Raw genomic sequence first — 72,089 nt, forward strand, 5'->3', positions numbered from 1 at the left:
AGTTTATGGTGCTCAAAATTTAATGGTTCCACCACAATTTCATCACCAAGCAAATATTGTTTCATCACATTTCCAATACCAAACACAATCTCAAAACCCACAACCTTTCCCTAATCCAAATCCCAATCAACTTTCAGCACCAAATTCCGGTTTTCATATTGACCAGTTAGACGATGATGAGCCAACAGAAAAAATTGTGAGTACTAGTCAGTATTCGAAATTTGATCTTGGTCAATACCCGGACTTTGATCTTGGTCAATACTCGGATTTTGATGATTTTTCAGAAGAAGAAACAGACCCTGGGTGTAATGATTTTGATATTGGTCAATACCCGAATTTTGATGATAAAACAGCCGTTGCCGAGGAATATGTTGTTGATGATAATGAGGAGGAAGTTACGACTATAAATGAACATGTTGAACATCCATTCTGTAATTCATATAACACTGAAGAAGAAAAAGAAGAAGAAGAAATCCCCAAAGAAAAGTCCCCGAAGAAAATGCCACGGGAGTATAACTGGAATATGCCAGAATTACTTCAGATACCGGAAGAAGAGTTGGTAAAGATAGCAGTTGATTGTCACACAAAAATTATTCGTATAAAGAAAGATGATTGTTTTGATACAAAGGAAGACTTGAAGATAGCTTTGTATACGAAATGTGTGGAAGATAGCTATCAACTAAAAGTTAACAAATCAAGCAAACATCGTTTCAAAACAAGGTGTATGATTGACAAAAACTGTACGTGGCGTATGATTGCAAAGAGGATAAAAGATTGCGAAATGTTTCAAGTTAAGACTTTTATTGATAAACATACATGTTCAAGAACCCAAGTTTTTCCTCACCATAGACAGGCAAACAAAAAGGTGTTTGGTGGTTTTCTGGCTGAGTTAATGTTTTTGAATGGCAGGTTATATCGGGGACATGAAATTATGACTGACATGAATGCTCGGTTCAAGATTAGTATCTCATATTCTCAAGCTTGGAGAGCCAAATGTTATGCCTTGGAATTGTTGAGGGGGTCGCCAGAAGCATCGTTTGCCCAACTGCCGGCTTATTGTCACAATTTAAAGCTGAAAAATCCTGGGTCAGTAACTCATATCAAAACAGATAGAGATGGACGCTTTGAGTTGCTATTTATCGCCATTGATGCTGCGGTTAGTAAATCAATATAATTTTGTTGACTCATTTTTGTTAGTTACATGCATTTCACATTTAAATGATTATATTTCTTGTGTATATACTTTTGTAGATTCGTTCGTTTATTAATTGCATGCGCCCAATTATTATAGTTGATGGAGCACATTTAAAAGGTCGATACCTTGGAGTAAACTTATTAGCAATAGCCATGGATGCTAACAATGGGATACTGCCAATAGCTTATGGGGTTGGCAAATCTGAAACCTCTGATTTATGGACATGGTTTATGGGGCATCTTAGAGATTGCATAGGTCCTATTAGCAATCTGACAATCATATCCGATAGGGCAAACTCAATTGACAACGCTCATGGACTTTGTGGTGTTCATTTGTATAGAAATCTAAAATCAAGGTCTGCTGGTATAAAAAATCACAAATGGACATACTGGAAGGCTGTAAAAGCTTATCGGGAAGTGGATTTTAATAAGCATATAAACTGTTTAAGACGTGTTTTGCCTCAGTGTGCTCAAACACTAGAAGATGTCGGGTTTGAAAGATGGTCAAGAGTACATCAACTTGGAGCAAGATATGGTTTCATGACGTCTAATAGTGCAGAATCAATCAACGCTCTAAGTCGTCATTCCCAGAAATTACCCATTATTATGTTAATGGAGTTTTTTCAAGCCTCTATTCAACAGTGGTACTACAAGAAAAGAAACCATGCAGTTATTATTTCTTTAAATTCGTAACTTATCATATATTTTACTAAGTATTATTTATTTAAATTTACAGGAACATTGGAACATCGTGTTACACCATGGACAAAAAAAAAAGATAACGAAATGTGTTGTGAAGTCAACGTCATGGAGAGTTGAACCATGTTCAAACACTTTGTTTGAAGTACTGGATAATAACTTAAATGGGCTTGTCGATCTAAATGCAAAGACGTGTAGTTGTATGAAATGGCAAACATCTGGTTATCCATGTGGCCATGTTATAAAAGTTTCTCTTCATCTATACCAAGATGATTCAAGCGCATACGCTATGGATTGCTACACTACAGAAGTATATTGACAGACTTATGGCGAGATTGTCTACCCTATTCCACATCCTTCTGAGTGGGACATACCAGATGACTTACAAATAGTTTTGCCATCAGCCATGGACAGAAGGCTACCTGGCCGACCAAAAAGTCATGATCGTATACAGTCTAAGGGTGAAGAGAAGAAGAGATCGACATGTAGTCGGTGCAAGGAAAGTGGTCATACAAGGTTGACATGTGGATCACCAGTGTCATCACAATCATCTTTTCCTCTACCAAAATATGGATCCTCATCAAAATCCCAATCACAACCGGCTTCACCTTTTGGGACTGTTAATTTAGGTGATTTTTAAATGCAAACGTTGTATTATGTGTATATTATGTGTGAACTTTTAACATTTTCAGTTAGACATGTATTAGTAACTTGAGTTTGAACATTGCTATGATATGTTCAGTTGTTATCACTTATTAGACATTCATTTGACTATCGCAACGCGAATATGACTATCGCAACACGGAAATGACTATCGTAACGCGGAATTGACTATCGCAACGAGAGAATTGCAATGCGAAATGAAAATCGCAACGAGTGAATCGCAATGAGAAAATGAAAATCGCAACGCGAAATTAGTTTCGCGTTGCGATTTTCATTTTCGCATTGCGATTCACTCGTTGCGATTTTCATTTCGCATTGCGATTCTCTCGTTGCGATAGTCATTTCCGTGTTGCGGTAGTCTGTTTTGCATTCAACATAATGCAGATTGAAATCAACAAATCAACTATTACATTTCAATCAATTAAACAAGCACAAATATTATGTACACATCAATTAAACAAATCAACATTTACAAATCATCTTTTACAAATCAATTAAACAATCAAAAAATAATAATGAAATCAACTTTTGCACCCATAAATCCATTTCACGCAGCTCACTTCAGGATTAACCTGCAGAAACCAAACATTGAATCAACAACACTTTCTACACATCTAAAACCTACAAACAGCAAATTATTGAATTCTAGCTACTTAACCAAACATTTTCAAACCAAAAAGAGTATATATGTTTAACAACACTTGCATTTAACTTACAAATTGTTTATGGACACTTTCATAACGCGAATGCAGGTAGGCAGCATCTCGCATATATCGCTCTAGCCATAAAATGCTGAAACCACAAGCCTACTGCACCTTTATCTCTATCGGTGGGAGGTAGAAAATGTGTACTTCCTGTCGTCAAACGCTCCAAGCACATGCATACGAGAGGACCACAATCGCCTCTGGCTTTATTCGTTTGTTGTGGCACGGTCTCGTCTCTGATAACTGTAACATTGAACTTCTTTGGCTTCTTATTTCCAGACTTAGTCCAATAATTAATTGCATCCAAGAATTTAGCCAAATAAGAGCTCCATCCCTTAATAGTATCTCTCAAATCAGACAATGATATGTAATTTATCATGCTGTCATATACTATTGTCTTTAGGGATGGGAGATGAAGCTCGAAGAGAAGCCAATGAGTACGGTCCAAAACAGGGATAAACACCTGTATCGAAATGTAATAATTCAAATTGCGCACTTATTTATGAACACCTTTAAAATATTTAAACAAATATACTAACCTTATCGACCTCCCACCATGCAGGATAAAGTTTAGCTTATCCATTAGCCAACACATATGATTCCTGTCGTTGATTCTTTAAGTGAACTACGTGAAAAGACGTCGGTATAATTGTAAATCACGTTTTTTTATATTTTTCTTCAATTTCCTTACAATTAGAAGACGTGTCACCCATGCATCAATATGTTGTTTTACAAAAAAAGACATATATTAGTGAATTACATAAATTTTAAAAAAAAATTAATCAAACTGAAATATAAGAAGAAATATAAGACTTACCCCCCATCAAAATAGTTGTTGTCTTCAACCCCTAATAATACACCCCACCAAGACCGTTCAATAAACAAATGCATATCATCGTTGAGTTTGTATATGTCAGCGTAACACCCTTGGCTCTGCTCATGTAGATAAAAATCAACTGCGGTCTTAGCCCAAAGGGTATTATCCAAAATTGTTTCCGGTAGTTGTTTCCTCTCCACTTCATCTGCCGGAATGGTACTAGCCGGTAACTTATACGAAAGCCAACAGTCATCCATCATATCCGGCACGTGAGGGGGCTTCTCAATAATTCGATATATTACGCCGTGTGAATTGGGCTCTAGAATGTTGGGAGAGACCTCTTCAACGATGACAGTGGCCTCTTGAACGGTGGGAGGGGCCTCTTGAACGATGACATATGAGTCGGGCTTTTTCTTACGGATTCTTCGCACTATTGGGGTGAACGGAGACGTAATGGCACGTGCACGCCGTCTGATGCGTGAACTCCGTCTTGCAAGGAAAACCCGACGTAGAGCATCCACCTTAACGGGCCGCTAAAAATAAATTAATACATAAATCAGTAAATAAACAGACATGATATTAAACAGTGAAAACAAAGACAAATATATTTCAAACTTGCACGGTATTCACCCAAGTCATTATTATATCATTGTTCACAAAATGCATCAGATAACATTCCAGAAGTAAGCACTTATATAAACATTTAAAAGGAAAACATATAGGTTTAGTCCAGGTTCAATGAAAACATAAAGAGTAGTAGTTTATTCTTTAAACTTAAATTTTCAACACTGTGAAGTTAGTATTTGTCTTTTGGTTGAAGTAATGCAATTCATTCAAGTTTCAATTTGCAGAAGAAGAATATAATCTGAAACTTAAAATCGCAACGCGAAAATGACTATCGCAACGCGAAAATGACTATCGCAATGCGAATTTGACTATCGCAACGAGAGAATCGCAATGCGATTTTCATTTCGCATTGCGATTCTTTCGTTGCGATAGTCAAATTCGCATTGCGATAGTCATTTTCGCATTGCGATAGTCATTTTCGCATTGCAATAGTCATTTTCGCATTGCGATTCTCTCGTCGCGATAGTCATTTTTGTGTTGCGATAGTCATTTTCGCATTGCGATAGTAAACTATTCTTCTTCTGCAAATTGTAACTTGAATGGATTGTATTACTTCAACCAAAAGACAACCAAAAACAAATACTAACTTCACAGGGTTAAAGAATAAACAGTTAAACAGTATTGGCAACAACCAAATGAATTTACTAAGCAATCTAAGTGAAATTACGAGTAAATTTATCATCAAGTTAAATATGAAAAATATTAAACTTACCTCGTTGCGTAGAGTATGAACCTCGTTCTACAACGATGCTACAATCTCACGTAGAGCTGCTACCTCACCACGTAAAGTAGACACCTCAACACGCCATGCACCATTGTCATTGCGTAAAGTACTGACCTCCTCACGCAAGGCATTGACCTCATTACGTAACTCCCCTAACTCATCCCGTGGAGGTGGAGAATAGGGAGATAAGCGTCGTGGCATCTTTGCCAGTCGCCTATCATGAGGTGATGGTGGAGAAGAGGCTCGATGATATGACAGAATATGTGATGACTCTCGTTGTGGAGGTGTATATTCGGGTCAATCAGGTGATGGATCTGGGTGAGGTGATGGCTCTCGAAGTGGTGGCTGCTCATCATCCGTGCCATCAAAAAAAAGCTTACTAACTTGCCACCAATCAATGGCAAACTCATCTTCTGTGGGTGTCAGCCTCTGCAATGGAGTGTTGGCCTCCTAACAATATAAAAGCTCAAACAAAGTTAAACGTGTACTAGTAATAACTTGTTTATAAACATATGGTAGTATTTGTGTTAACTTACATTATTTATTGTAGTATACGGTAGTAAATCTTCCCATTGCTGCAAGGATCGTTTCCTCTTCCAGGAAATAGCCCTAGGAATATCATTAGAAGTTTTTAATGCATATGTCTGCATGGCGGGAAAGGCCTCAAATATCCAAATCTACAAACAATATAATAACAAACATTAGTAATTGTTAAAGAATTAATTATAATTTTGGAAACATTATATAAAAATTATTACCTTAAAGGCCCAAATAAAGCCTGAAAAAGTGTATTTGGAACCATCGCCACGCAAACTTTTCCGATCATTAAAGGCAGACGACAACTTATTCCATGTAGCTCTCCATAGATACGAACCCCACGGAAACATGTTCCATGCATTTAGGTCCTCTACCAATTTAATTAGATCATTAGGAATAGGTTTTCGGGCCTCTCTGTCTAAAAAGTCAGCTTGCAAAAGTATTAGAAGGCATACTCGGACAACATCGACATCATCCATCCGAGTAAAACCATCTTTCTTATTCAATAATCTCGTCAAGTCTTCCACGTGTAAATTCGACTTCTCCGTTGACAGCTCAGGAAAAACCCAGGAAAACCATGATAGGCGGGTAATATGTCTAGTATACCGATCTACATCATCGTGTCCGAAGCGTAGACCGGTGATTAAGCAAAACTCCTCCCGCCCAAAACACGTATACGCCGGTGGAAAATCAAACCATATCTCTTCATCACGACGTTGTATAATCTCTGGTAGATCGCTAGTCATGGTTTAAAGAAACAGATGGGTCAACATAGCATCTCCACCCGGATGTTGTACTTTCAGCCATGGCCGAAGCAAGTATCCTCAAATATTTTTCTTTGTACAGGTGAAAGCTTCGACGCAACTGTTTTGGCCAGGCTTACTTTATTTCTTAAGGTCAATTGAGCCGAATAAAAGTTCTGCAAAAACAATAAACATACCAATTTAGATATACCAAAAACTACACTGTGAAGATATGAACAATAAACATAAAGAGTAGTAGTTTATTCTTCAAACTTAAATTTGCAACACTGTGAATTTAGTATTTGTTTTTTTGGTTGAAGTAATGCAATTCATTCAAGTTTCAATTTGCAGAAGAAGAATAGTTTCTGAAACTTTAAATCGCAACACGAAAATGAAAATCGCAACACAAAAATGACTATCGCAATGCGAATTTGACTATCGCAACGCAAGAATCGCAACGCGAAATGAAAATCGCAACGACAGAATCGCATTGCGATAGTCATTCTCGGTTTCAAATACTAAAATTGAAAGAAACTTGAATGGATTGCATTACTTCAACTAAAAGACAAAACAAAGACAAATACTAACTTCACATGGTTAAAGACTAAACAGTTTAGTAGTATTTGCAGCAATCGAATGAATATAATAAGCAATCTAAGTGAAAGGGTTAATCTATTATTGAAAACACCAGTAAACTTATCATCAATTTCAATATGAAAAACCTAATAATAATGCAAAAATTTCAAAATAAAAATAATTAAAAAAACTAACCCTCGGTGGTTGATTTGGTTGATTTTCCATTTTTGACCGTGAATGATTTCGCCGGAGATGGAGATTGATATCGTCGTGGGGACTGATTTCGTCGGCGATGGGGATGAATGTCGCCTTAGAGAGTGAGAGATAGAGATGAGACTGAGTTGTGATTTAGGGTTTTAGGTTATGAGTTGCGATTACGGGATATACTGTGGACGGTTCAGTGTTCTGATATATTAATATATTCGTGTTTGGAATTTGAAAAAAAATACGCGTTAATACGAATGGCGCTATGTAAATCGCATTGCGATAGTCAGATTCGCATTGCGATTTACGTATTCGCATTGCGATTTACGTAATCGCATTGCGATTTTCCAAATTCGCGTTGCGATTTACGTATTCGCATTGCGAATTAGGAAAATCGCAACGCGAATTAGGAAAATCGCAATGCGATTACGTAAATCGCAATGTGATAGTCAGAATCGCGTTGCGAATCTGGAAACTAATTTGCGATACCGGAGATCACGTTGCGAATTATCGATCGCATTGCGATTTAGTTGGTCATTTTGGCAAATCCAAAAAAAAGTTGGTTAAAATCGTATATTATAAGACATTTTTGATCACTGAGGTTATTTTCTCCTAATATTAAACCCTAAACCATTTATTCATAAAGAAAAGATTGTATATGCCTGCCCAAATGAAATTTGTAAATTAGTTTCTTTTTAAAGAAAAGATAATTTCAAGGGGGGGAAGTGTATTGAAGTCACAAAACTTTTATTTATTTTTATTTCAATAAGGGGTGAGCAAAATTCGATTCAACTCAAAAAATCGAATTTTTTGACTCGATTTAACTCAAGAAAGCTCAATTCGAATTAACTTTGAGTTGTAATTTTATACACTCATCTCGAATCAAAAAAATTCAAGTTCAAATCGAGTTGTACTTTACAACTCGAACAACTCGAAACTTATAGTAATTAGTGGATTGATTTTCAAGTTCGAGTCGAGTCTCTTGTATCTGTATGATATATGTATATTACATATGAATAATTATGAATATATTGTATATGGTTATAAAATATCATTTAAATTGGAATAAAATAATATCATAATATTATAAATTTTTACAAATAAATTTAAACAGAAAATAAAAAATTCAACTCGACTCGACTCAAATTTTATAAACTTAACTCGAGTCGAAAAATTTCAAGTCAACTTCGAGTTGTAAAATCGGACTCGTCAACTCAAATAACATGAATGTTTTTTAACAATACTCAACTCACTCAACCAGATCGAATGCTCACCCCAATTCTCCATTACTCTCATCATCTGACCATTAACCGTAATTAATGTGACATTTTATAAAATAAAATATGTCATTAAAAAATATTAAAATAACATATTTTATTATCAATTATAAAATCAACTAAAATAAAATTAATTATAACATAAATTATAATTAAAATAATTTTATTAATTTTTCCTTTATTTTTCATCAATCTTTTAGTTTTATAATATAAGATATAAATTTTGTTATATAATTAATAAATTTTTAATTTGTGTTATAAATATATTATTATAATATTTATAATTTATATTATAATCAATATATTTTTAAAAATAAAAATAATTATTTTTAATTAAAATTTAATTTAAATATTATTTATTTATATTGTATTCTATTTTATAGTATATTTTGATATATTTTAATTAATAGTATAAATATTATAATAAATATATTCTTATGTAATTTTTATAATTTATATTATAATTAATATATTATTATTATTATACTATTCCATTTCATTATTTTTTCCATTTTGTAATAAATTATAATTAATATTTTTAAAATTAATATATTTTATAATTTATTTTAAATTTATATTTTAATATTATATTTTATAATTTATTTTACAATTAATATATTTTTATAAAATAAAAATACTTTAAAATTAATTTAACATAAATATTATTTTGGTTAATATTATAACAACATTTTAGTTTGAACCAATATTTAATTAATATATTCATTTCAAGTTTTTAACCTTTTCCTCTTATATTTAATTTCATCAATTTTTTAGTGATGACACGAGTCATCATCTTATTGAAATATATATATATAATCAAAATAAAACTGAATTAAAATTTTGGTGACTTCAATAAGTTTTAAAAATATGGTGATCCAACACGAATCAAGTTATCTCAATGGTTAAAGAAATTGTTGTTGTTCCTAGAGGTCACATGTTCGAGTATCAATAACTGTAGCAGAGTGATTGAGTGTCCATTGTCAAATGGTTGAGAATATGTAGGACAAATATTAGTTTGTAATCACCTTAGCTTAATAAAAAAATGGTGACCAAAAAACAAGTATCTTAAAAGTTAAAGACCATTTTTGGAGTCTACCCTAAATCTTAAAAATTAGTATATACATAGCCTTTCACCGGAACAAAATTAAAAATCTTAAAATTCAGCACATTGACTAATTTTAGTAATTTAAAAGATTATAAATTTCTTTAATTTCGAGTTTAAATAATTATATTTACAAGATGTAAATGCATTGTTAATAACTAAATAAAATTATAAAACGATTCTATTTTTTATTCACACCAAATTATTAAATATATCCTAAATTCAGTTTTCATTTCAATGTAAGATGATCCCATAAATGAAAATATAACCAGATCTAGATTAGGGAATTTATTAACCAATTGTCTACATTATCATTTAGGAAATTTAACATTCATTTCCAAGTTTGGGAATTATTTAAGACAAAAATTAGTGATTATGTTATTCCCTACAAACCTTCTTAACCACAATCTCAATTCTTAACAAAGTCAAAACTACATCTTCTGTTCTCCATTAAAATAAATTAAAAACAATAGAAACATATCATCTTTTGGAAAAGCCATTGAATTTAGTAACAAAAAATAGTTAAAATGAGGGTCCTATTTGACGTGGCACGATCCAATTGGATGCTGGTGGAAACAATCCCGACGGAACATTGAGCAAATCTTGCATGCAAAAAGGGTTCAAATTAATTCATTGCTAGGTTGATACGTGGGAGGGCTTGTATATTCATTTGGTTCATCTTTTGGAGGGGAGAGAAGGCAAATGCTGCATTTTTCTTGCCTTCCCTCGTTTCTTTTTCTTCTTCATCTTGGAATTTCTTTGTTATACGGTTTACCCTTCCATTGGATTGTTTATCTTCTCGTCTTTGCGTGCTTCTTCTTCATGGAAACCATTAGGTTTAAGAAAAGGGGTGGTTTCCACCTATGGTTTGAAGAAACAGGACCATCCTCCGGCCAAAAGGTTGCCAGGCTGAGGAGTTCATCCTCCGAGGAAGATTTCAAATACGGTTCACCGGAAACGATTAACTCTTGTTCAAGCAACCCTGATTTCTCTTCATTGGCAAGTACTCCTAATGATTCATCACCAGCTTCTTTCAGAAAATCACCATGGTCATCTTTCGTAGCCAGTAATAGTCTATGTCCTTCTGTGGAAGAAACCAATGCATGTCCTTGTAAAGAGTTGATAGGTACATTGGTACTTGAAGAAGGGCATGTATATTCCTTGGCGGTTTCCGGGGATCTGTTGTATACCGGCTCCGATAGCAAAAACATTAGGGTATGGATGAAACAGAAGGCGCTTTCCGGGTTTAAATCGCATGGTGGGTTGGTGAAAGCCATCGTCATTGCCGGAGAGAAGATATTTACAGGCCATCGAGATGGGAAGATTCGAGTTTGGAGGGGTTTGAACAAAAAATCGAGAGTTCATAAACGACTTGGGACATTGCCGACTCTCAAAGATTATTTAAAAAACTCCTTCGTACCAACAGGCTTTTTTGAAGTGAAGGGCTGTCGAAGCGGTCTTTGGCTCAGACATTCCGATGCTATATCCTGCCTGTGTTTTAGTGAAGACAAAACGTTGCTCTACTCGAGTTCTTGGGATAAAACTTTCAAAGTCTGGAGAATTTCGGATTGGAAATGCTTGGAATCAATTCGAGCTCATGATGATGCGGTTAACTCCATTGTTGCAGGGTGTGATGGCTTAGTGTTTACAGGTTCAGCCGATGGATCTGTTAAGGTATGGAAACGGGAGTTAGAAGGAAGTGGGACTAGGCATTCGCTGTTCCGGTCATTGTTCAAACAAGATTATGCCGTTACAGCGTTAGCGTTGAACCCTGATGCTACATTAGTTTACTGTGGGTCGTCGGATGGGCTTGTTAACTTTTGGGACTGTGAAAACAATCTCTCCCATGGTGGTGCTTTTAGAGGCCACAAATTGGCTGTTCTTTCTTTGGTGACAGCCGGAACTCTTATCATCAGTGGATCGGCCGATAAGTCAATTTCGGTATGGAGAATATGTGAGAAGGAGCATTCCTTGTTGACAACATTAACAGGCCATAACGGTCCTATTAAGTGCTTGGCGGTGGAAGAGGATCATGAATCAACATCCGATCAAAACCAATGGATTCTTTACAGTGGTAGCCTAGATAAGTCCGTTAAGATATGGGTGTTAAAGGACCAAACACTGCCTACACAATGCCTCAAAGAGACCAATTCATCATCATATTAGCCTTAGTCAGTGATAGTAAGAAACACTAGCCCTCGGGGCTCGATTTGAACTCAGATTATGGCTTATTCTACATACTTAGATTTGGTTTGTTAACTGCAAGTGAATAATTAGGATTGGCTTTGTAAACCAATGTAACCAAGTTTGTTTTCAATTTTCAATCTTAAATACGAGAGTACATCTAAATCATGAGCTCAATCTGATTAAATTCTCATATGAACTCATAAAATGTTGATAACAGTACTAGTCAAAGTGCAGCAAATTGAAAGGACCGAATCATTTTCACAGCCAATTAGATTGACCCAATCATTTAAACCAAATAGATTGAAAGAGAAAATAAATGGGTACCCATCAAACAGGAAAAGGAAAAATCCACATGGAAATCCAAATTTCGCCATGGCTGCTTTTTCCACTGATAGCTCCAATTCCAGTACAGCATTTTCACAAAGAAAGAGCTAAGCTAGGCAAGTTGGTCCCCCCTTCTCCTAAAAAGACAAGTTCTTTCCCGGCTCATACCCCACAAGCTATCTTTTTACAAAACTCAACCCATTTTAAATAAATATTTAGATTCCAATTCTAAGCCAATCCCAGTAGAAGCCCCAATTTCTTTTTCTAGTTTTCCTTGTTTTTGCTGTCATTTTCCCACACCTTACATTACCTTCTCCTTCTCCTTCCCCTTCCCCTTCCCCTAATATAAACAATTATTCTTCTCCCGTTTGTCTAATCCCTGAAAACCACAAGAAAAATGCCACCCAAGGAAGCTATAGTTTTGCCAAGCGTAGAAAATGATGAAGACCAACACTACTCTTTTGCGGTGGAATACACCGGCCCTCCGGTAACGTACGATATTCCGCGAGCTGTTCCAATCAACGTCGCCGTCGTTTCAAAGGTGCCACTTTCCAATACCGAATTCCATATACCGGTTGTACCTCCTATTTTAGCTCCGGATCGTAACAAGTTCTCTAAAGAATTGCTTCTTCAACGCACTGTTTCACCAACTTCGGCTATAGAGAAAGGGTTCTGAGGATACTAATAACTGCTTCTTATCTGGGGAGTTGAGTAGTTACGAGTCTGGGGAGTTAGCTGAATTGATTAACAATAATGATAGTTCTTCGAGGCGTTTAGCGGCTAGTTCTGTTAGTAATGAACATTCGAGTAAGCTTGATTCTTGCGATAGCTTTGACAAATCGAGGGGAAGTTCTTCGCCGGCGAGGATTTCGAATGATGATGATTTGAATCAACCTGAGTGGGCTTCTAACGAGTCTGTTTTGAGTTTAGATTACCCATCTTCGCGGGTTTCTTCTCTTAAGACCGGGGACTATTATAATGAGTTCAATGGTGATGTTAGGAGACCTCAGATTGTTACTTTTCTATATATAAAATCGGATGATGGACTTGATGAGGAATTTAGTCAAGATGAGGTGCAAGCTCAGGTTGTTAGAGTTAAAAGAGAGCCACAAACGAAAGGGAAGAAGGGGTCGTGCTATCGATGTTTTAAGGGGAATAGGTTTACAGAGAAGGAAGTTTGTATTGTTTGTGATGCCAAGTATTGAAGTAACTGTGTGCTTAGAGCTATGGGGTCCATGCCTGAAGGAAGGAAATGTGTTACTTGTAGTGAATTTCCAATTGACGAGTCAAAACGCGGGGTTTGGGAAAGTGTTCTCGATTGCTTAAACGGCTGCTTAATGGTTTGGAGGTAAGACACATAATGAAAGCTGAAAAGTGTGAAGCAAATCAGTTGCCCCCTGAATATTGGGCAACCTCTTTGTTATGAGGAGCTGGCTATATTGCAGAGTTGCCCTAACCCACCGTAGAAGCTAAAGCCTGGAAACTATTGGTATGATAAAGTATCTGGTCTTTGGGGAAAGGTGAATACATAATCTTTGAATAACATTGTTATTCTTTGCTATAGTTCACTTGTATTGTTAGGGAAACTGATGATTATTCTGCAATTGACAGGAGGGGCAGAAACTGTTGAGTCAATTGAAAGGGTGAAAAAATAAGAGGGGGTGAATTGACAATTAAAAAATTTGGTGGAAACTTAAGAGGAAAAATTAAATAAATGAACACACAAATTTAGAGTAGTTTGACTTTATCAACCAAAGTCTACATCTACTACTTTAGCTATCCACACTAAGAATTTCCATAAATTCACTAATTTGTATTTACCTTTGAGAATAAGGTGTAACCTTACAACTCCCTCAAGAATTATACCCCAAATTTTTGAGACACACTCTCAAAAAGAAAATTACAAATTGCAAACTTATAAAAGTTTCACAAGGAATATGTTTGCACAATTCAATAACAAATAATAACACTTGAGAAATGAATACAAATAAGTACAAGAAGTGTTCTTTGAAAGCAAAAAGAATATTGAAGAATGTTGACTTGATTTGGCTCAAATTTGTTGTTTATGGCTTTCTCTTTTGTCTCTTATCTTCACAAATGACTTGAGATCTTGTTTATATACTCCCTTAATCAATTCCACCTGTTTGAGTTGTTGTGGGAGTGAATAAAGTCGTTGAGGGGCAATTTCTCGCATTAAATGCTGCTCAGAGGCTTGTAGCATCGGTACTTCGTCTATCAGTATCGATACCCCCTACAATAAATACAAAAATTTTGACCGTTGGAAAACTTCGGTATCTATATTATCACAATGGTATCAGTACTACTATATTCAGTAGTATCGATACTATACATAGTATCGGTACCATTTTAGTATACTAGAATTTCACGGACTCAAAACCAAAAGGAGTAGTATCGGTGCCATAACTAAGAGTATCAGTACTACTACACTAAGTAGTATCGATACCGTATATGGTATCAATATTATTTTAGCATTCTGTTTTAACAGTATTGGTACTACTGAATTGTTTTGGGTTTCAGTATCGATATTTGTATCGATGCTTCTTGAACAATATCGGTACTGTTCTAGTAGTATCGGTACTACTATGCTTAAAAATCATTTTTGACTCGATTAAAGTTCGAAACTCTTACTAAAAATTATTTCAAAAATATTTCCAGTATAGGACTTAAATTTTCAGTGGATGAGGAGTAAAAATTGACGTTTTAACTTTAAAGAATAATTTATATATTCGAATGATTGAATTGAATATAATCTTTTAATTGAATATAATCTTAAAATTTGTAAAAACTAATTAACAATTTTGTTTGGTATATCAAAATATCAAAGTGTTTTCAACAATCTTTCCTTTTTTTATATAACAAAACATTTAAAAAAAATTAAGATTTACTTGAAAGAAAATACTCCCCTTACTTTAACATTTCTCCCCTTTTTTGTTAAATAAAAAAATAAACAATACAAAATAAACAAGATATAGAATATAGATGTGAAGAACAAATGTGCCAAATAGGTCAGTCAACACAAATAATATCCAAAATATTGTGGGCATGGTCATAAACATAATAAGAGGAAACATGACAAAAAAATATGTGAAATATAATGAATATAAATCCGATCATCCAAAACATAAAAATATCACCATATCCAAAATATCAAATCCTAAGAAATTTAAAGGAATTTGAAAGTGTAAAGTATGACATTGCAACACCAACAAAATAACAACTAGCAAAGAAAAAGCAACATCAAGCAACCGATGGAGGATCAAGATCCGAACGGGGTGCACGGAAAAAGGCAAAGTCTTGAGAAATAACATTGATCCTATCCGTCACGGTGTCGAATCGAGCTAGGGTGTCGCGTTGGGAAGCCAAATGCGTTGCTTGCATCTATGACACTTGAGTCCCCAAGGCAGCAAAGTGAGACTCCATATATGCAAACCTCAAATCTAATGTCTCCATCAGGGATTAAAAATAGGAAGGCATCACACTACCGGTGTTAGGAGGCTCGTCAAGGATGGGATTTATAGGATCATCAATATTTTGTAAAACATCATCGGCCTGAGGAAGAGTCGGAGTCGGAACCGCTTGAGAAGAACTAGCATTGGGTGTGTTTTTAGGTGCCCTTTCCCAATTTTCTCCAACATTAGTCCTTCCTGACTTGCAGAGAGAGGTAAGATCGATTGGGGTACCCAAGGGGATAGCAACATCGAGTTTGACTTTAAGACCTACTTTTATAAAGAAATTACTAAGAAGACAACCATAAACCAATGACTCGACCCTCTTAGAAGGAATATGGGTGCACTAGTTCACCGAAGATGATTTGAGCTAGATTCATTCTTTTATTGTTTTGAAAACAATGGATCCACCATATATCAATGCTTCGGAAAGAGGAGTACTTGCCTCCGGATGGTCTAAACCACCAAGAGATAATCAAGTGAAGAAACCTCTCATGAAAGTCAATGATACTTGCTTTCTTCCCTACTTCTAAGGAAGAAGGAACGATGTCTCGCTCATTATCAATACCGGTGTTTTCAAGACAAAAAGCACGAGAAATAGAGTCAGAAATAATGGTAATGTATTCGCCCAAGAGATAGGAACGAATACTTTCAGTGTGAGTATGAGCTTTGTTTTGGATACAAACCGCATTAGAATAGAAAATGCGGACAAGTTGGTGAATGACAACGGGTTTGACTTTGATCGTGTTGTCAAATTTCCAAGCTTGGAGAAGGGGTAGGTATTTAAAGTTCATTTCATGCATTGCCAAAATAGAAGGAAGACGCTCGCCCCTAATAGCATAAGACTCAAAATGGTTGAGATAAAGTGAATAGAGATTACAACGATTTGGTTCATTAAAACATGAATTTACGATTGTCATTTCAGGTGGATTGGGAGGAGGATTTGGCAGAGGATTAGGAGGTTGATTAGCACGGGAGGAAGATGATCAAGGACGTTTGTGAGACATGGTAAAATAAATCAAAATGAGGATAAAACCTATAGAGAATGACAATATACATGTATGCACTCAATTAATCCCAAAACTCAATATGAGTCCACAATTCAAGGTGTTTTATAATTAAATTAATTTTTTTTAATATAATGGACCAAAAATATGGCGTGTTTAATTTTTTTTTATGAAAAATGTATATATATATATATATATATATATATATATATATATATATATATACATGTATAAACAAATGTATAGTTTTTTTATTATTATTATTTATGAAATTTCAAATTTGAAGATGTTTGTTAAAAAAATTGTAGATTCTAGTGTAAAAATATAAAATAAGTAAAGTCAATTCACTAATTTAAGCAAAAACTAACTAAAACCAGCCCTAATTCGAAAATAAAAAAGTTAGGTTTTAAAAAAATTACCTTGAAATAGTATGATTAAGATGGAATTTGTTAATGAATGCATGAGTTTGATGATGCTAGCAGGTTGAAAAGATGAAAAACAACATAAATCCGACTCCAAAATGATAGAATGATGCAATTTTGAGAGGGGGTTTTAGGGAGGTACGGTGAGTGTTTAGAGAATGGGAAGAAAAATATGATATTTTAGGGTTTTATAAGCCAAACCCGATGGGGGTATCGGTACTCCAAATGTAGTATTGATAATTCAAAACGAAAATTGGATGGTATCGATACCGAGTATCGAAACCCTATCGAGACTGCAAGAACAGTATCGGTATTATATGAACAATATTGAAACTAACTAAGAACAGTATCGATACTAGATGAACTATATTGGTAATAAGTGCACAGAATGGTTCAAAAAATGCAACAAAAACAAATATGATGCAAATTTCAAAGCATAAAAATGGTATAGACAACTATAATTGGTAATTTTCATGAAAATCATAAACTTCCCCTAACTAATAGCATAGAAGGCATTAAAAAGATCATTTTACATGCATTTTTCATAAAATCATAAAAGTGCAGAAATTATTTAAACACAAAGTTAAGGTAGGTTGGTTAGACCTAATTCTCTTCTAAGTGCCCAAAATCTTTCTTTTTCTAAAGGTTTTGTAAAAATATCAGCTACTTGATGCAAATTATCTACATACTCTAGAACTATATCTTCTTTTGAGATATGATCTCTAATGAAATGATGTCTAATTTCTGTGTGTTTAGTTCTAGAATGTTTGATGGGATATTTAGTGAGACATATAGAACTAGTATTGTCACACTTGATAGGAATGGTACCCACATAAATTCTATAGTCTAAAAGTTGTATTTTCATCCATAAAACTTGTGCCCAACAACTATCTACTTAAATATATTCCGCTTCGGTGTTAGATAGTGCAACATTATTTTGTTTATTTGAAAACCAAAAAATTAACATATTTTCTAGGAATTGACATGTACCGGGGGTGCTTTTCCTATCTAATTTATAACCTCCATAATCTGCATCCGAGAAGACATGCAAGCTAAAGCTAGAGTATCTAGGATACCAAAGTCCTATGCTATTAGTGTCCTTAAGGTATCTAAAGATTCTCTTAATGGCTTGTAAGTGAGTCTCCTCAGGGCATGATTGAAATCTAGCACATAAGCAAACACTAAACATAATGTCTGATCTACTTGAGATAAGATAAAGCAAAGATCTAATCATAAACCTATATAGTTTAACATCTATACACTTACCTTCTTCATCTTTGCAAAGATTTGTAGATGAGCTCAGAGGAGTGGCTTGAGGTTTCACATTTTTCAATCCAAACTTCTTGAGCATATCTTTGATGTATTTTTCTAGATTGATGAAGATACCATCTTTTCTTTGCTTGATTTAGAGCCCCAAGAAAAATAAAAGCTCCCCTATCATGCTCGTCTCAAATTCACCTTGCATTAGCTTAGCAAATTCTTGGCAAAGAACATCATTAGTATAACAAAAAAATGTATCATCAACATAAATTTGAACTACTAATAAATCTTTACCTTTACATTTTATAAACAAGGTAGTGTTAAACTTCCCTTTTGAAAAAACTTTTTCAATAAGAAAATTTAACAATCTTTCATACAAAGCTTGTTTTAAACCATACAAAGCTTTTGTCAATTTGAAAACATGATTTGGAAATTTTAAATCTTAAAACTGGGATATTGTTCCACATACATTTTTTCTTTTATAAAACCATTTAAAAATGAACTTTTAACATCCATTTGAAATAATGTAAATCCATGATAACATACAAATCTAATAACATTCTAATAGCCTCCATCCTAGCTACGGAAGCATAAGTTTCATCAAAAGCTATTCCCTCTTCTTGAGTGTACCCTTGAGCAACAAGTCTAGCCTTGTTTCTCACTATATTACCACTTTCATCTAATTTATTCCTAAATACCCATTTAGTACCAATAGTAGACTTATTACTAGGCCTTTCAACTAATGTACATACTTGACTTATCTCAAATTGATTTAACTCATCTTGCATACCCATAATCCAATGCTCATTATTTAATGCTTCTATGATAATCTTAGGCTCTATGCATGAGATAAATGCAACATAATTACAAATATTTTTAAGAGAATATCTAGTGTTTACCCCAAACTATGGGTTAGTGACTAAAACGTAACATCCCAAACTATGGGTTAGTGACTAAATTGTAAAACTTCAGAATTTGTTGATTAAAGCGAAAAAGTTGAATAGTTCAATGACTTATTTGAAAATATTTCCTGAAGGGTTGTTAGTAATTATTAAAGGAATTAAAGGGTAAAATGGTCATTTGACATGAAAGATTTTTATTTCCCTTATAGGATAAGGGAAACACGTGGAATCCATTTTGATTCCACGGAATTCTTTCATCTTCTTCTTCTTCATCATCATACGAGAGAGAAGGAGCCAAGCAAAGGTAAGTTTTCTGATTAGTTAATTATTTGTTGATTTTAAGTATGAGTTTTGATCCTTGGGCGATACTTAAGCTTAAGTTGTCTTGAAATCAAAAGATGAAGAAGTTATAAAAGATTAAAGAGAATGGGTTTTTAAGTGAATTTCTGGAAAATAGTTGATAAGTTGAATTTAAAACTAAATTTGACTTGTCATCAACGTAATTAAGAGATATGAAGAGATAGAATTGGATTTAGAGAATCTTGAAAATTTGGTATGATTATTGATTTCCATATGAAAGATGGAATTTTGAGGTTAAAGATATATTGAATGAGTAGAAATTAATGTACTTGAGTTAATAATAGAAAAGGGAATGAAGCATGAAGAATTTAAGCTGAAAAGGATGAATTTTTTAGTGAAAAAGCCTGTTTTGGGCAGAGTGTATCAGTACCCTATGTATGTATATCGATACCCTCTTGAAAGAAAAATTCCAAAATATAATAAGGGTACCGATACCTTTGGGAGGGTATCGATACCTCCTAAAGGAAAATTGAATATGGGTCTATTAAATTCGTTTAAATTAATAGCATCGAAGTATAAGGTTTAGAATTATGATAATTGTCTTGGAAATCATGTTTATGTAGATATCGAGCACAAGCAAGTTCTGAAACGAATGCAAAGTTAGGATCAATCCAAAGAGATAAATCATAGAAGTGGATTTGGATATATAAAATGTCACAGTGAGTGAAATTTAATTGTACTTATGTTATCGAACAAACATTGGCGTGCAATGAGCCAGTGACGGAGTTACTATGGTAAGAAGTGACTCCTAGAATGTTATTTGATTTGTGATTTTTTATTTGTACATGAGTACATGAAAATGGGTATATGTGTCATATGTTATTAAATGTGATACTAACTACATGACTATATGAAAGTATGTACATGAATATATGTATAAGTTTATATGTTATTCTATGTGCTATGTGATGTATATATGAACATATGAGAAATGATATAAGTTATATGATACGATTTATGTGATTACATACACATGTGATATATGTCACATGATATGAACCTATGTGATATGGGTTATATGACAAGAATGACATACAAGTTACATGAGAACGAGATATGAGATTACATGTTTATATGATACAAGTGATGTGAACTGTTATAAATGATAATGCCCATGTTATGTGATATGAGAGCTAGGGGTATAGTTGGCATGCCAAGAGTCGAGGGTCTACGCGGTCCTTCGGGACATATACAGAGGTCCTTCGGGACAAATACATAGGTCCTTCAGGACAAATTTCACATGCCCCTAGTGAGACCCCATACGAGCTGTGGTGAAAGTATAAGTGCACAACCTCAATATAGTCAAATACCTTAAGTTCTCAGAAGTGTAGATGGGCTTTAAAGAGAGTAAATAAATCAATTAATATGATATGATATGTGCTCTGTGGTGAAATGATACATGTGTTCCATGATATGTATAAAAATATTCAGTATATAATTATATGATAAAAAAGAATTAGTGATAGTAATATAAGTAATGATAAGCATGTTAATGGGCTTATAAAAGATATCAAAAGTGTTTATATTGTTATATGATATCATGTTATTATTGTTCACACTGAATCACAAGTGTATCATGGGCTAATAAAAGAGATAACATTAATACACTGTATGTGAGGTATATGCTTTTGGTGACATGAAATGTATTATAGGAATTATAAGATGTTATGTGTGTTTCTTTTTGAAGTGATATATGTGTTATATGATATACATAAATGATAAGTAAAAGATCATAGGATAAATGGGTTAATGATATTGATAGAGATCATGTAATGATGTTGGTGTAAATAATGATGGTATATGTACATGTATGCATTCTATGATATAAAATGTTCTATGGTTTCTGTTGAAAACATTTTGATATTTCGATATAACAAATTAAGTTAAATGAATTTTAAGATTTTCCAAAAGATTTTCCGAGTATATTCGATATAATTATTCGAATATCAAAATATTACTCCAAATCTTTCAAATGTCATTTTAATCCTTACTCAAGTGTAAAATTAAGTTTTAATCTTAAACTAATTTCAAAACAATTTTACAAAGTATTTCGAACCGTTTCAAGCCAAAAATTACAGATTGTCCAGAGGGAACCGATTCCCCCCCCAAGGGGGTACCAATTCCCCCCTAAATGGTTTGGCTCCGAGAAAAACAGAATGCTCGGAGGGAACCGATCCCCTCTAAGGGGGTACCGATTCCCCCTTATCAACGGTCGAAATATTTGAATTTTACACTTAGGGAACCGATTCCCTATGAGGGGGTATCAATTGCCCCCACGCTCCAAGCTATTTTATTAATTGATTTCACATTAAAATGGCTCCATTGACTCCACTAATCATCCCCAACGTTCAAAATCAATTGAAGGAGTATATAAACAAGCTTAGAAGCCATTGATCAACAACAAGAAACAACAATTATCAAGAATTGAGAGAGAATAAAGAGAAAGCATCAAACTCATTGTTTGAGCAATCCAAGCCTATTTTTCATTCAATATTCATTGTGCTTTCAAGAACACCATTTATGCTCTATTGTATTTATCCTTGAATATTATTTCTTTGTTCTAGAATTGTGCAAACAATCTACCTTGTGAGGTTTTCCTTGTAAGTTTGCAAATTTGTGTATTTCTCATTGAAAAAGAGTGTGCTCAAGAATTTGGGGTATAATTCTTGAGAGAGTTGTAAGGTTACTCTTTGTCCTCAAAAGAAAGAACAAATTAGAGAATTTTTTGGAAAATCCTTAGTGTGGATAGCTAAGGTAGTGGACGTAGACTTTGGTTGAGAAAGTCGAACCACTCTAAATCGCTATGCAAATCTTTTCAATTTTCTGCAAAAGCTTCCACCAAAATATTTATTGCCAATTCACCCCCTCTTGGCCAATTCCATCAATCGATTAACTCAATAATTGGTATCAGAGCTTGACTCATTTGAAGGTTTAATCGCCTCTTGAGTAGATCTGGGAAGAGTTAAATAGATAAAGATGGCGTCCACTTCCGGTTCATTCTCCATGGAAGAATCCAGACCAATTGACGTGCCTCCACTCTTCAATGGAACAAATTATCGTCGTTGGAAGAAGCTTATGATGATATTTATCCAAGCATTTGATATGGAAGCTTGGATGATGATCGAGAAAGGATATTCTTCTCCTACAAAGAAGGCAAAGAAGTAGAGAGTGATCAAGAACGGAAGAAAGCTCAACAAAATACAAAAGCTATGCACTTGTTGTGTTGTGCAATTATTGATACTAATGTATATAAAGGCGTTTCTTCTTGTTCAAATGCCAAGGAGATGTGGGATAAGCTTGAGGAGATCTATAGAGACAAGGAAGAAGAAGAACCAATAAATGTGATGTCTCTATTAGCTCTCACAGAGCCAAAGGTATCTTCTAACTCAAATAGATTAAATTCAAAATCTTTTAATGAGTTACAAGATGCTTATGATGAATTATTTTCAGAGTTTGAGACAATGAACTCCAAATACAATAAATTGATTTCTAAATTTATTGCTAAAAATGATCTTCTTTTGAAAGCTAAAACAGACTTGGAAAATCAAAATGAAATGTTGAGAAAGGAGTTAGAGCTTTCAAAAATAAAATCTGAAAACTTTGAAAAAGATTTTCAAATTAAACAAACTTCTTCTAGAAACGAAAATGGATTTTGAAAATCAAAATGAAATCTTGAAGAAGGATTTAGAGCTTTCAAAAATGAAATTTGAAAGTATTGAAAAAGAAAATTTTGATTTGAAAGTTAAGCTTGAATGTTTAACAAAAAAATAGATATCATTTTAAATAATTCATCTAGTTCAATAATGACAAAATGTTCACATTGTCATTATCATGGTCATAAGGAACATACTTGTCCTTTAAGGAAAGAAAAATAATTTAAAATTAGACAAGTATGGGTTCCAAAAGAAACAAGAGGCATTGAAACTAATGTTCAAGGATCCAAAGGAATTTGGATACCAAAATCTACTTAAACGTCTCTTGTAGGTGTGTGGGAGCAATGGTGATGAAGATGATGATATTCAAGATGCTCTAGCCACACATGAAAAAGGAATGGGTAACCTCTAAACTTAATGTTTTTATTTTATTTGGTTGCTCATTTAGTTTATGCATGCATGAGGTTTTAAATGTTGAATAATTCTAAATGATTATGTTTTATCTCATGTATATTGAAAAATATTGTATGATGAACATAGTAATTTTTGGTAATGTTTTATAAACTCTAGTTCATTATATTAAATTTTGGTCAAAATTGTTTTCGATATATCTTTAACAATTGATATCGATTTTTTTCAAGAACTTTGGTTTTTGCAAAATTTTGACCTTAAATTTTTCTTAATGTATATGCATTTTTTTTAGTTTTAATGCATAACATTTTCAAAAACTTTATGCATGTGCTTTTAATCTCGATAATCAACATTGCATAATGTTTTGTATGTGAATGGATTAAAGCATAATCTGATTAGATGAATTTGATAAAAGATACAATATATTATTTTTAAATTAAGTGTTTGCAAAATTGATTGACATTGCATCTACTTTGATTATGCTTGTTGGTCATAGAATAGGAAACATTTACATGGTGCATTTAGATTCTATCAATATGACTAATTTATGCATAGTTGCTAAGGTTGAGCATGATAGTTGGTTATGACATAAGAGACTAGGACATGCTCGTATGAGTGTTTTGCAACGATTGATTCAAGGAGATTTAGTTAGAGGGTTGCCAAAGCTAAAATTTGATAACGATAAAATCTGCGATGCTTGTGCTAAAGGAAAACATAGAAAAGCTTCCTTTAAGTCCATTAATTATGTATCAACTAGTAGAATATTACAATTGATCGATATAGATCTTTTTGGGACATCTAGGACTACTAGCTTGGGTGGAAAACAATATGCATTTGTCTTGGTAGATGACTATTCTAGATATACTTGGGTTCTATTCTTAAGTGCTAAAGATGAAGCATTAGAAAAATTCATCACGTTTTCAAAAGTAATCCAAAACGAAAAAGGTTACTCTATAACTAGTGTTAGGAGTGATCATGGAACTGAATTTGAAAATCTTAGATTTACTGAATTTTGTAATTCTAATGGTATTAGCCATAATTTTTCAGCACCTAGAACCCCTTAACAAAATGAAGTTGTTGAGAGGAAAAATCGAACTTTAGAAAAAATGGCTAGAACCATGCTTTGTGAAAACAATTTGCCAAAATAGTTTTGGGCGGAAGCCATATATACTGCTTGTTATGTTATTAATCTAGTAATGATTAGGCCTATTTTGAAGAAAACTCCATATGACCTTTTTAAAATAAAAAACCTAATATTAGCTATTTTCATCTTTTTGGATGTAAATGTTTTGTTTTAAACAACGGTAAAGACAATCTTGGCAAATTTGATACTAAAAGTGATTAAGGAATTTTTCTGGGTTATTCCTTGAATTCTAAAGCTTAGCGAGTATTTAATAAAATAACTTTAGTTGTAGAAGAGTATATACATGTTGTTTTTTATGATAATCCCCTTCCGAGGAAGGATTCTTGTGTGAATAATGATGTAGGCATTATAAATATAAATGACATTGGAGAACCATCATCAAAGGAAGAAACGAAAGATGAGGAAACTCAAGATCCTCTCGAGAATCCAATCATTGAAGAAATGGAAGTCTCTTACCCAAGGGAATACAACTATGTCAAGGATGGTGAAATAATAGGTGATCCATCCAATGGGGTAACAACTCGATCCTCTCTTAGAAATTTTTGTAATTATGTTGCATTTATCTCATGCATAGAGCCTAAGAATATTAAAGAAGCATTATATGATGAACATTAGATTATGGCTATGCAAGAAGAGTTAAATCAATTTGAGATGAGTAAAGTTTGGACATTAGTTGAAAGGCCTAGTAATAAATCTACTGTAGGTACTAGATGGGTATTTAGGAATAAGCTTGATGAAAGTGGTAATATAGTGAGAAACAAGGATAGACTTGTTGCTCAAGGGTATACTCAAAAAGAGGACATAGACTATGATGAAACATACGCTCCCGTAGCTAGGATGGAATCAATTAGAATGTTATTAGCATTTGATTGTTTTCATGAATTTAAATTATATCAAATGGATGTTAAAAGTGCATTCTTAAATGGTTTTATAAAAGAAGAAGTGTATGTGGAACAACCTCCAGGTTTTGAAGATTTAAAAATTACAAATCATGTTCTTAAATTGACAAAAGTGTTTTATGGTTTAAAACAAGCTCCTAGAGCTTGATATGAAAGATTGTCAAACTTTTTAATTTAAAAATAGGTTTTTCAAAAGGGAAGGTTAACACTACATTGTTTTTAAAGCAAAAGGTAAAGATTTATTAGTAGTTCAAATTTATGTTGATGATATAATATTTGGTTCTACTAATGATGTTCTTTGTCAAGAATTTTCTAAGCTAATGCAAAGTGAATTCGAGATGAGCATGATGGGGGAGCTCTCATTTTTCTTGGGACTCCAAATAAAGCAAAGAAAATATGGCATCTTCATCAATCAAGATAAATACGTCAAAGATATGCTCAAGAAGTTTGGACTGGAAAATGAGAAACCTCATGACACTCCAATGAGCTCATCAACAAAGCTTGACATAGATGAAGGAGGTAAATGTGTGGATGTTAAATTATATAGGTCAATTATTGGCTCTTTTCTCTATCTAACTACAAGTAGACCGAATATTATGTTTAGTGTTTGCTTATGTGCTAGATTTCAATCATGCCTTAAGGAATCACATTTAATAGCTGTTAAGAGAATCTTTAGATACCTTAAGGACACTCCTAGTTTAGGACTTTGGTATCCTAGAGACTCTAGCTTTAGCTTGCATTCCTTTTCTGATGCGGATTATGGAGGATGCAAATTAGATAGGAAAATCACCTCCGGTACTTGCCAATTCCTTTAAAAATATGCTGATTTCTTGGTTTTCAAAGAAACAAAATTGTGTTGCATTATCTACCACTGAAGCTGAATACATTTCAGCTGGTAGTTGTTGTGCGCAAGTTTTATGGATGAAACAACAACTTTTTGATTATGGAATTGAAGTAGGTACTATTCCTATCAAGTGTGACAATACTAGTGCTATTTGTCTCACTAAAAATCCCATCCAACACTCTAGAACTAAGCACATTGAAATAAGACATCACTTCATTAGAGACTATGTCGCTAAGGAAGATGTAGTTCTAGAATTTGTTGATACTTTGCACCAATTAGCGGATATATTTACAAAACCTTTAGACAATGAAAGATTTTGGACACTTAGGATAGAATTAGTTTTAACTGACCTATCTTCACTTAGTGTTTAAAATAATTTTAGCACTTTTAAGAATAAATGAAAAATGCTTATAATAAATTTTGATTACATTCTTTGCTATTAATTAGGGGGAGTTTATGATTCTTTGTGAAAAATTAGTTATATGTTTAAATAAATTTTAATGATAAATTTGATTGATTGAGCATAGTTAATTTTAGGTAATATGAGTTGCCAATACCACTAGAGAAAATTAATTTAGCATTTTGAGTGTTTAAAATCAAATTTTAGCAGTTTTAGTGCAGAGGGAATCGATACCCCCTTGAAGGGGAACCGATTCCCCCTTTGAATGGGAATTGATTCCCTCCTTTAGGGAATCGATACCCCCACGAGTTCGGGTTATTAAACACCCAGAAAAACTTTTTCTCTTAAAACCCTCTCTTCTATCTTAAATCTCATTCATCCTCTCTTTCTCTCTAGATCTCCATTTTTTCCAAAATCATCAAATACAAGTCGGAATTAGATCTTTCTTCAACTTCTAATCCTTGCAAACAACATCACATTCTCATAAAATCCAAATTTTCAAGGAAATACTTCAAAATCCTCTATTTCATTGATTTTTGAACTTAGGACTAGTTTTGATTAGTTCTAAGATGAACATTACATCGTGCATTGGTTATATGATGATTTTACAAACAATTTCGTCAAAAACACTCAATTTTTCAAAATTATCTTTTAATTTCGAAATAAAAAAAAATCGAGAATTGTTGTTTTAATTGATGTTTTAGATTCAATTATGTTGTTTTCTTAAAAACTATACGTATTATGATTTTCAAACATTATTTTCCAAATAGTTTTTCAAAACATTGCCCTTTAGGATTTGGTTTAGAGAACCTTGAAATATTGAGGACTCATTTGAGTTTTGGGTTTGATTATATTGCATACATGTGTTTAAATTTCCAGGTTACACATTTTATTCTGATTCTTAAACCATGTCAAATCCTAAACGACCTAGGACATTGTCTAGTTGCTTAAGTCAAAACCGACCTCTTATTCCTCCACCCAATCCAAATAACCCAAATATGACCATTATGAACTCTTGTTTCACGTACCTGGTCGTAGACAAGTTCTATATCATAGGTACCATACTTGTTTTGAGTCATAAAAAATTCGGGAAGAACGTATCCCTTCGATCCAAGCTATAGAAGATATGGACTTCCAATATCTTCCTACTCTTAAATCATAGAAGTTTGATAAAATCTTTAAACTCAAACCTTTGGTTTATCATCAATTAGTTCGTATTTTTCTATTCCAATGTGGTATGTGTCCAAAACGAGCGCCGATATGAAATTATAAGAATTTGATCCTATCTTTTAGGATAATTCATTTTTATTGACTCTGGCACAATCACTACCCATTTTGGACTAGATAACTCAGGTTTAATGAAAAGGAGACTGTGGATTCACCCTATAAGTCTAAGGATAGTGAGAGTACCCTAAGAACTTATCGTGATAGATTCTTTCATTATATGATGTCTTGGTGGTTTAGACCATCCGGAGGTAGGTACTCCTCCCTTAGGAACATAGATATATGGTGGATATACTTTATCCAACATAAAAAGAAGATTAATCTGCCACAAATCATCTTTAGTGAGTTTTCATAAACACTATTCCTTCCAAGAATATAGAAACCTTGGTTTATGGTTGTCTCCTTAGTAATTTGTTTATCAAACTCGGTCTTAGGGTCTTTTCTGATATTCCTATCCCTCTTCAAATCCAAATCAATCTTACTTCCTTGAAGAAAGCAAGATGGAAAAAGGATAAGGAAACGGGCCAATGGATTTATCATCCCGAACTCAGAACTTTGAATTGTGAAACATTTTGATGTTCATGGATTGTTTTATTTTGGATGTTTGAATTTGTTGGATAATTGGATATTTGAACTTATATGCTTATATATTTGGTTTGGTTTTAACTTTCATTTTGAGCTGAATGTTTATTTTTGCATCATTTACATATTAGTTGCATTATGACCATTTTTTTTGTCATTTCACATTATTTATGAATATTAAATTATGGAACTAATGGCTAACATTTCTCTTGATTGTGATCTTAGCAGCTTAAGCTATATATATTTAAAATCAATTGGCTAAATGATTTCAAAACCTTGTTTAAAATCTTTTAAAGGTCTTTTTGATTTAACAAAATGGGGGAGAAAATGTTAAAGTGTTTTTAAAGGGGAGAAGTGTTAGAGCAAGGGGGAGTAATTTCAAAATATGATTTCAAAATCTTAAAATTACTGAAATGTTTTGTTATATCAAAAAGGGGGAGATTGTTGAAAACATTTTGATATTTCAATATAACAAATTAAGTTAAATGAATTTTAAGATTTTCCAAAAGATTTTTCGAGTATATTCGATATAATTATTCAAATATCAAAATATTACTCCAAATCTTTCAAATGTCATTTTTAATCCTTACTCAAGTGTAAAATTAAGTTTTAATCTTAAAATAATTTCAAAATAATTTTACAAAGTATTTCGAACCGTTTCAAGCCAAAAATTCCAGATTGTCCAGAGGGAACCGATTCTACCCCAAGGGGGTACCGATTCCCCCTGAATGGTTTGGCTCCGAGAAAAATAGAATGCTCGGAGGGAACTGATTCCCCCCAAGGGGGTACCGAATCCCCCCCAAGGGGGTACCTATTCCCCCTGATCAACAGTCGAAATATTTGAATTTTACACTTAGGGAACCAATTTCCTATGAGGGGGTATCGATTCCCCCCACGCTCCAAGCTGTTTTATTAATTGATTTCACACTAAAACGGCTCCATTGACTCCACTAATCATCCCCAACATTCAAAATCAATTGAAAGAGTATTTAAACAAGCTTAGAAGCCATTGATCAACAACAAGAAACAACAATTATCAAGAATTGAGAGAGAATCAAGAGAAAGCATCAAACTCATTGTTTGAGCACTTCAAGCCTATTTTTCATTCAATATTCATTGTGCTTTCAAGAACACAATTTATTCTCTATTGTATTTATCCTTGAGTATTCTTTCTTTGTTCTAAAATTGTGCAAACAATCTACCTTGTGAGGTTTACCTTGTAAGTTTGCAAATTTGTGTATTTCTCTTTGAAAAAGAGTGCACTCAAGAATTTGGGGTATAATTCTTGAGGGAGTTGTAAGGTTACTCTTTTTCCTCAAAAGAAAGAGCAAATTAGTGAATTTGTTGGAAAATCCTTAGTGTAGATAGCTAAGGTAGTGGACGTAGACTTTGGTTGAGAAAGTCGACTCTAAATCGCTGTGCAAATCTTTTCAATTTTCTGCAAAAGCTTCCATCAAAATTTTTATTGCCAATTTACCCCCCTCTTGGCCAATTCCATTGATCGATTAACTCAATAATTTCTATTATATATTTTATATGCCTCACTAAGTCAATGACATAGCGTGTGATTGTTTCACACGTAGGTTCCGAGAAGAGAAAGATTGATAAGAGTATACAAGACAGGTCAGTTCTCCTTGCCGGAGGTCAGATCAGAAGATAAACGAATAACATGTATTTTGTTATATAGAAATTAGTTGGCATGTAATTACAAGATTTGAATTGAACATAATCTGATCAGTTTGGAAAAACAATTTGATCGTATTTAGTAAAAGTTTTGTAATGTTTTAAACGTATATATGTAAATGATAACTTTATAGTGATAAAAGGTTAAATTTTTATGAGTTTTATATATGTTGACTAAAATTACTGTAGCAAGGTATCGGTACACTGTAGCAGGGTATCGATACCCCTATAGCATTCTGGAAAAATTTTAGCATTCGGTACTGTTCACGGTACTGTTCATTATTGTTCATGGTGTTGTATATTACTGTTCATAGTACTATTCATACCGTATAATATTATTCATAAAACACGTTTATTTCCTTAAATTTGTTATAACGAACATAATTCAACGGTATATTATCGTATTTTCTTAATATAAGTCCAAATGTTATGTTGTTTTGTAAAAATATTATTTTAAAAAGTCAATGTGACATCTCGAACTCGTATCTGGGTCTACTACGAGTTGGGAGTGTTACATTTAATGGTATCAGATCTACGGTTTAACTGATTCTAGGCTAAATACGAAGTCAAAAGTGTTTTAAAAAGTATACATGGCAACACAAAGTGAAAAATTTTCTGATATGACAGTGTAAGGAGTGTGTTGTCTTGTAAATAGAGTTAAATTGTTATGTTATATTAGATGTATGATCATGAGAGCTTCCAAGGTGAAGCATAAGGCGATAGACTGAAGGTAATAGCAATTCACCTGCCTTGGCCAGGTAGGGAGAAGAGCAAACACCTCAGGGAGTGCCTGTATAAGATTAGAGAATGTATTTCATGATGTTGAAAGATATTATGATGTGTTTTCAATTTTCTACTTCTTTAATTCATAGAATGAATGTATCGAAATAGTTAAAAGAGTTAAGAGCACCCGAGCTCAAAAGTGAATTTGGGGAAGTTCTGTTGTTACAGACCTTTGGATAAATGATATGAAGATAATGTTAGAAGGTTTTCATTTCTCCAAAGTGGAGAAGTTAAATTGAATATTTTCGTTACTACGTGGGCAAGCTATAATATACGAGTTTGAAGCAAGGGAATTACATGTGCATGTGTATGAATGTAAGTTTAATAAGTTAAGCAGGTTTGTTACTAAGTTGATTCTGATTAAGAAGGATATATGTGATTGGTTGTTTAGGGCTTGCGCCTTAAATTAAAAGAGTGTTACTGGTTTTGAATTTGTTCTCATTTCAAGAAATGGTTAATCGCGTTAAAGCTCTAGAGAGAGCTCAGAATGAAAGGATTGGAGAAAAAAAATCTCAGATGATTAAAAGAATTAATGATTCATAGAGTTAAGTACCATCACGGAAAGATAGAGATTCTGGTTTCCAACTTTAAACCAGATATGAATTAGTTATATTCTCCGCCAGAGAATCAAATCAGATTAGAGTCAGACAGACTCAAGCAGTAGGGTCTGATATTGGAAGATTAAACAAGGACTTAATTGATAATAAGTCAGGGTTAAAGACAACCTTTGTGAATTGGGTTAAAAGCTATGTTAGAAGTTATGTAAATTGAAGAAGAAAAAGTATTTTAAATGGATTAGATGAGTATCGAAATCTAGTAATTGTTGAAACAAGTGGAGAAAACAAAAGTATAAGAATGATAAAGAATAAGGTTCTGTGTAAGTAAAGTTGACTATCAAAGTCATGAAAATGTGATATAGTGAAAAAGGTGAGGATTCGTATGTTAAGTAAAGACAAGAATTGATGAGAAGAGTGTAAGAATGGATACATTCGTGATCAGTTTATAAGACAAAGAAAGTTAGAATGTTGACTTGAACAACGAAAATTACATGGTGCATGAGAATGAATGTGGATTTGATAAGTTAAGTAAACTATTGTTGAGATAAATTTCGATTAGAAATGATGTATATGATTGGTTGATTAAGCCTTGTGCTCTAGATGGAACAGTTGTTATTGATTAGCTGTAATATTAAATGTGATAGAGTTATAAGGTTTGTAAAAGATATAAGACTGAGTTAATCAAGTATAATATGGATTTGAATTTGGTAGTGTATTCTGAGTATGTAAAAGAATATAAGGATTTTGTATAAGAACAATATTTTGGGCAATTCATATGGATTATAAGAGTTATGAAGATATAATAAAGATTGATAATCAGGGATAAGTATAAGTGAAATGAAAAGAGTATGAAAACACGGGTGAAAGATATGGTTTAGTTGCGCATAAGGGGATCTTGACTATAAAAGAATTAAGTTTAAAGGATCAGATATGATAAAGGTTATATGGAAGTGTAGATGATAAGTTCATTATAGAAGTAAGAAAAATGTGCAAGGTAATGTGAAAAGATTGTTTGATTCCGTAAATTATATGTTTAATCATAATTGAAGAAGATTTAAGATTGTGTTCTTGATCAAATGCTAATGGAATAAGAGTTTGGTTATTGTTATAAGGTAATTAGAGATGGATTTATGATGTTGAGTGATGAAAATGGATGTTACTGTCTACATGATGAGTGACATTATATGGAATTTTAGAAAGGTCAAAGGAAAATGCAGAATAGAAGGAGAGAAAATACATAAATGAATTGAGTTTACTAGTTACTGTTTATATGATAAGTGATAGTAAATGAATATATAAAGGAAAAAGGTAGTTGAAGAACTAAAGGAAGGAAAGACTAAGTAAAGGAAACAACATGAGAATATTAGAAGATATGTTCTTATCAATGTGTGCAATGAAAATTTGAGGATGAATATTCTTAAAAGGAGGGGAGATTTGTAACATCCCAAACTATGTGTTAGTGACTAAATTATAAAACTTCAGAATTTGGTGATTAAAGTGGAAACGTTGAATAGGTCAATGACTTATTTGAAAATATTTTCCTGAAAGGTTGTTAGTAATTATTAAAGGAATTAAAGGGTAAAATGATAATTTGACATGAAATATTTTTATTTCCCTTATAAGATAAGGGAAACACGTGGAATCCATTTTTATTCCACAAAATCTTTCATCTTCTTCTTCTTCATCATCATACGCCTTAGGTGATACTTAAGCTTAAGGAAATATTAAGTTGTCTTGAAATCAAAAGATGAAGAAGTTATGAAAGATTAAAGAGAATGGGTTTTTAAGTGAATTTCTGGAAAAGAGTTGATAAGTTGAATTTGAAACTAAATTTGAATTGTCATCAAATTAATTAAGAGATATGAAGATATAGAATTGGATTTAGAGCATCTCGAAAATTTGGTATGATTATTGATTTCCATATGATATATGAAATTTTAAGGTTAAGGATGTATTGAATGAGTAGAAATTAATGTACTTGAGTTAAGAATAGAAAAGGGAATGAATCATGAAGAATTTAAGCTGAAAAAGATGAATTTTGGGGGTAAAAAAACATGTTTTTGGCAGAATGTATCGGTACCCTATGTATGTATACCAATACCCTCTTGAATGAAAAATTCCATAATGTAATAAGGGTACCGATACCTTAGGGTGGGTATTGATACCCCCTAAAGGAAAAAGTGAATATGGGTCTATTAAATTCGTTTAAATTAATAACATCAAAGTATAAGGTTTATAATTCTGATAATTGTCTTGGAAATCATGTTTATGTAGATATCGAGCACAAGCAAGTTCTGAAACGACTACAAAGTTAGGATCAATCCAAAGAGATAAATCATAGAAGTGGATTTGGATATATAAAGTGTCAATGTGAGTGCAATTTAATTGTACTTATGTTATCGAACAAACATTGGCGTACGATGAGCCAGTGACGGAGTTACTATGGTAATAAGTGACTCCTAGAATGTTATTTGATTTGTGATTTTTTATGTGTACGTGAGTACATGAAAATGGGTATATATGTCATATGTTATTATATGTGATACTGAACTACATGACTATATGAAAGTATGTACATGAATACATGTATAAGTTTATATGTTATTCTATGTGTTATGTGATGTATATATGAACACATGAGAAATGATATAAGCTATATGATATGATCTATGTGATTACATGCACATGTGATATATGTCACATGATATGAACCTATGTGATATGGGTTATATGACAAGAATGATATACAAGTTACATGAGTACGAGATATGAGATTACATGTTTATATGATACAAGTGATGTGAACTGTTATAAATGATAATGCCCATGTTATGTGGTATGAGAGCTAGGGGTATAGTTAGCATGCCAAGAGTTGAGGGTATATGCGGTCCTTCGGGACATATACAGAGGTCCTTCGGAACAAATACATAGGTCATTCGGGATAAATTTCACATGCCCCTAGTAGGACCCCGTACGAGCTGTGGTGACAACATAAGTGCACAACCTCAATGTACTCGAATACCTTAAGTTCTCAGAAGTGTACATGGGCTTTAAAGAGAGTAAATAAATCAATTAATAAGATATGATGTGTGCTCTTTGGTGAAATGATACATGTGTTCCATGATATGTTAGAAATATTCAGTATATGCTTATATGATAAAAAGGAATTAGTGATAGTAATATAAGTATTGATAAGCATGTTAATGGGCTTATAAAAGTTATCAAAAGTGTTTACATTGTTATATGATATCATGTTATTATTGTTCACAGTGAATCACAAGTGTATCATGGGCTAATAAAAGAGATAACATTAATACACTGTATGTGAGGTATATGCTTTTGGTGACATGAATTGTATTATAGGAATTATAAGATGTTATGTGTGTTTCTTTGTGAAGTGATATATGTGTTATATGATATACAGAAATGATAAGTACAAGATCATAGGATAAATTGGTTGATGATATTGATAGAGATCATGATAATGATGTTGGTGTAAATAATGATGGTATATGTACATGTATGCATTCTATGATATAAAATGTTCTATGGTTTCTATTATATATTTTAAATACCTCGCTAAGTCAACGACTTAGCGTGTGATTGTTTCACACGTAGGTTCCAACAAGAGAAAGATTAATAAGAGTATGCAAGACAAGTCAGTTCTCCTTACCGAAGGTTAGATCAGAAGATAAATGAATAACATGTATTTTGTTATATAGAATTTAGTTGACATGTAATTACAAGATTTGAATTGAACATAATCTGATCAGTTTGGAAAACCATTTGAGCGTATTTAGTAAAAGTTATGTAATGTTTTAAACGTATATATGTAAATGATAACTTTATAGTGATAAAAGGTTAAATTTTTATGAGTTTTATATATGTTGGCCAGAATTACTGTAGCAAGGTATCGGTACATTGTAGCAGGGTATCGATACCCCTATAACATTCTGAAAAAATTTTAGCATTCGGTATTGTTCATTACTGTTTATGGTACTGTACATTACTATTCACAGTATTGTTCATACCATATAATACTATTCATAAAAAAGTTTTTTCTTAAATTTGTTATAACGAACATAATAATGGTATATTATTGTATTTTCTTAATATAAGTCCAAATGTTCTGTTATTTTGTAAAAATATTGTTTTAAAAATTCAATGTGACATCTCTGACTTGTATCCGGGTCGGGTACTGGTTGGGGGTGTTACACAAAATCTCATCATCCTCGAGATAGTTGTACTCCATTGGGTATGTGATTTCCCTTTCCTCTAGAGTTAGATTCTTAAAGACATCTTGAGTTTTCTCATTCTTCACTTCTTTTGATGATGATTCACCAACTTCATTTGGATTTAAAATACCTACATCATCATCAACAATACAAGAATCCTTCATCGGAAGGGGATTATCATAGAAAACAACATGTATTAACTCTCCTACCACTAAAGTTCTTTTGTTAAAGACTCGATAAGCTTTAGAATTTAAAGAGTAACCAATAAAAATCTCTTCATCACTTTTTGCATCAAATTTGCCAAGATTATCTTTTCCATTATTTAAAACAATACAATTGCATCTGAAAGGATGAAAATAACTAATGTTAGGCTTTTTTTTGAAAAGTCCATATGGAGTTTTTTTTTAAAATGAGCCTAATTATTACTCTATTAATCATATAACAAGCGATATTTGTGGCTTCCGCCCAAAAATATTTTGGCAAATTGTTTTCACAAAGCATGGTCCTAGCCATTTCTTTTAAAGTTTTATTTTTCCTCTCAACAACTCCATTTTGTTGAGGGGTTCTAGGGGCTAAAAATTATGGCTAATTCCACTTGAATTACAAAAATACCAAACCTAAGATTTTCAAATTCAGTTCCATGGTCACTCCTAACACTTGAAATGGAGTAAACCTTTCATTTTGGATTATTTTAGAGAAAGTGATGAAATTTTCTAAAGCTTCATCTTTTGTACTTAAAAAAATAACTCAAGTAAACCTAGAGTAGTCATCAACCAATACAAATGCATATTGTTTTCCCTCCAAGCTAGTAGTTCTAATAGGCCCAAAAAGATCTATTTGGATCAATTGTAATACTCTACTAGATGATGCATCATTAATAGGTTTAAAGGAAGTTCTTTTGTGTTTTCCTTTAGCACATGCATCACAAATTTTATCAAGATTAAATTTTAACTTTGGCAAGCCTCTTACAAGATTGCTTTGAACAAGTTTTTGTAAAATACTCATGCTAGCATGTCCAAGTTTCCTATGCCATAACCAACAATCATGCTCATCTTTAGCAATTAAACATGCATTAGACATGTCAATATTATTTAGATGAACCATGTAAATATTTCCTATTCTATGACCAACAAGCATAATCATATTAGATGCAATGTCAAGAATTTTGCAACCATTAGAATCGAATAAGACATTGTATCCCTTGTCACATAATTGACTAATACTAAGAAGTTTATGCTTTAACCCATTAAAATATAAAACATTTTCAATAAGAATGGAAGAGTTGTTACCAATAGAACATATTCCTTCAATGTGACCTTTTGAGTTGTCACCAAAGGTTACTACTCCTCTATTTTTAGCATTAAGCTCCAAGAACCGGCTCTTATCATCGGTCACGTGTCTTGAACATCTACTATCAAGGTACCATGAGTTTGAACTTTTGTTTTGTGCCTTGTAGCAATGCTCCTCCACCTACAAACATAGATTAACTTTTGATTTTTTGTACACAAATTCTTTTGGGTCCATAGGCATTAGTTCTCAATAATCTAGTCCCCTTAGGTATCCATTTTTCTAGGATATCCTTGTATTTAGTAGTAATTAGTCCTTTAGGAACCCATATACTTCTAACAACTTTTTCATTTGAGGTTTTTGGGGACCTCTATGATTATATGGTCTAAAGCTATTTCTAACGTAATTGGATTTAGAATTTTGTCCTTGTTCAAAATGATTTGTTCCAACTTTGTTAAAAGAAGCTTTAAGATCATCAAGTTTCTTTTGATGATCATCATCAACCTTTGAAAGTAGGTTGTGCAAGTCATGATTTTTCTTTTCAAACTCCTCTAGTTTGACTTGCATATCCTTGACCTTACTTTCAAGTTCATTATTGGTCTTGAATAAGAGATCATTTTCATTTTTCAATTTTGAAATATTTTTCTTATGTTTTGAAATCATGATCTCAAATTCTGAGGCCAACTCATCATAAGCCTCTTGTAACTCATCAAAAGAATATTCATTTAATGTAGATGAGTTAGAGGTTACCTTAGATTCTTCCTCGGTGGCCATGGGACACAAGTTTGCTACCTCTTCATCCTCTTCATTGGATGATTCATCATCACTCCATGTATCTACATGTGCCTTGTGTTTCTTCTTGGAGGATCTCTTCTTCTTTAATTGTGGGTAGTTAAATTTAACATGCCCCGACTTTTTGTACTCATAACAAATTATGGGGTCCTTCTCTTTTGATTCATTCTTCAATCCTTATTTTCTTTGAAATCTTCTTCCTTTGTTGGACTTCATGAATCTTTTGGCAAACATTTCCATTTCTTCATCCCCATATTGATCATTTGAGTCACTCTCTTCTTTGGTGGATTTGAGAGCAACACCAATCTTTTTCTTATTTTCATTTCTTTCTTTTCTTCATCTTTCTTTTCTTGATATTCTTCTTCGTTCACCATCATTTCATGGGTAAGCAAAGATCCCATGAGCTCATCCTACGTGAGAGTCTTTAGAATCTTTGCTTCAACTATGACGGTCTTCTTGGATTGCCATGACTTGGGAAGGTTACAAATCATCTTTCTAACTAGCTTTTCATTTGGAACATCTTCTCCAAAACCTTTGATACTATTGATAATAACCGAAAATCAATCGATCATGGATTTTATGTATTCATTTGGTCTCATCTTGAAGTTTTCATAGTTATGATTGAGAAGACTAATTTTAGTTTCTCTTACCTCATTTGTTCCTTCATGAGTAACTTCAAGTTTATCTCATATCTCCTTGGCATTAGAATAAGATGATACTCTCCCATATTCTTCGGGTCCAAGTGCACAAAATAAAATGTGCATTGCCTTTGCGTTAAGATGGAACAATCTTTTCTCTTAGTTACTCCACATCTTCATATCTCTAGCTGGAGTATAGTGCCCTTTCATCATGATGCTCTATGCTCCCAAATCACTTGCTTGAATAAAGAATTTCATCTTATTCTTCCAATAGGCATAGTTGGCTCCATTGAAGTATGGAGGCTTGTTGATGGGTTAAGAGTCACAAACAATCTCAAAATTTAATGTAGAGGCCATGGATGACTTGGATGATGATTGAACTCCTTTAGGATATTCTCAAGAGGTGGATAAACCTTCCAATGAGTCTAGCTCTGATACCAATTGTTGAATCAATCAAAATGGTGAAATAGCCAAGATGGGGTGAATTGGCAATTAAAAAATTTGGTGGAAGCTTAATAGGAAAAATTAAACAAATGAACAAAAAAATTTAGAGTGGTTCGACTTTATCAACCAAAGTCTACATCCACTACCTTAGCTATCCATACTAAAGATTTCCACAAATTCATTAATTTGTATCTACCTTTGAGGATAAGGTGTAACCTTATAACTCCCTCAAGAATTATACTCAAATTCTTGAGACACTCTCTCAAAGAGAAAATTACAAATTACAAACTTATATAAACCTCACAAGGAATATGTTTGCACAATTCAATAACAAATAAGAACACGTGAGAAATGAATACAAATGAGTACAAGAAGTGTTCTTTGAAAGCAAAAAAAATATTGAAGAATGTTGACTTGATTTGGCTCAAATTTGTTGTTTATAGCTTTCTCTTTTGTTTCTTATCTTCACAAATGACTTGAGATCTTGTTTATATACTCCCTCAATCAATTCCAACAGTATGAGTTGTTGTGGGAGTGAAAAGAGTCGTTATGGGGCAGTTTCCCGCATTAAATACTACTCATAGGCTTTTAGTATCGGTACTTCGTCTATCAGTATCGATACTCACTGCATTAAATACAAAAAATTTGACCGTTGGGAAACTTCGGTATCGATACTGTCACAATGGTATCAGTACTACTATATTCAGTAGTATCGATACTATACATAGTATCGGTACCATTTTAGTACACTGAAATTTCACGGACTCAAAACCAAAAGGAGTAGTATCGGTACCATAACTAAGAGTATCGGTACTACTACACTAAGTAGTATCGATACCGTATATGGTATCGGTACCAGTTTAACATTCTATTTTAACAGTATCGGTACTGCCTCATTAGTATCGATACTACTTTATTGTTTTGAGTTTTAGTATCGATACTTTTTGAATAGTATCGGTACTATTCTAGTAGTATCGGTACTACTATGCTTAAAAATCATTTTTTGATTCGATTAAAGTTTGAAACCCTTAGTAAAAATTATTTCAAAAATATTTTCAGTATAGAACTTAAATTTTCAGAGGAGTGAAGATTAAAAATTGATGTTTTAACTTTAAAGAATAATTTTATATATTTGAATGATTGAATTGAATATAATCTTAAAAGTTTTAAAAACTAATTAACAATTTTATTATATCAAAATATCAAAGTATTTTCAAAAGAAACCTTCAAAGATAATTAGTCCCCATCTAAATGTTGGAGGTTCTATCAGGCCAGATGCTAGCAACGGAAACACAGTTTTCATAGATGGTCGCGAAATCACAAAAGTTGAACTTAGGAAGCTGCAGGTTTAAATTTCTAAACATGTAAAGTTGTTAAGATTGTTATTATTGTGCAAGTTTGTCAATGGCCATTTCGGTGAACATTGCAGTTGGCAGGAGTTCAAGTTGCAGGCAACCCACACTTTTTGGTGAATGAGGATGGTTCATACCAGGAAGAGGGACAAAAAATACAAAAGGATATATATGGGGAAAGGTATGTAATACATGCATTTATGTATTTGTTCAAAATTTAACTTGGGATGAGATACTTGTATTAAGCATTTATTTATTTGTTCAAAATTTAACTTAGGCTAGAACAAAGCTCGTCTATGCTGTATTATCATTGCCTGTTCCTTCTAAATCTACAAATCTTTGTGGAGAGCCACTTAACAGCATGAATAGCAGATCTGTTCCTGACTATCTCCTGGATCTGGGTCAAGTACCATATTTAAGCAGGTAAATAATTATTGGTAATTACATCTTAACTGCCATTGCTTTCTAGCTGTACTCATGTGCAAATAGCTTTTCTCCACAAAAACTCGCTTGTGTAAGCCTCACATTCTCTTTTACCGAAGGAGATAGATGATGGTCTAAAAAAGATGTTTAATTGCATCAATCAAATTTATTCAACGGGCATTGGGATTGTTTTATGTTTGGGTATAAACCTCAAATGGTTCTATAAAGTTTAAATTTTTGAATTGCTGATACACTATAGTTCACGTTGATAATAGTGCGAATACTCTCAGGATAGTTAGTGTGTTACAATATTATCAAGATCATGATGAAAGGAAAATCTAGATATAACCATGAGAATAGGAGATTATTCCTGAATTTTTATGAATCATTAACTTCAGTGTTTATGTTTACCTCTCTGCCTGCATTCAACTAATTAATATTTTCATAGGTTTATGTGCTAATGTTAGATACCTGCTTAAAGATGGAATGCACAATATAAAGATGTACCATTATAAAGATGTACCATTCTCAGAGGATGAGCGTGAAAGTATAAAATTAACAATCCAAACCACGTGTATGGTTATCTTGGCATACTTCTTGAGGGCCGTGAACGATTTGAGGAAGAGTTTGGCTGAAATGTGGAAAAGTTCCAAGGACACTGAACCTGAAGGTGAGACTTTATATTGATTTTATTCTCCAAACCATCCTTTTTACCCTCATTAAAAAATGGTTGTACTTTGAAAAGTGCAAGCTTGTTATAGCTGGAAATTAGTTCATTTCCATCTCTTGCTGGATGTTCAAATATGTCAATGTTTATGCTGTTGACGGACAGCTTCTTTGTAAGTAGCTTCTATATATATTGGATATCTTTACGGATTCAAGTCTTCAGATTTCCCCATGTAATTTTTTGAAAGGGCATTTGAGCATTTCATATCCAGCATGAGCATATAATGAACCTGATTATGAGTATTGCTATCTGAAGCATCTGATTATTTCTTTTCATTTTTTTTTCGGCAGGAAGTAGTGATGATGCTGATAGCATAACTATCTATTCCCTTGGCCCGAGGCTCAAATCTCTCTGACTGGCTTCTGAATATGCTCCATTAGTCGAGGAGCTGTGGAAGCACGCAGCCATTCAAGAAACTTACGGCAGGAGAAGTGAATTGGAAATGCTACCCAGTGTTGCTAGTTATTACCTGGAGCGGGTAAGTTTATGCTTGAAACAAAAGTTCTTGTTTAAATTTGTCGTTATTTCTCAGAGAGCATTGATTTATATATCACTAGTTTTGCGTATCTGAGTTCTGCAAGTTACTTGAATACCCATTCCATCTCTCCAACATGCTGCCTGGCTATAACTAAATTTCCTTCATGAAACTGAATATTTCGAGAATTTTGTGAAGCATTGTACATCAGAATGTGGTTAGAAAAAAACATTAATTGGCTCAAATGGAGAAGTTGCCGACTTGTTTGTGTTTCACTATGAAGCATATAGGCTGTAAGGCTTTGTTTGCAAGATGAACAGATAAAAACAGGGACACCATTTGGTTGTGAGGATATGGTCTTATCAGTGTGCTACTAAGTGAAAGGTTTGTACAACACTAGGTTTAGTTATTCTGAAGAAAATAAAAATCTCCAATGGTGGACCATATCAGTTTAACAAAGAATCTTGCATGGTCCACAAGCTAGCTTCACCAGGCAAGTGGAGAAGTACACATTCTTCTCTTTTGCGTTTCTTATGTCCTTAATAAGAAGACCCAGGAGTTCCCTAATTTGGATATTTAGAAATAAATTTGCCTTCTATTGGCTAGTCCATAATGTTAGGTGACCCCTTACAGTGGTCACCATTCTTGACACAGATCTGTTGAGCAATCTCAACTAGTACTAATGGTTGCACTTGTATAGCACTGCTTTTTCTTTTTTGAACTTTTGTGCCAGTATAGTCTCTACGACCAGTGCTTGTCTTAATTTTTCTCAAATACTTTTTTTTACTATTCTCTCGGTTGTTGAGATATTGAAAACAGACTGTGAACCTTCAGATTTAGATATCCTCTATGCTGAAGGTGTTACCTCATCAAACGGGCTTGCCTGTGTCGATTTTTTGTTTCCCCAATCTTCAGCTGATGAAAATATTGACACTCCTGATCAGCACGACTCCTTGCCCAGGTAAGTGCCAATAGTAAGCACATGCTTTAGGTTATTGTCGAATGTATTTTATCCTTAAAAGTTTTCGATTGGTTCTCAGGTACCAATAGATCAGAGTGCAAGCAAGAGGCTTAGGAGAAAATTGCAAGTGGCTAGAGATGTTTGAAGATGTTGGAATGGTCATCTTTTGTGTTGCCTTGAGTGACTATGACCAGTTCTCTGCTGATGGGACTAATAAGAATTTAAAGAGCAGGAAATTCTTTGAAACCATAGTTAGTCATCCAACATTTGATCAGATGGACATCCTTCTAATATTGAACAAATTCAATGTGTTCGAGGAAAAGGTAGAACGGGTTCCATTGACTCGGTGCGAGTGGTTTGATGATTTTCACCCTTTGATCAGTCGTTATCGTACAAATACAAATAGCAATAGCATTAACAATAATCGTACAAATTCAAGTTCAAGAGGCTTTATTCTTCACTCAACGGGCGAAAGTTGTATGTTTCCCACGTGAAAGGACTGGAACCCAACAGTGTTGATGCTGCTCTTAAATTTGCAAGGGAGCTTCTAAAATGGGATGAAGAGAAAGTCAACTTCAGCTTAACTGAAAACTCATTTTATAGCACAGAATCAAGTTCCTTCTCTCATTGACGTCTAATTTCCAGGTCAGAAAAGGTTTATTTGGTCATCAATGCCAGTGTACATACTACGCCGTGTAAATTCACAAGAGACATTTGCGCTTACTTACCTTGCAGCTGTAAGACTATGCATAAAGTCCATTTTCGGCATTGCGTCAGGTAAACATGCTATGGTGCTTCGTTAGGTACGAGCATACAAGTCGTAATGGAATATATAGAAAATCTCCATACCTTATACAGCACTCTATTTTTGTACAATGCTGTGTAGCTTCTTCTGTGTACATAATTCATTACATTCATTTGTAATATATGATGGAAATGCATGATTCAGAGACTGCTAGAATCTAGATCACCCTAACTTGGCTCCTCAAGTATATTAAAGTTGTGAAAGAAATCTTGTGTACAAGAAAATGCAGATCCTGTGTGTTCTTCTAACACCTAAAGACCAGAGTTTCAAATCACGGTCCGAAAACGTGATAGCGCCCAGCCAAATAGTGGTTTCGCCGCTGTTCGAGTTACCCGCTACACCCGCAATAGCGTCTGCGACGGCCATAATCACGGTAAACCCGAAATGACCGAAAACGCGACAACGACCGCGATTTGAAACCCTGCTAAAGATTACCAGGAAGATAGGTGTTTAATTTTTTGCTTGTTACTTTCATAAGGATTCCAGGTTTTTTTGCAATCTTTTGTACTTCGGAAATTATATGCTAAAACCATTGGTTTTCTTGCTATCATCAATCAGTTTAAACCACTCTTTGATAACTAAGTCTGAGGAATCCCTAGCCTTCATCATGCTTTCCCACATACTTGAACGGATGGCCTGGAAGAAAACAAACATTTAGCCTTAAGCTTAAGCCTGGCAACTTTAAACATACAAATGAGTATACATGTCAAATTTTTAAGTCCTGTTTGCATGGTTATTAGGGTTTCACCTGCAACAGTCCCATTATAACATCAACTGTGGGAGCAGGCTTTAGGGAATGAATATTTAATAGGGTTGGCATATACTAAAATATGAGCTGACATGCGAAGTTCTTTTTATTGCTTCGGTGAAACGACTAAAATACGAGATGCCTGGAAATAGGGACGAGCGTTCGATCTAGTCGGGTCAAAAAATTTTGAGTTATTCGAGTTGACCAGTCTTATTTTACAATTCGAAGTTGACTTGAAATTTTTTCGATTCAAGTCTATAAATTCGAACTAGGTCAAGTCAAATTTTTGAATTTATGTTTAAATTTAATTGTATATATTTATAATATTATGATATTATTTTATTCCAATTTAAATAGTTTTTTATAACCATATACAATACATGTACATTTCTTCATATTTTGTTTTCATATGTGATATACATATATTATACAAATTCGATGGACTCTACTCAAACTTAAAAATCAATCTACTAATTATTAAAAATTTTGAGTTATTCAAGTTATTATTTGAGTTATTGAAATTTTATTTTACAATTGTATTTGAACTTGAATTTTTTTTTAACCGAGTCGGATTTTGCTTACCTACAAATAAATATTCCATCTTGGTTAAGGTTTGCGAGAAAATAGGGTATAGAGAGGCCTGCTTGTAGCTTAGTGCAATAAGGACAATCAAGAAACAACATCTTTAAAATATTAGATTTATACATTTTATACCCACATTTTAAAATATTGTGATGACTAAAAAAATATGAACATATTCTACATTTTAATCGGCCTAAACTATTAAAAGAAACTCATTGACAATAAATATGTATGTTTAAAGCATAGTGGTGAACTAGGTCAGTTTACTTGTTATGCACTTCTTTAGTTTTAGTGATTATTTTCCTAGTTATGTACTTTATAGGTGGTATTTACAGAATCTCTGTATCTTAGAATTTAGGTGCCTGGCTTTTCTTTTCTTTTTTCCTTTTTTGTCATTCACATTATTTGATTAATAATATTGATATGACTTGCGAAAAAAATGGTCGCTGCCCTGGCTGGCGAGAAGAAGAAGCCATACTTGAACTGCCCCGGAATGTACCTTTGAGAACTTAAAACATGCTAAAAAAATAAGTAATAACTGGGAATATAGGTTGATCATAATACAAAAGATAACTTTATTTTAGACAGCTTCATTTGATTGCATTGTTTTCCCTGAGAAAAAAGAAATGTTGTTCCTTTAAGCTTCATTGTGGAACCATAATCTTCTCTACAATCATGAAAACTATCATGGAATCGCTTGCAAAGCATACCGAATGGGCTACTGAATATTAGAGTTACTGTAAATAAATGTCCAGACTTGAATAAAAACTTAAGGAGATAGTTGAGTGCTTTCTCCTCCATCATTTCCCATACCTACCCACAGAAGGAAAAGAATTAATACACATGCCAACTTTTTGCACTGATTCTTGTTTCAGCGAAGTCCCTTAGACTACTATTTTACAGGAAAATTCTGAAGGCACCTTGTTACAGATGAAATGTTCATACGGTCAGCATCAGAAACATGTTACATTGTCATGGTTAACTATGGAAAAGATTCTAACGTAATGATGCAGCGGACAGTTATAATGCGCGACTAACGAGTTCTAAAATGGTTTGATTTGTTGAATCACTGGCATCAATCGGTCCAACCAGTTGGTGTCTTGGATTGTCTCATTCTCTTGTAAAGTTTGATAGCTTTGTGTTGCCTCTTCTTAGGCTTTGCCTGGAGAATTGGTTTTTGACATCAAAATGTCATCCAAACAGATTTCTTCAGTTTTAATCACCAATCTTTCATGGAACTCAACTTGTTGCTCTTTACTTTTATCATCTGTGTTTTGACAAACAAATCCATCCATATATTTAAACTTATGAAATGAAGGATGAATATGTATGTGTATATATATATAGTACTCGAAATGGATCTTACTTACCCATAGATGAGCCGAAATTTGCGTCCTGATCAGCCTGCTTCTTATAAATGGTTATGTTCATCGAGGCTTCAGCACCCTCAACCAGTTCAAAGACACAGGCATCACCGACTTCTAAATTATTATCCAAGGAAAATTTACGCCAACCATTACCGAATCTTACATTTAGCTTTGGTCCGTCAGTACTATACTGATAACATATTACTGGCCATGATTTGCCATTTGAAAGGAGAAGTATGACCTCTTTGTGCATCTTTGACAGATATTGCCTCGCAAAATGCGCTGGTATACTCTGTTCAAACACATACATGTCAATTTAGTTATTTATGCAAAGGAGAGGTAGAAAAATTTAACATTTCAGCCTTTTTCATGTGCATTATATCATCTAAAACTTATAAGAACATGGAAATGACCAGCAACAGGCTTCAACTCAAAAACTCACCAATCTATTTGAATTGACATGTGATGGATGCAGTAAAACAACAAAGAATGGATTTTCTGATTTGAAGGCACTGGCTATTTGAAGAGCTTTTGCTTTATGGAGATCAGTCAAGGGCTCAGGGCAGCTCGGACTTGCACATGATGGAGCCTTCCTTTTCGCCTGACGAACCACATCAGTTGAAACTAATGACCGACTATAATTTGCCTGCTGGCCTTGGTAAATGACTACTCTGAATGATATTTCAATACTGTTTATTAGCTCGAAGGTGCAAACATCACCGACTTGGATATTGTTATCCTGTGCAAAAGTTCTCCATCCAGTTTGTAGCACCCAATCTAGCTTTTTCCCTCTCTGTCTTTGCTTTAAGGTAGCAATCCAAGTTTTCCCACTTGAGTGGGAAAGAGTGACAGAACAAAGCTTTTTCATCAAATGTTCCCTGGCAAAGTTGATTGGTATGGTCTGCACATAAGAAAATGGAAGAACAAAATTCAAACTTGCAGGCAATAGAAATGAAAATACTAAAAAAAAATTGCTCATTTCTGTCATCTTCGTATATGTTTTAATAATTTAATTGATTGAACAGCATACAGAGGATCTAGTGGAAATTCAATTGATTGCTTACCAGTCTAAATTTTTTATCAGAACTACAACCAACATGGCATGTGTTGACGAAAACGGGTAAAGAAAACGAAAGAACACGAGAATTTTACGAGGTTCGGCAATGTGCTTACGTCCTCGGTGCCTAGGCGGCGCTAGAATTTTATTCAATGATATTTTAGGTCTAGGTTACATCTCTATTTATAATAGAAAACCCTGGTACATAATTACAAAATCAACCCTGTACCGTACCGCGGGGGCTACGTCCCCGCACCCCCAACCCACATAATTTGTAACCCCACAACAAGACTTTCTTTGTAAGGACAGTTGATGTTCGCTTCGCTCACTCCGCTCCATCTCCTGTCCTCTTTACTGGTATATTTATGAGCCATACCTAACAAATCTCCACCTTGGCGAATATCCTGCCCCTTGGAAACTTCAATGTGGGTTGGGTTACCTTGCTTCTTTAACAACTCGAAACATTCAACAAGTCCAAGCAATGCTTGAACTTGTCTGTCGTAATTGGCTTGATGAACATATCAGCGGCATTCTCATCAGTATGTACCTTCTGAAACAAAACCTCTCCAGATGCAACCAACTCTCTGATCTTGTGGAACCTTACATCAATATGTTTAGTTCTAGCACGATACACCTGATTCTTAGCCAAGTGAATAGCACTTTGATTATCACAAAGCAACTGAACTCCACCTTGTTGAACACCCAACTCCTTCACTAAACCAGTAAGCCATAAAGCTTCTTTTGCAGCTTCAGCCGCTGCCATGTATTCAGCTTCAGTTGTAGATAGTGCCACGACAGATTGAACAGTAGACTTCCAGCAAATAGGCCCTCCACCAAGAGTAAACACATACCCTGTCGTAGATCTTCTATTATCCAAGTCACCTGCATAATCTGAATCCACATATCCTACAACCAAAGGATTATCCCGCTGACTCCCAAAAACAATTCCATGTCCCACAGTACCCTTTAAGTACCGAAAGATCCACTTGACTGCATCCCAATGTTGCTTACCAGGTTTAGACATGTACTTACAAACTTGACTAACAGCATGAGCTAAATCAGGTCGAGTACATACCATCGCATACATCAAGCAGCCAACAGCATTAGAATACGGAACCTTTGCCATATTTTCAGCTTCCTTATCTGTCTTAGGGCACTGTTCTGATGAGAGCTTAAAGTGATTCGCCAATGGAGTGCTAACTGGTTTCGCGCTGCTCATCGCAAACCTTTCTAGCATTTTCTCAACATAACCCCGTTGAGATAGCCGCAGTTTCCTTGAGTCTCTGTCCCTGCAAATTTCCATTCCAAGAATTTTCTTTGCAGCACCTAAATCTTTCATATCAAATTCCTGACTCAATAAAGTTTTCAAACCGATAACATCATCCATGTTCTTCGCAGCAATCAACATATCATCAACATACAGTAATAGAAAAATAAAAGAACCATCATCAAGGCTCTTAACATAGACACAACAATCATACTCACATCGATTGTAGCCAATCTTGATCATATAGGAGTCAAACCGTTTATACCACTGTCTCGGAGACTGTTTTAACCCGTACAAAGATTTCTTCAATCTGCAAACTAAATGCTCGTTTCCAGGTTGAGTGAAACCTTCAGGTTGCCGCATGTAGATCTGCTCCTCTAAATCACCATGCAAAAAAGCAGTTTTAACATCCATCTGCTCTAAATACAAATCCCAACTAGCCACCAATGCAAGTACTGCTCGGATTGAAGTGTGTCTGACCACAGGAGAAAAGATTTCATCATAATCAACTCCTTTCTGCTGTGAAAAACCCTTCGCTACCAAACGAGCCTTGAACTTCTCCCCCTCTTTTTCTGTTACTGCTGGTTTCTTCTTATACACCCATTTGCAACCAATCGGCTTCTTACCCTCAGGAAGGGGAACTAACTCCCATGTGCGATTGTGATTCAAAGACTCCATCTCCTCAACCATGGCTGCCATCCACTTGTCGTTTTCCTGACTAGTAACGGCATCATGAAAAGTAACTGGATCATCACTGCTAACAGTAAGTGCAAAAGATACCAAGTCTTCAAAACCCAATCTGTTCGGAGGCTTTATATTCGTCCGTCTCACCCTGTCTCTGGCGAGACTATAATCCTGCAAATCATCCGTAGTGGAACCACCAGAAGTCGGTTGAGAAGTTTCTGGTTTCTCAACTGGAAACTGCTCGAAATCTACCACTGTCGTGTCTTGCTTCTGCTGCAACATAGACTGTTCATCAAAAACGACATCTCTACTAATCACAACTTTCTTCGCAACTGGATCCCAGAACTTGAATCTTTTGACACCTTTCTTGTAACCCAGAAAAATGCACTCCTTCGATTTTGCATCAAGTTTGGATCTCTCATCAGCAGGTACATGCACATAAGCAGGACAACCAAAAATCCGTAAGTTATCAAAACTAACATCATGATCAGTCCATACCTCTTCTGCAACTTTCCCAGCCAGCGATGCCCTTGGCGATCTGTTGATAAGGTAACACGCCATGTTAACAGCCTCAGCCCAGAAGTGTTTGGGAAGCCCCGCATTCAACCGCAAACATCTGGCTCTTTCATTCAACGACCTGTTCATTCGTTCCGCAACACCATTCTGTTGTGGTGTCTTGCGCACTGTAAAATGCCTCTGAATCCCATGCTCCTTATAGAATTGTAGGAACTGTGAATCTGTGTACTCCGTACCATTGTCAGACCGCAAACACTTGATTTTTCGTCCTGTTTGGTTTTCTACCTCAGCTTTCCACAGCTTGAACTTCTCAAAAACTTCAGATTTATGTTTCAAAAAATACACCCAAACTTTCCGTGAAAAATCATCAATAAAAGTAACATAGTACCTAGATCCACCCAAAGACGATGTCGTGGAAGGCCCCCATACATCAGAATGCACATAATCAAGAATCCCTTGAGTTGTGTGCTTCGCAGTCTTGAAACGGACTTTAGTCTGTTTACCAAGAACACAATACTTGCAAAAATCGAGCTTACAGCTTTTGACACCATGCAACAAGTTTCTCTTGTGTAATTCTACCATACCACGTTCACTAAGATGAGCAAGGTGTATATGCCACAATTTTGTCGTATCATCACAGGACTCAACAGAGTGAACTCCACCTGCAACGGTACTCCCTAACAATCTGTAGATATTCCCTGCAGTCATCTTGCCTTTCATCACAGTCAATGCTCCTTTAACAATCCGAATGGTTTCCCTATCCTCGTCAGCCTTAGGGATAAAACCATTCTTGTGCAAAGTGCCCAAGGAAATCAAATTCTTCTTCAAGTCTGGGATATGTCGAACACCACTCAACGTCCGAACGGAGCCATCGTGCATCTTAATTCTGACATCACCAATACCAACAATATTGCAACATCGATCATCACCCAAATAAACCGAACCAGAATTAACCGGCCTGTACGTCGAAAACCATTCCCTATTTGGCGTGATGTGATAAGAACATCCAGAATCAAGAATCCAAGCATCCGTCAATTGTGTCGTTGAAATAGAAAGCATATCACCCTCACTGCAATCAGAAGTATCATCCTCGACCACGTTCACAGACTTGGATGAGCCATCACGCTTCTCATCAGTCTGCTTTTTCAACTTCGGACAGTCTCGCTTCATATGTCCCGCCTCCTTGCACTTGTAACAGTGAATCGTCTTCTTATCCCTGGATTTGGATCTGGAATTCCGCTTCCCGGACCCTGCCTTCTCTGGCTTCCGTCCACGATCTCGATTACCCTTGACATATAAGCTATCGGCTTGAGAGCTTTCCCCTGCATTCTGCTTCCGCTGGTTGTGAGCCAACAAGGCTGCAGTAATCTCCTCAACGTTGATAGTCTCTTTCCCATATGTAAGAGTAGTCACCATGTGTTCGTAAGAGGAAGGCAACGAACACAACAGAATCATTGCTCTGTCTTCATCCTCAATTTTCACATCAAGCCGAGCCAGATCAGAAACGATTTGATTGAAGACATTCACGTGTTGCGCCAAATCGTGATCGTCCTGCATCTTCAGCCCATACAGCCGCTGCTTCAGATACAGTTTTGTCGTTAAGGATTTGGACATAAACTGACTTTCCAACTTCCTCCAAATTTCGTCTGGAGACGATAGATGCATGACGTGATACATGACCTCGTCCGCCAAGCATAATCGTATGGTTCCTGCCGCTCGCTGCTGCAATTCTTCCCAATCTTCCTCATCCATCGACGCCGGCTTTGTAGGTCGCAAAGCCTTCAAGATCCCTTGCTGCGCCAATAGATCCTTCACCCTCGTTTGCCATAATCCGAAGTTACCCTGACCATCGAATTTCGCGACTTCAAATTTTGCTCCTGACATCTGATACCAATTGTTGATGAAAACGGGTAAAGAAAACGAAAGAACACGAGAATTTTACGAGGTTCGGCAATGTGCTTACGTCCTCGGTGCCTAGGCGGCGCTAGAATTTTATTCAATGATATTTTAGGTCTAGGTTACATCTCTATTTATAATAGAAAACCCTGGTACATAATTACAAAATCAACCCTGTACCGTACCGCGGGGGCTACGTCCCCGCACCCCCAACCCACATAATTTGTAACCCCACAACAAGACTTTCTTTGTAAGGACAGTTGATGTTCGCTTCGCTCACTCCGCTCCATCTCCTATCCTCTTTACTGGTATATTTATGAGCCATACCTAACAGCATGGTTTCATGCCAATCATGAAAAATGGGTTCTCAGGTTTGCAAGCATTACTAGCTCCCTCAAGAACCCTAACCCTTTCATTAACCTTCAATGTTTTATGACCCGTGCTTTTATCACCATTTCTAACTGGACATCCATTATGCTCAACTTGTTGAGGTAGAAATCCAGACTTCTCATTGCATTCGGTTTTGGTTTTGATAGTTACATTGGTACTTCTCATCATCTTATGAGGCTGAGGACATGGCAATTGCGGTTTTTGGATCGGTGTAGAGTCATTATCTTGGAATTCATTGATATTCTGCACCGGGATTTCGTCGGATCGCTCATTGTTATTGCCGGTGTGTGGATATTGTATCTCTGTAGCACTAGTATCAAAGATGACTACATGGAAATTGATATTCCCATCATATCTAAAAACCAAAAGATACCCGAAATCAAGGGTGTAATGGTTTGAAAATTGAGGCCATCCATTCTCAAGCCATATTTTGCCATCAGATTTAGTCAGTTCTACCTTCCATACTTCACCAGATGGGACCCTGAGCAGTGCTGGGCTTGAAATTTCATTTCCATGTTTTTTCACAAAATTTTTCGGAATTCCCTGTATAAAAGCACTCTTATCATCAAAGATATACATAAGCTAGTAAAATACAATTACTGAAGAACTATTCAAAGTAACAGATATAAAAAAAAAGGTGTTGGGAGAATACTTACAAGTTTTCCACTCTGGATAGTGTCTTGGAGAATCAACTTAAAGAAACAAGGTGAGTTGCTTTTAAACTTCAAATGACCACTGTCTTGCTGGTCAGAAGAAGAAACCATGCTTGAAAAGCTCTGCAAAGAAGTAAAAAAAAGAAACTGGAATTCATAGGCTGATCATATAAAAAAGATAACTCTTAGGACTTAATTTAGACAGCTACATCTGATTGAACCTCTTTCCTTCAGGGAAAAAAGTTGTTACTTGTTCCTTTAACCTTCATGCTGGAAAAATCAGATTCACTTGGACTGTGAAAATCATGTTCCAGTATGTTGAAAGGGCTTCAACCCTGAATGTGTGGGCGTCAAAGTGTCTTAAGAGCTGTTGGTAAAGTAATTGTTTCAAGGTTCGAGGGGGGAAAATCAGATTCATTTAATGAACAAAGTTTTGTATTTGCCTTTCATCTTCTCTTCGGCCATTCAGAAGAAAGCTAGTTATTGCATACTAATCCGTGTAGCACTATCATTAAAACTTCCTACTTTTTTATGTTCAGAATTAAAACTGCATATTGAATAGTATGAGAGAGGTTGGGAACGCAAATTTAACCTAAAGTAACAAGTTTAAACGCTGAAAATAAACACTGCCATCAAATTTAAGAAACAAAGAATAAGATAATGCAGACGAACATACGTAGTTGGGAAGAAAGTTCCACGTTTATGGTCGTCTTATGCTATGTTGCACGGATACGGATACGGGGACGGATACGGGGACGGGGACGGGGACGGGAAACGGCAATTTTGAAAATTACATGGTACGGGGATGGCAAGGGTACGGCATATAAAATAATTTTAAAATTATAAATATATATAAAAAATCATAAATAATGTCAAATATCAAGACTCAAACAACAATATTAAGTTTATAACAGTAAAATCCATAAACAAACAACAATATTAAAATGTCAAATTTCAATATTCAAACCATAATATTAATTCTAGAATAATAAAATCCATAATAAAATCATAATATTAAAGTGTCAAATCTTAATACTCAAATCATAATATTAAGTCTAGAAAAATATTAAACTCAAATCAAATATTGTTAACAACTTCTGAGATTAACTGACTCTCTAAATTCGACTCATCAAGCGAGAGTTTGACAAACTACCCAACATCTCCCAATGAATCAAAAGCATCTCCACAATCCAATAAGTGGCCCTCCTCTTCTAATTCAAGATAACCCCTTTTGTTTTCCAGAAATCAAAATCCCCCCTTTTTTCTTCCTCTATTTTCCTCATCTTCCCAAAGTTCGAATCTTTCATCCCAAAGTTTCAATCTTTCATCAATGGCTTCCCTTCAGCAAACTTCAATTGCCATTCAATCAAAGCTCCTCCCTTCTTCCCAGCTCACCAGAGCTCTTCCTTCCCTCAACCTCTCCTTCTCAGCCACTTTCCCTTCCCTCAGACTTTCCGCCTCTTGCCCCCTCAATGGCGGTGCCAGAATGTCGGCCACAATGGCTTCCAGCTACGCTACTACTTTAGCCGACATAGCCAAGTCAAACAACAGCCTCGACACCACCTCCTCCGACGTCGAAAAAGTTGAAAATTCCGTCCCCGAAACATCTCCAAGACTCAGTGAAACATCCCCGACGTCGTTCAGCCGTACCCTGCCACCGTGGCACGTCCCCGGTACGTACCCCAACCGTCCCCATGTCGTCCCCGTACCGGGGACGTATCGGGTACGTGAAACGGCACAAGTTTGCCGTCCCCGTGCTTCCTTGGTCTTATGTTTTTCGCAGTAAAAATAGAGAGAATTCTATATAGTAAAATCTAAAAGTGGCTAATCACTTTTAACAACAAGAATTAGGGCAATCCTTGTATCAGTTGACTAAGACTATGTAAGACTTTTCTTAATTGGACTTGGACTCTAATAAGTCGAACTTTATATTTTGTACTTAAATTATTATTTTTGTTTCGTATTGATAGTTAGATTTAAATTTTTTAAATAATATCTAATATTTAGTTTAAGTTTTATTTTGGTATTATTCGTTTAAAATTTAACAATAATTTTGTCATGCCACCATATGGTAATCTCACGTCACCATTGAAAAAAAAATAAAAAATGTCACGTTGGTTTGCTAATTTTTTAACAATAAGGTACTAAATTGAAATCTAAATTAAATGTTAAATATGATCTTGAAAATAATAAAATTTAGGTGTCAAAACAAAGTAAAGGTAATAATTTAGATACTAAGTATGTAATTTCCCCTTAAACCTAATTTTAATTAGACTCCCACCTCATTTGTTTCCGTCTTGAAGATTGATTCTCCCATAATCAATTTTAAAAATGCCACGTCACTTCAAGATTGTCTTGTTAGTACCTGTTGGAAGCGTAGATGGGCACTCAGTAACTCGAACTATTATTGATACGAGGTAAAATACATTACAACGACATTACCCCAATATTACAATACTACAACACTAATTGCGGCTAGTTTACAAACACAACCTCGTTATTATAAGCTTTGCTAACACTACTAGAAAAAACCCCTTTAATGACGCGCATTGCGCGTCATCTATGGGTGCAAATGACACACAAATGTGCATCATTGAAGCCACCGTCATAAATCTCAGATGACACGTAATTGTGTGTCATAAATTTATGACGCGCATTACGCGGCATTGAAGCAGATGACACACATTTGTGTGTCATAAATTTATGACACGCATTTATGACTTACATTGCATGTCATTGAAGCACACGCCATTAAAAAATATGACACACATTCGTGTGTCATGATTGTATGTCGTAAATTTTATATATATATATATATATATATTGTAAATTGATAAATAATCAAACTAAATCACATTTAATGCCTCATAATACTAAATATATATATCATATTATATATAAGCAATCCATTTGCATACAATATAATAACATTAAGTTATCAAAAATATTGTAATAATATGTTGATACAAAATATCACGGCATAATAAAGTTTGCCACATAAGATACCCATTCTTTGCGAATATCATCAATGTCATCATCCGTGTATTCTTCCTTCCCATCTCCAACCTAAGTAAAAAAAATATGAAATAGGTATATAATTTATACTTATTTAAAGTGAAGTATATAACTATCAAAGAGTACTAAAATGACCAATTTTAATCATAAATAATAAGATTATTGCAAGTATGGAAATAAATAAAGTAGTTTGAAATAAGCAAACATATATATACTAACTTGGTGCTATAACAATAAGTAGAAAATAAATAAAGTAGGAATGTTCACAGGAACTTACCATTTTATCAACAACAATCTGGACATGACAATCATTAGAACTTTGTGAATCCAAGTTATGCAAATTTGATCCTTTATGAGGAGCACAATCTGATTCAAAATACTTTTCGGGAAATTCAATATATGCACTTGAAGGAGAAAGAAGATGAATCTCTATAGATGAGAATCATGGCTTTCACACCAGGTAAACAATTAGCACAAGCACAAAATTAATACTCACCCAAATGAAAACCTTCACATGCAGCAGAGAGATCATCGGCTGCTTGAATATTGTCCACTTCATCAACATCATCCAGCAATCCATCAAGAATCTACTAAAACAACATTTCATCGGATATCAGTATAGCACCTATGCATGCTTGCATGCAGTAAATACAATATTCAAAAAAATGTATAAACAAAATGTAATAAAGGAAAAGCAAAAACAACATAAAATTCATAACACGAAAAATGTAATCAAGAGCGCAAGAGAAGAAGTCTTCCATTTTCAAGTGTTTCTCTAAGTTTTCCTTCCCAAAACATAACACTCCATCTACTGAAACATGCTCACTATTAGGTTCTGCAAGTAAATGCTCAACTTGAGCTGCTTCTTTCAAGCCAGGAACAACGGACTCATCCACTTATATCCAAAGATCAAAAGAAGGAGAAGGAGGATGGGGAACAATATAGTATTTATCAAATTTACACCCTTCTTTATGAAGAATAACAGAAGAAAAAAACGTGAAAGTGCAGCCAGAAACCGTAGAAGTAACTAAGTATCAATGGTAAGTGACACGCAAAACAGAGAAACAAATGATGGATTAATTGAAAAAGATTAAAAAGAAGTTTCTTACCCTTTGACATTTTACATCAGCAAGCTTCTTTATCAAATGTGGTTTCCCTTCGGTTTTCATGTTTTATAACATTAGCTTGTAATACAATTCCTAACTTGCATTCATGTATCCAAGAATTCCCCACAACTGCTGATACACCAAAGCAAACAAACATTAGTAATTCTATTAATTAAACCAAATATGGAATTTAAAACAAGGAAATAAACGATTTTGAGTGTGATTATTTTTATATGCATCGTAATTCCTTCTGCATTTTAATGTGAAAAGAAATGACTGCGACAAAAACACGAAGCAACAAATAAGTCTAATTTAAAACACCATTTCAAGCACATATCCATTCAAACACTTCCAATGAAACTTAAAAAGTTAAAAGAAAAGGAAAAAGAAGTAATTTCATTTTAATGAAAAAGATGAAAATCAAGTTTACCAAGTGTCATCCAGGATTTAACATTAAAAGGGGGATTATGAACTATAATTTATCTGTTATCCAAAGAGATCAATTATAGCGGCTTTATACTCAGATTTCGAAGAGAAATATAGATATTTACAGTGAAATGAGACTACTCGAGCTGTTCAGTTCATCTACAAATTTCCTTTTTCTAAACTCAACAGAGAAAAGGGGGAAGATAATATCAGCTAACAGACCATAAGGAAAACAAAATTTTCTTTCCCCGATGTTTTTTAGGAATCAAATAGGTAGTAAGAATCAAACATACCTCATGCATCCGCAAACCGATGGCTAACCACTTATCACTCTCTGATCTACATAATTTTCAGCTCAAAAGAAAACCCTCTAAGAAAATTTAAAACTAGTAAAACCCAGAAAGGAAAAAAACAATATTAACTAAATGAAAAAAAATCTGAACTTGAACAGATGGAGCAGAGAACTAAGTTAAGAAGAGAAAATGGAAAAAAATAAGGGAATGTTCGTAAGAGAAGTTGAGAACAGTAGAAGGCCTCGTAGAATGCAACAGAGGTAAAAACGAGACTTTTGGCAGCATTGAAGCTGATACCCTGCTAAAAAGAGGCTTTGAAATTTTACAGCGGGAAAGCATGCGTACGTGATGAAAATTATAGGGGGAAATTAAAAGATGACTTTTAGAGATGAAACATAATGAAAAGTGTACTCCGTGTGTTTGCTAAATTTTTTGGATTATGACTATTAAATATGACACATTATTGTAAGTCATAAATCGTTCAGATTTTAAGAAACATGACATTTTCTTATGACACACATTTTTTGCAAGACATAAATTAGCGCGTGTCATTAAAGGTATATTTTCTTGTAGTGTAAGCTTTACCCTCTCTCTAATAGCTTTGCTAAGATATCTCTCATTCTGGCTTTTCTAAGCTTTTACTCATTCATTTTTCTTTCTCTTTCACTTGTATTTCATTCATACATTACATAGATTTATAAGCTAATTAAACCGACTAATTGAAGCCTTTAAAAGCTACCATTTTCTTCCTTTATTGTAGCCTTTTTTGACTTTGTTTTGTCGTCTCATAATTCCTTGCCGTGGAGGATTTCCTTTGACTTTTCAAAGTCTTTATCAAATCTTAATTCTTAACTATTAAGAACTTTACTTATTGTTGCCACATTTCAAATAATTCCAAATAAGTTTGTCTTCATGTTTGACTTTCAACTTTCATAGAAATCAAGTTTGATTTCTAACACTCTCCCTCAAACTTGATTTTCCATTCAGAGCTTTTCTCCACTTTTCATCTCCAATTGATTCTTCATTTCCTGGCAAGTGCACGTTGTTGTGGCTATATATTCTTCTTTGCTTTTTCGGCACGTTGGAGAGATTTTTGCAAAATCTCCCACGCTTGTTTTACGTTCTTCGCATCAGAAATTTTTGCAAATGTATATTCTTCTACTCCTTGAAAAATAAAGAACAACTCTTTTTTATCTTTTTTCTGGAGTTCCTTCAATATCTTCTTTTCTTCATTGGTCAGGACTGCTTCTGCTGTTGCATTTTCAGGCTCGGTGTAGTCATCCTCGATGATATCCCAACAATCTTGGGAGCCTAGTAACGCATTCATTTGAATGCTCCAATTGTCATAATTCGTCTTTGTCAATCTCAGGATTTAAGGTTGAATCATGTTGGCCATCTTCTCCACCACGTTAAACTCGAACCAATCTCTAGATACCACTTGTTGAAAGCGTAGATGGGCACTCAGTAACTCGAACTATTAATGATACGAGGAAAAATACGTTACAATGACATTACCCCAATATTACAATACAACAACACTAGTTGCGGCTAGTTTACAAACACAACCTCGTTGTTCTAAGCTTTGCTAAGCTTTACCCTCTCTCTAATAGCTTTGCTAAGTTATCTCTCATTCTGGATTTTCTAAGTTTTTACTCATTCATTTTTCTGTCTCTTTCACTTGTATTTCATTCATACATTGCATATATTTATAAGCTAATTAAACTGACTAATTGAAGCCTTTAGAAGCTACCACTTTCTTCCTTTATTGCAACCTTTTATTTACTTTGTTTTGCCGCTCATAATTCCTTACCGTGGAGGATTTCCTTTGACTTTTCAAAGTCTTTATCAAATCTTAATTGTTAACTATAAAGAACTTTACTTATTGCTACCACATTTCAAATAATTCCAAATAGGTTTGTCGTCATGTTTGACTTTCAACTTTCATAGAAATCAAGTTTGATTTCTAACACTCCCCCTCAAACTTGATTTTCCATTCCGAGCTTTTCTCCACTTGTCATCTTCAATCAATTCTTCATTTCCTGGCAAGTGCACGCTGTTGCGGCTATGTATTCTTCTTTGCTTTTTCGGCACCTTGGAGAGATTTTTGCAAAATCTCCCACGCTTGTTTTGCAGTCTTCGCATCAGAAATTTTTTCAAAGGTAGATTCGTCTACTCCTTGAAAAATAAAGAACAATGCTTTTTTATCTTTTTTCTAGAGTTCCTTCAATATATTCTTTTCTTCATTGGTCAGGACTGCTTCTGCTGTTGCATTTTCAGGCTCGGTGTAAACATCATCGATGATATCCCAACAATCTTGGGAGCCTAGTAACACCTTCATTTGAATGCTCCAATTGCCATAATTTGTCTTTGTCAATCTCGGGATTTAAGGTTGAATCATGTTGGCCATCTTCTCCACCACGTTAAACTCGAACCAAGCTCTAGATACCACTTGTTGGAAGCGTAGATGGGCACTCAGTAACTCGAACTATTATTGATACGAGGTAAAATACGTTACAACGATATTAACCCAATATTACAATACTACAACACTACAACACTAGTTGTAGCTAGTTTACAAACATAACCTCGCTATTCTAAGTTTTGCTAAGCTTTACCCTATCTCTAATAGCTTTGCTAAGCTATCTCTCATTTTGGCTTTTCTACGCTTTTACTCATTCATTTTTCTTTCTCTTTCACTTGTATTTCATTCATACATTGCATATATTTATAAGATAATTAAACCAACTAATTGAAGCCTTTAGAAGCTGTCACTTTCTTCCTTTATTGCAGCCTTTTTTGACTTTAATTTGCCGTCTCATAATTCCTTACCGTGGAGGATTTCCTTTGACTTTTCAAAGTCTTTATCAAATCTTAATTCTTAACTATTAAGAACTTTACTTGTTGCTGTCACATTTCAAATAATTCGAAATAGATTTGCCGTCATTTTTTACTTTCAACTTTCACAGAAATCAAGTTTAATTTCTAACAGTACCTCATTGTTCTGACTAATTGAACTGTGAGTCGGTGGTTCGATTTGTTGAATCAAATGAAGTGAATCTGAAAATTTACACAAATCGTTTGAACTCTTAAAAAAGTAGATAAGAATTGAAAATTCAATGATTTCATTGAACCAATTTTTAATTTTTTCTATACTTTGGAATATGCTTTTTATTTAATTATTATTTAATAAATGGTTCGGCCAGTTTGGGATACTTAAACTGGGAATCAATTGTTTGACTAGTTCAATTGTTTGTTTAGTGTATACCACATTATATCGGCGATTTTCCCGATATATCACCGGTGAACAGTATATTTCCCGATCTAACACCGGTCAGATTATATTTCTCGATCTAACACCCTTAACAGTAAAGCGTGCCCCCTGCACTGCGCTATACGATGATTTGGCGCCACGTGGGGTATAGCGCGCCCCCTGCACCGCGCTATACGGTGATTTGGCATACACGTGGGTATAGCGTGGCCCCTGCAACGCACTATACCTGGATATCTGACACGTGGGGTATAGCGTGGTGCAGGGGGCGTGCTATACCCCTAATTACCCCCCTCACGTCCCCATCCTCTCTATAAATACCCCCATCCTCAATCACTTTTATCACACCAAATTCTCTAAATTTCTCTCAAATACTCTCTTTTTAAGGTATATTTTATAATATTTTTACTTTATTTAATATTTTACTAATATAATTCTTTTGTAGATATATAATGGAAGGCAGTCTACTTCGCTCGGATGGAAATCATATATCTCTACACTTTGCTGATACGGTAACATTTTAACGTTTTAATTTAATTTAAATTATTAGTAATATTTAGTTATTTATTTAATGCATGATTATTAGATTAAGAATTAAATATCTCGACACTTTGCTGATACGGTAACATTTTAACGTTTTAATTTAATTTAAATTATTAGTAATAATTAGTTGATTCATTTAATGCATTATTATTAGATTAAGAATTAATTTTTGTAAATATTTATTTTTAGGAGAAGGACCGTGTGTTAGATCCTTTTATTAGGAATCTTAAGTTAGTGATACCCAGCCGTGTCTTGTTGTATTTAGTAGAGGCTGGATTCGGTTATATAGGTAGATATCAGGGTCACTGTAAGATAGAACCAGACCTGATTTCTGCCTTAGTAGAGCGGTGGAGGCCGGAGACCCACACATTCCATATTCCGTGCGGAGAGTGCACGATCACGCTTGAGGATGTTTCTATGCACCTGGGGCTTCCGGTGGATGGAGATGTGATATCGGGGATAGCTTCCGGTTCTTGGACTACTTTGTGTCGAGATAGTCTAGGACGTGTCCCGGAAAATTTTATCGGAGGTAGGATACCGTTAAATTTGTAAGATGCCAATTTTCGGGAGTTAAGCGCAGACGCCTCTGAGGATGAGGTTAAGATGTATGCACGGGCATGCATATTGTAGCTGATAGGAGGGTTACTGATACCGGACAAATCGTGCAACCTAGTTCACTGCATGTGGTTGCGACATCTTAGCGACTTTCGTCTCGCCAGATCATTCATTGGGGCTCGGCAGTTTTGGCTTTGTTGTACAAGGAGATGTGTGGAGCCACTGACTACATTAACGGGAAACCGTTTCTACTTCCTGAGGATGCACGAGGGCAGATATTTCCACGACGTCGACAGAGACGTTTACCGACACAACACCATCGTCCCTCGACTCGTGGACGGAGAACAGGTGCTTCCGGTTCATCCTCAGCTGCACAAGCAGGGCCTTCCCAGCAGCTACCGCAGCCATATATGATGTCGCCATCACCTTTTCATTACCAGATGTCGCCGCCTTCACCTGGTTTTATGACCCCGCCACCGCCACCGTCACAGATGACCCCTCCTGGAGGCTATTATGGGTCTATGTTTGTAGATCCGACATGGGGTTCATATATTGGATATTTGGCGGGTTCAGCCCCACCACCCATGGCCGCAGCACAGACACCACCTCTTGTACAGTTTTCACACTCAGTGATGTCTGGGTTTTATGAGTTTTCCCAGTTTTCGCAGGCCGGTGGGCTAGTCAGTCATACACCTCCAGGGTCCTTATTCTACGGAGGTGCTTCATCATCATCAGCTCCTCATCACCCTAATGTACCTGCGCAAGACGACGACGACGATGACGATGGTGATGATGATGACAGCGAGGAGTCAGAACCAGTGATACGAAGAAATCCTCCTCGAGACCGACAGCCACTGCCCTGCGGAACACATTCGCGTCACAGGCATCGATAGATTTTGTTTTTTTATTATATTTGTATTTACTTTATTTTGTTAAATTGTAATTTTTTTATTATTTCTCATTTAATACTTACTTTATTTTGTTAAATTTGTTGGACTTTTTTAATGTATTTCAGTTCGTTTTGTTTATTACCATTTAATATCAGTTATTGTAATTTGGTTATCATTTACCATTTAATACTTATTGTTATTAGTTTGTTAAAATTTAATGATTGTGTTTGTTTTTTTAATCTTCATCGGTGATTATCAAATGACTTTAACATGAAGTAAATGCAAATTAAAGTACAAGAATTATTATTTGATAATAAAATACATCATTTCCTCATCAATTGTTACTTGATGACAATAGAAGTGGACATGTTTTTCTAGTGTGTCATGGGTTTCTACAATGCCCACATCTTCTGTCTTGTCTAGATCTTTCTCTAATATCCATATCGCAATGAATTTGATTAGATTTTGGACGACCACACTCCCTCAATAAACTCAGATTTGGTACAATCGGAAGCCAATCTTGAACCTCATCAGGGTCTTTGTCATTACCTATGGGGGGGAAACTCAAATTCGTATACCTTAAAAACTTTAGATAGTAGGTATATGTGATCCACAAAATGGTTATATTCTTGACGTGTATGCGAGCAAGCTGCTATCACATGAGAGCATGGATACTTCAGAGCTTGAAAAAACCCGCAGTCGCACATTTTGTCCCTCAGATTTACTCTTAACGACACAGCTTCAATCCCTTAAAGAGGTCACGGCAACTCTGTGACACGAAACATTTCATGCCTTCTAGAGAAGCTTGTTACAGACATTCCATTTGATGCAGCAATTTTTTTCTGTAGATCTGCAGCTAATCTAGGGTGATAGACATGACCGCCTTGCATCCAGGTTTGAGCTTGTCCCCCGAGCTTCGCAAAAAGCGCCCCCAAAAGAAAATATATAGTCTTTACAAAAGCCGCTACTGGTAAGTGACGTGCACCCTTTAAGGTTGAATTAATTGCCTCTGCCAAGTTAGTCGTCATGTGTCCATATCGATATCCACCATCATATGCGTTCGTCCACATTTCTTTATCGATGAGGCTGATGTAATCATATCCTTCCTCGTTCTTCGCCCGCAACTCTTGAAACATTGATTCAAACGTTCGAGGAAGTAGTTCGTAACCTGATCAAAAAAATTATAACTTACTAACTTGCTGCCTTTGCAAAATTAAAACGATCGAAAGAAAATAAACTTGCTAAGTTTCACTTACCCATGCACACAATTAATTGACGCTCATCATTCTTCTTGTACCTTCCATGGTAGTTCGCGGTAATTGTCGAAGACAATACCTATGTTGGACAAAGGGTGATTGCCACATTGGACCCAAAGACTCCATTGCTGCTTTGATCCCAGCTCCGCGATTTGAAATGACACATATGTTTTCCCTCGTGATAACATGTGCCCGTAAATTTCGGAGGAAAAAAACCCAAGAAGCTGTATCTTCTCCTTCGACAAGAGAAAAAGCAACTGGAAGAATGTTGCAATTGACATCTTGGATAACTGCCAATAATAAAACTTGCTTGTATTTTCCATACAAGAAAGTCTCGTCGATCTGGACCACAGGCTTGCAGTATTTGACAGTATTAACGCACTGTGGGTAACTCCAAAAAACTCGGTAGAATTGACATCGATCGCGAAGAACTCGATCATTATGGTATGCATAGGAGGTTTCGAAGTCCACAATTATCCCAGGATTCAACGTCCGCACCAGCCTAAACCAACCTGGAAGTTCGTTGTAAGATGCATCCCATTCGCCATGAAGTTTGACAATGGCATTTTGTTTTGCCAACCAAGCTTTTTTATAGGAGACAGTGTACCCATACTGTGATTGTATAGCTGAAATCAACACTGAAATAGCTATATGAGAGCTTTCTTTGACCATGGGCATGATGGCTTGGCATATCACTTCAGAGTCCAAGTTGGGATGATCTTGGTTGACCCCTCCAGCACAACATGTGTGAGGACCGTTGTATACTGTTAGTTCCCATCTGTTGTTTTTCCTCTTCCTCTTCGATACGCGAACCATCCAATTGCATCCGTTTTCACACTGGGCACAGTAGCATACATATTTTTTGGTCGTGGAGCGACCTACTCTGGACTGAACAGAATTTCGGATATTGTAATTTTTGATAGCCATCATTGCTTCTTCTTTGCTTGAAAACTCCATGCCTAAAGATAACTCACCATTATTTATTGATGAGTAATACACATAGTCACTGAGATGAGGCATATCCGCAAATTCTGGCCATTACATTGCACCATAATCAGCTTCATATATGTGTGCAAGAGGGTCAGTTTGTGCCACATTTCCTGGACCTTCATCATCATCGGAGTTGAATTGCGGTGATTCTGGGTGAATGAATAGTCCAGTCTCAGCACCATCCGCACCAGGCTCACGAAGCGGTTCTTCTGGTGGAGATGATGATTCTTTCATGCTCTCCATATTTAGGTCGTATAACCTACTACTTGCACTCCTTCCCCTTGAAATGGAAGGCATATCGACATTGAGATCGAAAAAGCTAGCAGTCGAATGCCTCCCCCTAGAGCTTGAAGCCATCGCGTCAAATGGAAACTGCACAGATGGTTGCGTCGATGGCATCTCCATATTAAGGTCAAAGGGATTTACAGATGAATGCCTTCCCCTTGAATTGGATGCGATGTTTTCATACGGATTGTTCGTCGACCTACCTCGGTACATATCGTAAGGAGTTGCGGATGAATGTCTCCCCATTATGGCATTAAAATCATTACACATTACTATCGTTGGGCTGTCAACTTGATCAACTTGTTCAGTCAGCCCATAGTGGGAGCTTAATGATTGACCCCGAACAGCACGCACTTGAACAAAATGTGCATACATCTCAATAGCGCATCTGAATAATTACTTTGAGCTTCAACCATCATTTCAACATCATCATTGTTCGAAAGTTCGAACGCTGTATAAGTTAATGGCAACAATGATGTTGGAAATCTATATTGCAACGACGACACTCTTCTACTACTTCCAACATGAATCTTCCTCGAAATCTTCGTTATCAGCTCCTCAAGAGTTATGTTTCTCTTGAATGATATTTTAACACGCTCATTTGATACAAAAACAACGCCGGTTTCATCTTCTCGAATTTCACCATCATAATAAACAATAGTTGAAAGTCGCGCCATTATTTGAGTTTAAAAGTGCGACACTATTATATCTGCAAAAAAATAAATGAAAAAAACCTGATTTAATAAATTATATATGAATGAACATATAACACAATAAAATTTTTACACATCAACATAAATAAATTAAATAATATAATTTAATATTATTACCTGCACCGCAAAACTATTTCTTTCCAATTTTACAAACACAAAAATTAATTGAAAATAATTAGTATAATATTTTTTTCAAATAATCATAATAAACAATAAATATAATAAAAAATTATAACAAAATTACCTTATAACGAAAAATCGCACGAACTTCTAAATAAAATATGAGAAGATTGCCAGAATTATTGACTCGTTGAAGGAATTGTTGTATTAATTTATAAGTTGAGAGGAGAGATGTGAGAAACTTAACCGGCGGAGAATAGTATTTATAGCGAGGAAAGTTATACAAAACGCGGTACCTGCCCCGCGCTATATAAAATTAAAGGTATGTCGTGGTACCTGCCCCGCGCTATACCCCTACGTGGCGTATAGCGCGCTGCAGGGGCCGCGCTATACCCACGTGTATGCCAGATCACCGTATAGCACGGTGCAGGGGGCGCGCTATACCCCACGTGGCGCCAAATCATCGTATAGCGCGGTGCATGGGGTGCGCTTTACTGCTAAGGGTGTTAGATCGAGAAATATAATCTGACCGGTGTTAGATCGGGAAATATACTGTTCACCGGTGATATATCGGGAAAATCGCCCATTATATCACCTAACGTAGTTTTAAAAAACGTCATTTTATTACTGTAGTAAACTAAATAAGTAATTCTGCATTTTTTAATTATAATAATTTTATTTTAAATTTATTTCATTGCTTTAATTTTATTTTTTTGACCGACGTTGATTATATGATACTAAATAGTAATTAACAGTGTTGATATATCGACTTATTTTGTTATTGTGATAGTTCATGATATTTAGTTAAGAAAACAATTGATTTTTTAACCTAATTTAATAGTATAATTGATTTTATGGTAAAATACACAAATATTCCCCCAATTATAAAGCGATATTTTATTAAGTCATTTGACTATTATTAGCTACAAAATGGTCTCTCAACTATAGGACATTTCTTTTTAGAGTCTTTCTACTATTCAAAGTTATGAAATGGTCATTTGACTATTGATATGTTCCAAACTTATTCTTTTCTGGTAAAAAGTTGACGGTAATTTGTATTAGGCGTTAACTTATTGACTGAGATATTATTAAATCTGATTTTAGAATCTTAAATGACTATACACTCAAATGATTCTAGGATTAGATTTTATCATATTTCATATAAAATGTTAACGCCCAGATCAGAAAATCGTCAATTTTTAACAAAAAAAAAAGGACGGGTTTGGAATATATGAATAGTCGAGTGATCATTTTATAACTTTTAATTATCGAGAGACTTAACAAAAACATCCTATAATTGGGACTCTCAACAAAGCAATGTCTTATAGTTAGATGATCATTTGTATACTCTACCCTTGATTTTAATGAAAAGTTTGATAATTTATTTAATCTTTAATTAAAAATAAGAAATTAAAATATTATTAAAATACTTAAATTTTAAGAAAACATATTAGAAATAAAAATACTATAATTTTTTTAAATTTTTAAAAATATCATGAGTTATAGAATAATAAATTATAAATATAAAAATTAAAATTTACGGTGAACTAAATGAATGAGCAACCAACTATGGGGTTGGTGTCAATATGATCGATATTTTCATAATTGAGTCAATATAACCATTTAACTATTTAATTGGTTCCAAAAATAATTATTTATTTTATCTCCAAAACTTGTACATTCAATCAATTTGGTCATAATTTTAATTTTATTTAATAAATTAACCATCTAATCAAGAGGTGGCATGTGTTGACATATGATCTTGACATGTGTCACATTTGACATGATTTACACTTATTTTTTTATAATTTTATATTTATTTTTAGAAATAAAAATATAAAAAACAGAATTTAATTTAGAAATATATAAAATATATAAAATTAAAATTACACTATTTTCACGTAGATAATACATAGATTAAGTTTCGGTCACTTTCCTTTCATATTTGTACATTTTTGCTCACCAAATTCAAAAAAATATAAGTTTTGGTCACTTACATTATTATTTTATTAAGTTTTGGTCACTGACGTTATCATTTTATTAAGTTTTGGTCACTTACGTTATCTTTTTATTAAGTTTTGGTCATTTTGACGTTGAATGTCGTTAGTTTGATGATGTGACTTGTTAATAAAATGGTTTAATTTTTAGTTTAATCCTTAAAATTTAGACAAAATACTAACTATGGGTGGTTTTGTAAATTCAACTTAGTTTAGGGACAATATTTCAATTTACTCATTTTTTTAAATTTTCCCCCCGAGCCCCAATATTGCTCATCTTGTCATCGCTTCTTCTTCATACATCACTGCTCCATTGCAATAGCCTTCTTATTTCTAATTATTAGTTGAAATTATTTGAAGTCAAATTAGGTGAGTTATCAATTGTAAGAAAATATATAGAAAGAAGTAATGAAGATCGTGAAAATATAGAAAAATTGCCATTAAAACTCTCAAAAGATTCACCACCATGGCGACTCCATCACCTTGAGTATTCTTCAATGGCGGCGTTATTAACGATAATACCATGTTTACATCTTCGATGTGTTGTTAACCAACAAAATCCCTGTGATACGAAAGATCGTCGAGAACATTTAGTCGCATCTAAATGTGATCGACCTCCACGACATTTATGAAGATCAAACTGACGTTCACTTAGTATTAAAGCTCTCCTCTAATGGTGAGCTATTCGATCGAGATGTCATAGAAATAAGGTACTCAGAGGCTAGTACGATGGAGGTGATGCGACAGATCACTCAGGCCGTAGGGGTCAATGGTGATTTATAAGGTGAACATTGTTCATAAGGATCTAGAATTGAAAAAAATTGTTCGTTCTTAAGCAAAAACAAATATTCAACATTGAAGATAATGGATTTTGGATTGAGTTTAGTAGATGAATTCACGTATCCAGTTATCGGGTTGTTTGGATCCATTGATTATGTTTCATTAGAGGTGATTTCTCAAGGGAAAATCACCACGAAGAGTGATAATTTGGTTATCAGGTTATTTGGATCCATTGATTTGTCTTGTTGTTCCTGTTGGATTTGGCATTTTCCAATCTCAATCTTTAGAAATTTAATTTTAGTTTATATAACAGAGATTAGTCAACTTCTTTTTTATCTCTAGCTGCATGCCCTCTCATTTTTTCTCTAAATTTATGGTGTTATTGTTTGTTTATGTAAAGTTGGAAATCTTGCATTATTCTTGAAATGTAGCATGAGTCCTTTACAGAAGGTAAACAGAGTAATGGAGCAGAGATGTCTAAAGAAAAAATAGGGATAAGATGAGAAATATTAGGGGATAGGAAGAATAATATTAAAAAAATGGATAAAGTGAAATGTTATCCTTAAACTAATTTGAATTTACAAAAGACCCATAATTAATATTTCACCTAAAGTTTAGGGGTTAACATAAAAATTAAACCATTTTACTAGCGGGTCACATCATCAAACTAATGACATGTAAGTCAAGTGACCAAAACTTAATAAAACAATAACGTTAGTTTTTTGAATTTGGTGAGCAAAAGTGTACAAATATGAAAGGAAAGTGATCAAACCTTAATTCGCGTAATATCACATGGAAGTGATATAATTTTAATTTTATATATTTATTGTTCCACGTTAACGAATTGTTAAAGGTTTAGCAGTCGTTAACCTTTAGTGACCACGTCTTAATTAAAATAAAATGAAAGTGACCATATATTATTTTTTTGAATTAAGTGAGAAAAAGTTTATAAAATTCAAACGAAAGTAAAATTTTTTTGATAGTTTACCGAAAAATTAATTATGCCTTCAAGTTCAGTCAAAAAAGAAAATACATCACTTATCATGTCATCATTCATATATGGATTGATATTTCAGCATTATAACAATCACATCATTATAGTGGATCATCATGCCAATACTAGGGGTGTTCGCGGTCGGTTTGGATCGGTTTTTGGCTAAAAATTCATCCAATCCGAAAGTATAAATGTTTGCGGTTTGGATCGGTTTGGATGTTTCTAAAAAAAATCCGATCTGATCTGATCCAATTAAGCACGGCTTGATTCGGTTTGGATTTGTACGGTTTTTGGATTCTAATTTTTCAAAATAATTCTTGAATTTTTTTCATAAAAAAATATATGTATAACAAAAGCAAAGAGAATATATATTTTAACAAATGCAAGCTTGTGAAGCTTACAAAGAGAATATATATTTTAATAAATGTAAGCTTGTAAAGTTTTCTCACATTAATAGTTCAACAATTTGTAGATGAAATCAAGATTTTTCATCTTTGGGCATAGATGAGTCCATTTTTTTTCTTTTTGTAAATTCAATATTACCAAGATGTAAAATTGCAACAACTACTTGAAACGGTGTCGTTTTGCGCAAGGAGATAACCCTTCAAATTGGTTCGGTTCAGTTTGGATCGGTTCCGGATTTCTAAACCGAAACCGAACCGATCGATTTTAAAAAAAACCAAACACACTAAATCGATTTCATTTTTTTCAGTTATTTTTTTAGATCGGATTGAATCTGAACACCCTTAGCTAATACTATAACTATCGTATCAATATTATAATAGTCAACGTTGATCAAAGGTGAAATTGATAGAATTAAACGAGCTTGAAGATAAAATTGATATAATAAAACATATAAAAAATGATTTGTGTTTATTATTGGTTGTAACCCCGTTTATCTGACCTGGATGGAACAAGTCGTATTAGAAGACCCATTGACTTATCTCCTAAAATTTGCCCAAAAGATATTTAAATTGTATTAAATTTATCCCTCTTATTTATTAATTCCAAAATCTTAAATAACTGTAAAAAATCAAATAATAATTAAAAACGTAAAACAAAAGTATAACAAAATCAAAGTTCAAGTTCAACGACCAAAATAAAAATTAATATCTAATGCCCTAAAATATTTATACGTAATAAATATTACCTAAATAAAAATAATAATAATATGTGAAATAGAAAAATTCGAGTAAAATCTCATATTATGATAAATAATAAAATTTGAATAATGTTGTAATCTTCAAGAATCGGTTCACCTAACTCGAGAATCTAAAAGAGAGAAATTAAGGGGTTTAAGCTATTAAACTTAATATGTCTCTAAAGTGCAACAATCCGAAAAACATAATAAAGTCCAAATCTACCAATGATAATCATAATTTCGAATCAACTAGAGAAAAACATAATTCGAGTTTCATGTAAAGGATTATGCATAAGCTTGTCACACTATTCAAAGAGTATGTTCCTCATAACCACACTATCTACAATTACACCATCTAAAGTGGGGCCTTCCACAAAGGCGGAGCCACATAATCTGAAAGTGACATTGACCCCGTCGATTGAATGCATTGAACTTTCCCTAT

General features: G+C 34.4%; 2 protein-coding genes and 2 pseudogenes across 2 annotated transcripts; 2 read left to right on the forward strand and 2 right to left on the reverse strand.

Moving 5' to 3' along the window:
* The first annotated feature begins 9,663 nt into the window (after positions 1–9,663).
* On the forward strand, positions 9,664–12,033 carry LOC120121544 (annotated as a pseudogene).
* Positions 12,034–12,569: 536 nt separating this feature from the next.
* On the forward strand, positions 12,570–44,084 carry LOC120121589 (annotated as a pseudogene).
* A 2,512-nt stretch (positions 44,085–46,596) lies between these two features.
* Positions 46,597–47,286, reverse strand: LOC120121545 (putative B3 domain-containing protein Os03g0621600). The gene is made up of 3 exons (XM_039140877.1): positions 47,255–47,286; positions 46,816–47,104; positions 46,597–46,712 (listed from the first exon to the last, which is right to left on the reverse strand). Exons 2-3 carry the CDS (start codon positions 47,063–47,065, stop codon positions 46,597–46,599), a joined length of 366 nt encoding a protein of 121 aa, XP_038996808.1. The 5' UTR covers positions 47,066–47,104; positions 47,255–47,286.
* Positions 47,287–52,559: 5,273 nt separating this feature from the next.
* LOC120121546 (B3 domain-containing transcription factor VRN1-like) lies at positions 52,560–53,544 on the reverse strand. The gene is made up of 3 exons (XM_039140878.1): positions 53,539–53,544; positions 53,279–53,398; positions 52,560–53,165 (listed from the first exon to the last, which is right to left on the reverse strand). Exons 1-3 carry the CDS (start codon positions 53,542–53,544, stop codon positions 52,560–52,562), a joined length of 732 nt encoding a protein of 243 aa, XP_038996809.1.
* Positions 53,545–72,089: the final 18,545 nt, after the last annotated feature.

The sequence above is a fragment of the Hibiscus syriacus genome, unplaced genomic scaffold (assembly GCF_006381635.1).
Source record: "Hibiscus syriacus cultivar Baekdansim isolate YM2019G1 unplaced genomic scaffold, ASM638163v2 tig00110377_pilon, whole genome shotgun sequence".
Taxonomy (NCBI): Eukaryota; Viridiplantae; Streptophyta; class Magnoliopsida; order Malvales; family Malvaceae; genus Hibiscus; species Hibiscus syriacus.

Excerpts from the sequence above, each read along its gene's own strand:
- LOC120121546 (XM_039140878.1), bottom strand. Across the intron at positions 53,166-53,278 it reads CTATCCAGAGTGGAAAACTT|GGAATTCCGAAAAATTTTGT; the intron begins GTAAGTATTCTC and ends GCTTTTATACAG.
- LOC120121545 (XM_039140877.1), bottom strand. The coding sequence starts at position 47,065 with ATGCACAAAGAGGTCATACTTCTCCTTTCAAATGGCAAATCATGGCCA. Across the intron at positions 46,713-46,815 it reads AAATTTCGGCTCATCTATGG|ATGATAAAAGTAAAGAGCAA; the intron begins GTAAGTAAGATC and ends GTCAAAACACAG.